A 72,089-nucleotide genomic window follows, 5' to 3' on the forward strand; every position below is an offset into this window, starting at 1 on the left:
TAATAAACGCATTAATCACAAAAACATATAATCATCTTAATATTTCAAATAAACTAATCTACACAAAAGAGGTCACTTTGGCGGCATTTTGTTTCAACTAATTTATTTAAAATATTAGATATCCTTAATTAAAAGCCAAAATCTGAATTTATTTGTTCCAAAATATTTACCTTAATTTCATCTTTCAATCAAATTAAAAGATAAAACATAAATATATATTTATATTATTTTCTAAAACATTAAACCAATCAAAGCATGCATATTTTATATATTTATATAAACAAACAAAACATAGATATGAATCAATTTCTATATATATATATATTTATATATATATATTAAATGTCATATGGATTAAAATAATAATAATCACATGCCTTGCAAATACACAGAACTGAATCACAATATTTTCAAATAAAACTTAAAACGAGGTATCAAATAATATTACCCAATTTTAATATGAAAATCACCCAATTTTTTTATTTTTATTTAATATGAATTCAAGATAAAAAAACTTTAATATAAATCTTCAAAAACAACATATATATCCGACATATAAAACCCATGAAATTTCATGAATCAATTATTCAAATGAAGAACCTGAATTAATTCCCAATGATTCGATATGACGAGGCTCGGATGCCACTTGTTAGAATTTATAAAATAAATCTACAATATAAGTTAATAAACCAGGATCTGTCATGTCAAATCATTAAGAATAAATCAAGAACAAAACTAGATGCGGAAGCGTACCTGAATCCATGGATTCCTTGAAACTTTCTGGAACTTGGGGATTTGATCTTCCAAATTAGCACACAAGAAACTCAGAGAATATCTGCTCTTTCTTTCCTAATGATGGGATATTAGAAAAGATATCTTGTGTATAATTTGGGGACCATAACCCTAATATTTATAACCTTAGCATATTAGTTCTAATCAAATTCTAATTAGCCCATCATTAATTAGAATTTGATTAGAAGAGTATCTACACATATTTGACCCATACTTTATTTAATAATTAAAAGCCCAATAAAATTCTAGCCAAATTAGATCACTTTTAATTTGGGCTAAACTATCATGATAGTAAATAATAACATGTAATTATCCTTATTATATATGTGATGTCCAAATTTTCCAACAACTAACACTAGAACAGGGCTAAATTATGAAGAAATGCCGATTTTTAAAGAAATTTAACTGTTTAGGTCGATTTTTGTGATATTTACTAGAATATGTCGATTTTAGAGAGAGGACGAAAATCTAAACGCGTTTTTAGTTAAATATTAGTGCTTTTATCTTGCGTCTCAAGTCTACTTCATTTTCTACTCATATTTATATATTTTTTATTTCATGTTGCTTCAAGCTTTTTTTAATTAATATTTTTCACATATTAACTCATTTGATTAAATAGTTAGATAATTACGATTACATCCTTGAGTCTCAAGTTTCATTATTTTTATAAGCATATTAATGTATTTTTATTTCATGTTGTTTCAAGTTTTTTTAAATTTTAAATTTTAATTAATTTTTTCATTAATAAATATATTATTTTTAAGTTTTTATTTTAATTAATAATTGTTTTATTTATAAAATCAAATAATTATTTCAATTATCATTATGTTATCAAATATTTCACATATATGTATTACACGACTATAAACATATCACGAGTGAAGTAAAAGTTAGTATTATATATTTTTATATGTGTATTTGAAGTATTTCACATATAAACATAATGATATTTGAAATAATTAATTGAAATTTATATTTACTAAAAATAATGAAATTTATAATAATTATTTATTTTATAATTAAAACAGATATTAATTAAAAGGATGAATTAAAACAAAAACTTGTAAACATTATATGTATTAATTAAACACATTAATTAAAAATAATAAAAAATCTTGAAACAACGTGAAATAAAAAATATATTAATATGCTTATAAAAATAATGGGACCTGTGACTTAAAGATGCAATTGCAATTATCTAATTGCACCATCTAACTAAAGAAGTTAATGTGTTAAAAATATTAATAAAAAATTGAAGAAACATTAAATTAAAAAGACAAATGTGAATAAAAGAAGAATTGAATTTTGAACTCAAGAATAAAAATATTAACATTTAACCATCCAACCAAATGAAATAATTTGTTAAAAAAATCAAAAGGTGGCTGAAAACACAACTAATAAAACACGTTTTCTTCTTCCCTCTTCAAAATCAACCTATTCCAATAAATATCATAGAAATAAAATTAAGATACAGTTTTATATCCTAAATAACTAAAGAAATGAATATATCCTGGAACTAGGAAAATAAGTCAAATATAGCACTTAATTTTAGGATTACACTAACTCAAAATATACATCCCACTAGAAAAATATGGCAAATATTTTTCCTTATTAGCTTCTTCTCTAATCAACCCTTTCCACAAGTAAAACTTTTATTGCTGGATTGAAATTTGTATTATTATTATTATTATTATTATTATTATTAATCATATTGTTGTATCCCAAAAATTTATATGATTGAAGGGTGGTAGCATTTATTTTAGTCTTATAATACAAAAGAACAACTATCATTTATTTTATTCCAATACGCCATCAGAAACACAAGGCCAAGATAAGAAAAATAGTAATCAAATAGTTATTATTTACAAAACTGATGATAATCACTTTATATCGATTTTGTTATTAGTGCAAAAAGACATAAGTTTGAGTATGTTGAAGCACATTATTCTCTTATTTAATGGTAGGGAGAGGTTATGAGTAGTTTTAAGTATTGTATTAAAAATAAAGATTAGGAATCGTGATGCTACACTCATATGAAAGAAAGTAAATTAATATACATATCAGGAAGTATTTGGTTAAATTTTGCTATAAGTCCCTTTACTTGCATAAATTTTGGATCTAATTTTTGTACTTTAATTTGATCAATTTTAGTCATTATATTTTTCAAAATTTGAAATTTCAGTCTTGACCAAATAGTAGAAATTAAAATTTGATATTAATCTCAGATTATGTTTAAAGTTGTAGATTTAGTCTATGTTCTCTAATTAGATCCTTATTAGTCCTAATATTTTTGAATTTCAAAATTTCAATCTAGGCACAAACGATCGTCTTTAAATCAGAAATTATTTTTCTAGTAATATGTAAAAATAACAAGCTAACATGGTATCATATATATGGTAATATGTGTCTTCAATATATTTTGAAAGTATGACTTTATTACCCAAAAATGCCGAAAATATTTTAAATTTACCAGATTAGGCTGATTTGTAGAATAATTACGGGAATAGGCCATTTTAGGGAAAACGGTTCCAACTGGAAGTGTTTTTAGGTGAAATGCAGAAAAACGCTTCCAGTTGGAAACGTTTATGGAAAACGTTTCCAGCTGGAAACATTTATGGAAAATGCATTCAGCTGGATGCGTTCCCCTCCCCCAGCGACTACTTTTCCAACGGCTAATTAAAGTAGTCGTTGCCCCCCTAACAGTAAATATATATATATATATATATATATATAAAACCCCCCACCCTTACTCATTTCTCACAATACTCTCTCAAAATTCTCAAACCACTCTCAAAATTCTCTCTTAATTTTATTACTTAAATTCTATTTCTATCTAGATTATATTTTTATTAGAATTTTTATTAATATTTGTCTGAAAATATTTTTATTAAAATTAATTCATGTTCTATAATTAGCAATGATCAGTTCTCTAATCCATCATGATGACAAGTACATTTCCGTCAGTCAATTGCAAATGGTAAGAATATTTTTTTAATAAATGTTAATTTTTAAATTTTTTTATTTTATTGTTATATTTTAACTTTTTTTTTATATTTTTTTTGTAAATAGGCGGGAGATCAAATTTTAAAATGCCATATTCATAATCTACCTGTTCTTCCATCACCGTTGATCAAATCGTACTTGAGAGATGTCGGTTTTTGGCACGTAGCCCTTGTAGATTGGGGGTGTAAGTTGGACCTGAAACTTGTAAGCGCGTTGGTGGAAAGGTGGAGACCTGAAACGCACACATTCCACCTTCCATACGACGAATGTACTATCACTCTAGAGGACATGCATTTACAGTTGGGGTTACCGGTGGATGGGTCGGTAGTCATCGGGTCTGTTCACACTGTTGCTTAGGGAGACATATGTGGTAAACTTTTGGGTTTGGTTTCAGAGACAATTTACGGAGGTCAGATCGAAATATATTGGTTATGAAGAAATGTGACAGCCCAAAATTGACCCTAGTCGGGATGTGGTTTCGGGACCACAAAACCGAGGCATAAAAATAATTTAAAATTTATTTTGATGCCTATGATATGTGTTAATTTGTGTGTGACATTTTTGATGTTTCGATTTAGTGTTATAAATGTGAATTTCACTAGAAAGGACCTAGTAGTGAACTTTGAAAGTATGATGGGGAAATGTGTGATGACTAGTTGCTCATGCATGCAAAAATAAGGATTTGCATGTCAAATTTCCCCCAACATGAAGTGGCCGCCATGGCAAGAGAGGATGGGCAAAACATGTCATGAAACATGTTTTGTTGGTGCATTGGGGAGAAATAATAAACAAAGGTGTATGGGTAAGAAAAGAATGAAAAAAAATGTGTGTGAGTGTGGTATTCCCCCATTGCCGTGAGTTGTAGAGAAAGAAAGAAAAATTTTGTTCATCCTTTCTTTGAGCCAAAACTAAGGAAGAAGGAGGATTTTGCTCCATTTTTGGTTTGGAAGAGATCTAGAAGGAGATTTTGGCTATACTTGCATCAAGATTAAGGTATGTATGAGGTTGTGTCATGAGATTCATGCATGTTTTAGTTGCTAACTTGATGTTCATGTTAGCCATGGTTCAAATCCTTGTTATGCCATGGAAATGGTATTTGGCCAAGGTTGTTATTGTGTTGAAGCCATTGCATGCTAAATGTGAAGCTTGCTAATGATGCATGCAATGATGGATTGACTACTCTTGAAATTTCTTTGTAGCAATCTTGAGTAAGACATTGAATTCTTTGTTTAACCATGACCGAAGTTGAAAGAGTATGGTTGTGATGTATTCAGCCATGGTGCATTCATGAGCATGATTTATGCTTGTTACTTGATTGGTAAAAATTTGTGTTTGGATGGGTATGAACCCTTGAGATTGACCTTGCACCTATATGTGTATACATGTTTGCACATGATGTATTGGCATGACATATATACTATTTCAAGGTATATATTTGCTTGTGATGATGTTTCGGTTATGAAGTACATGAGAGATGTGTATTGAGCTACAATATGTAATGCGTTAGTTAGTAAAATGCATACTGTTTTTTGTGTGGTATTAAGTGCATAATTGGCCTCAACATGGACATGCATATTCGGCCACATGAGGGGAAATTGGTGTGCATGCATTCGGTTAGAGGCAAGCATATTGATGCCTATTCTTGGCTTAGAAAATTCGGCTAAGAGGAATATTAGCTAATGTGTTGAGTTCGATTCGTGATTTCGTACATATGTGACTTTGATGCCTAATGAGCATATATATTGGCTAGGTATCTTGAGTTCCTCTTCGATGCTCAAATGATAAAACCAATTTATTTGTTAAATTAAGCTCAAGAGCAAAGGGAGCTAAATCCGATAAGGGAAGGAAAAGTCGTCGAATAGCCATCGAAATCGTTCGACCACGTCCGAGGTAAGTTTTGAGTATCGAAACTTAGATTTTGATTCGATTGAATGAAGTAATGAGCAATCGAATTTGTGCCTTTGTATGTGGCCATTGAGCGAAATGATATTTTGCTAAGGGAATTGTGCATAAAAGTTGTGTTATGAAATTGAAACAAAGATGTGTATGAATATTCGAGTGATATCCGGGCTAAGCCGAAGGCAATTGTGCAAATTGTGATACCGGGCTAAGCCCAAGGCAATTGTGCGAAGTTATGATATCCGGCTAAGCCCAAGGCAATTGTGCAAATTGTGATATCCGGTTAAGTCCCAAGGCCTTTGTGCGGGTTACCATAACCGGGCTATGTCCCAAGGCGTTTGAACGAGTAGCTATATCCGGATAAACTCCGAAGGTATGTGATTCGAGAACTTTGTACTTGCTGGAAAATTTTCAGTTAATGCACTTGTGAAATTCCCAACAACAAGGTATGTTTTGTGTGTGCTTCGCACACTATGAGTAAGTGCGTATGAATATTCGCTCTAATGATAAATGAGCTATTGGCATTAACTAGGCCGTTATTTGTGTATGAATATAAGAGTTGGGATTGTGAAGTAAGCATGTCTTTGAGAAATTGTGCATATGAATTATTGTTTAGCTACTTGAATGCTATGCTTTGGTTGTGTGTATATTATGGCTCAAACTTACTAAGCATAAATTGCTTACTCCGTTTCTTTGTTTCTCTGTTTATAGATTTTGCTCGTTAGCGATCGGATTCGGGATCATAGAAGTTGAAGTCAACCACACTATCAAAGCCCTTTTGGTACTCCTTTAGTTGAGTTTTGGATATGGCATGTATAGGACTACTCTCGGTTGTTTTAAGTACTTGTGATGTATATGTGTGCGCCATGCGAAAATGGTTTGTAAAAGTAGAGTATGGAATTTGACCATATGTGGTTTGTAATTATATTTGGTTTCATGATGTGATTATGGTTTGGAATGAGAGAGTTGGTCACACGATCAGCCATTGGAATGGCTAAATATGATCATATGTTGGACCTAAGTATGACTAGACTATAGTTGGTCCATGGGAACTACAATATAGGTAAAGCCTACCTTAAAAACAGATGCTGCCAGCTGCAGTGACGTGGATGTGGAAAATCACCAAAATTTGTAGGAATGGTGTTAATTAGTGAATAAATTATGCGATCGAACCTTGACGAGTCTATTTTCATATGAAAGTAACGAGACGATCATATGAACAGTATACCGAGAGATATTAAAGTTCTCGTGAGACAGGGCCAGAACTGTTTCTGGGTCCCCTGTCGTGACTTTGAAAATTTACCATAAATTATCCAGAATGAATTAGAAGTCATGCCTTATATGTGCAGATTCCTTTTTGAGTCTAGTTTCATTAGAAACAAACGACATCAGTATTGAAACCCTGTACAGAGAGATATTCAAGTTCTAACGCGCGAAGATCAGTGTAGTCGACCCCTGTAACATGGGTGACTTTAACTAATAAACTGTACCAATTGGCCTGACCAAAAATTCTAGAATTAAATCCATGGATGGATATATGAGTCTAAATTCAGAGAAAATTTACAGAATCAGTTTCCGAGTTGTGAAACTCGAGATACGCTTTTTAAGGCGACAGCGACGCAGTTTTCCAGCTTGCCTGGAAATGTCAAATTGGTCGGTGCCATAAGTGGTTTTGGCTTGTTAACCCCTCGTGTCCGACACCGGCAACGGTCTCGGGTTCGGGGTGTTACAAGAAATTTCGTGGGGCTGGATAAGCATTCAACTGGAGTTGAAAGAGAACGACATGCTCGGGCGTACATCCTTCAGATCATTGAGGGTATCCTAATGTCGAACAAGTCTCAAACACTCGTCCATCTAAGGTGGTTGCTGAAACTCGTCGACTTTAAAGGAGCGGACAAACTCAGTTGAGGATTCACCGTGTTGGCAACATTGTATCGAGAGATGTGTCAGACGACACAACAACAAAAAATCAAAATTAGTGGTTGCATTCTACTACTACAATTATAGGTGCGATACCAGTTGCCATTTTTACGTCCTCGAGCGAACTATCCGTATACATTCTCACTCATAATAAGGTGAATTTCATTAGATATTACCATAATAAAATTTATTTAAATTTAAATTATTATGCTAATAAGTTATTTAAATAGGTGGAACCATGGGCCGAGTCACGTGAGATTACTGATTGATCTTCAAGATATATGACTTCTATTAGACCAATGATTAGAAGAGGAGGTATCTATTTATTTAAATTTGAGCTATATAATATTAACGTAGTCGATTTCGTTTTTAGTAATATATATATAACACTAATGTTTTTATCATATTAATATAGTTTGAATGGACACCATACGAGGATCCGGCAATTCAAGAAGTCATTCCCGAGGAATTCTTTATGAATTCGAACACTTAACACGAAGGCCCCATTAGTAGTGTATGCTATTGTCGATATGCACGAGATAGATAGAGTGTTGCAACAATTTAGATTTTGACAATCGATTTTCGTGGCACCTCAAAACCTTGATGATCTGCATTCTATCAACTTACAAGGTCAGACGGATGAGAATTGGATGATATTTCACTCTCAACATATCAACATGTGGAATAATTGGTATGATATCTTACTTATTCACGAACCTATTGTTGTTCTGGAGTTAGCAAGCGATCTAGAGTACAAGCCATGGTTTATGATCTATGACAAACCATATTTATACAGGAAAGACGAGGTGTCAACATCCCGATGCAAGTAGGCCACGACGGGCCCCTTTAAAACTAAATATTGCCAAGGATGGTCCATCATCAACATCCACACAAGAACCGACACCTATGGCTGCAACACCGATGCCCATACAACCCACTGGTCAATATGTACTGTCTTATTGTGGCACGTACTCTAACGTGATTGTTGCGATACGTGGGCTCTGTTTCTATTAATATAGATATTATAATCTATCAACTGTAAATTGATTATTTGTCAGCACATATATCTCAAAAAGTTATATAAAACAAAAAAAAAAATTGTTTCAACCCAACGACCAAACATAATAATTTTATTTTTGTAGAAAATACACTGTATATACTTATTTCTAGACCTATCTATGGTCGGGCCACCCAACCTGGCCCAAAAGATCTTTTGAAAAGTAAGATGGTTTGGAAAAAAATATGCTCAAAAAATAAGTTTGGACAAAAAAATAAGGCCTGTTTAAAAGTTTAAATTTGACCCGTTTAGAAGTTGTTCATGGTTGAGTTGGGTTGGGCCTATGTAAGGTATTTAAATCAATTTTTTAAGTTCAGATTTGATCAGATCCGAAAAATGATTTTTTTTATCCAAATCTGACCCAATTTAAAAAAAAGGTAAACCTGGGTTCGATCTAGCTCGCCTATATTTGATTTTTTCTATATTATTTTTTATTTTAAAATGATTTGTAAAAAATATATATAATACACTAAATACACTGATGGGCGTCAAAACCACTAAATATAAATTCTTACGATAAAATAATAGTAAATAGCAGTATAGAGTAGTAGGGTCAAATCCATAGGGACTGGCTGTCTAATTTCGTCTTTTTCCGTAACCAGAATCGCTGTCGCAATAACAGTCGTGCCCACGACCTGTGTGTAGCAATGTTGAAAAATAAAAATAGGGGGTTTAAATTGATAAAGATAATAATATAAGGAAATATGTAGTGTAATAAAATGAAAATAAAAACAGATTCGAAAATGTAAAAATAAATTTAAGAAAATAAAATAAATGGATAAATCAAATATTTTTAAGCTTAGCCTTAGCCTCGGTGTACTCCAATCTTGAATCGATCCTTAAAATAGGTTTTCTCTCCCAGGCGATAAGCTGGTTATAGGGACTAACAACATCTCGACTACCAACTTTTCCGTTTGTAGTCGTTCCTGATACGACCTGTAAACTGACTCTTGCCAAATTTCTAACTGCAATAAACGTGTTATCAATTTAAAATTTCGACAGCCTTGCGATTTGAAAAGCCTAACTCGAATCAACGGCCTCAACCGCGTGGGTCATTTAAGTCTAATCTCTATCTCCCTTGACAAAATCCAATTGGTTTTTTCCACCTAGACACGCCAATTTGTTCGCTGGAATTTGAACACAGTACGGTCGATTCAACTTCCCAACTGTAAGCAAAACAACTCCAACTCAACATGCACTTTTTGAATCGAAGATGAATCAACTTTAAGAGACGAATTTGTACTATCTCATATACTGGAGAGAAAGAAAATATTGTGATGAGAGATTTTTTTGAGTGAATTCGTATCTCACGATTATTTTATTGGAACAATTTTTGAGCTAAAGCTGAAAAAGGTTTAGTTAATTATGACATAATGAAAAGAAAAATAATTGAAATGACATAATGAAAAGTGGCGCAGGTAATGGAAAGAAAAAAAGAAAAGAAATTATTAAAGCCTAAAATCAAGTGTGTAATTAGGTGTAGTCACTAGGTATTTATATTAAAATTTAGTTAGATTTTTTTAAATATTATTATTAAATAATCCTAAATATTATTAATAAGTAATTTTAAATATTATCACTAAATAATTCAAAATTTAAAAATCAAATTTATATTAGATATTAAATTTAAACTAATTAAAGAGTTGTAATAATATAAAAATCATTCAATCTTTATCCAATCACTTTTTAAAAAAAATCTTCAACCCTTCAATCTTTATCCAGTCATCTTTTTATCTTCAATCTTTTAATCAAGCCCTCCTCTTTGCTTTTTGTTTTAATTTAGCCCTTTTCTGTAAGAGTTTGAATTCAGCAGACCAACTTCATTCACGATAAGAAAAATCTAAATTTAATAGTATTTTATCTGATAATTAGCCAAGAATAAATATTTTAAAAATATGAATTTATTTTGCTATCATGCACTAACACATTAAAAATACATTACAAAATATTTATATTAAAAACACTATTATAAATATAATAAATATTTTATTATATTAAAAATACAAATAAATATAATAAATGTTTTATTGTATTAAATATAAATTTTAAAATTTTATATTTTGGGTTGGATTATTTAGTTGAGTAAATTTTTTAATATTTTGAATAATAAATTTAATTATTATTAAGTTAGTGATTTAATAGAAGGCACCAAAATTTGTTTTCTTCCAGACACTTGTTTCGTTAAAAAAACACACATTTCGTACAGACAGGTATGTAATTTGGGCCTTCACTTAAAGCCCATTGCGTAAGCCAGCTAAAATTTCTGAAGGCGAAATTAATATGTAACAAAATAAATATAAAAATGATAAAGAAAAATAAATGCTTTGGGCCCGTGTGAAAAAACTAAAAAATTGAGTCCCCCAACAGTAAAGGCCACGTAACAACAGTTCACACGTGTCAGGCCCTTTACTGTTCTTCTTTACTTTTTTTATTATTTTCTTCCAGATTCTTTTTCACTCTGGTTTTATGACTCGGAGTCGCAGAGAAAACAAAGCACCAAATTCAGCCAACAATGGTCTCTAAAGGGAGCGACTCTTCCACTAAATCTAAAGTTAGGATTTCTCTCCTTATCCTTTTGATCTTCAATTTTTCCCTTTTGATTTCTTCTTTTTGTATTCAATCTTTATTACTAATCGTAAAAAAGTAGTTATCAGTCGCTTAAATTCACTGTATCATTTAAACATAAAATTTAAAATGATTTTTCAAAATATTATTTTGATTTTTAGTTTGTAATTGATCACATAGACTTGAAATTCCACTGAATATTATTCGCCAATGGTTTTGTGTGGAGGCTGAGGTTTCTCTCAATTCCATCGCCGTTCACTGCAGCTTATACTCTGTTTGGCTGCTAATGAATTATTTAGAAACAGAAAACGGAAAGGAAAAAAAATGGAATTGAGTTTTCTTTTTTCTTTTTTTTTTTAAAAATCCGTTTTAGCTTAATTATCAATGTCTTGATTTTATTGCTATTATTTGTTGATATGGCAGAAATCACTTGGAGAGTGCTCTAGTGGTGGAGTAGGAAACTTGACACATAAGTTAAATCAGCTTAAAAGGCAAATTCAAGCGGAGAGAATTGCTTCGATTAAGGTAGATTAGTTATGTTAGTCGCTTATGAATTTCACTTTTTAAATTATTGCTACATTATTTATTTGTCCTTGAATTTCACTAGCGTCGTCAATTCAGTGTGAATTTGATAAGAAACTATTACTACTGTATTCAGCTTGTCTAAATTGAATTGATTTGCGCTCCAACCTGCTAGAGATGCAAATAAATTATATTTATATTGGGTGGTGTGCACAGGAAAAAGTCGAGAAGAACAGAAAGAAGCTCGAGAGTCATATTTCAGAGATTTTGTCAGCTACATCAAGTAGAAGCGTTCTGTGTGTGGAGGAGAATGGATTTGGTAAAATGCTTTCTTCAAGAATCCTAATTCCTCTATTTAAGTATGCTGGATTTGCGCAAGGGTCAGGAGATAGAGACTATTCTAATGGTCACGAAGTTGTATCTTCAACAAGTGTCAAGCTTCCGTACGTTGAAAAGTTGCCACCATATACGACATGGATTTTTCTGGACAAGTAAGTTGGATTAATTTATTAGTTTGCCTAATTTTGAGTATTCTATTCTGTCTGTTTAGGTACACAATACTTCTGCTTTGAATCAGTATGCCATTAGAGACTTAAGCCATTAAGTCATGGGTTAGCTGTGCTACTTAAGTCATCTCCGGTGAGGGTTATAATTTGGGGGGGGATTTCATGAAAGGGCTTGATAACATGTTGAACACCAAGATTAAGCCATTTGGAAAAACTAGCCATGTTATTAAGCCCTCAAGGTTTTGTTACTGATATTTAGTTCGAAGTTGGAGATTTCAGCAGCACAAGCATCCACACATGAATCTACCATTGTTCCTCGGGTCATCTTGTTTCCCATGAGATTTTATTCTTGCTTGTCTTATCTTAAATATGCATCATTCAGCACAGAAATCAGAGAATGGCTGAAGACCAATCTGTTGTGGGGAGGAGACGTATATACTATGACCAACATGGCAGTGAAGCTTTAATCTGTAGTGACAGCGAGGAAGATATTGCGGAGCCTGAGGAAGAAAAACATGAATTTTCTGAGGTTGAAGACCGCATTTTGTGGTAAGTAAAACCAGATGCAACCTCCATTAATCAAAAAAGAGGAGTTATTCATTTCTTTTAAAGAGAAACATCATATACATATACACATACATATATATGATTCTCTTGGGGAAAAAAGGAAGTGCAAAGTTGCACCCGGACAGCTTAACTTCCTGTGCCTTCTTATTATTATACCGGTCTGAAGTTAACATCATCTACAGAAATGCAAGTGGTAGACATTGTTGATAATCTTTCAGCAATGTGGCATAGGACCTGTAACTGATTTAGTGCATGGTGAGATGGGGTTAGACTGTTGTAAAACCAATATGGCAAAAGTGTGCAGGTTCTGCTGCTGTTTTCTTTTTGTACTATTAGACTCTTCATACTGGCATTTATTTCAGTATATTAAGTAACTGGTGGGATTTAGTGCAGAAATGACAGTGTCACCATAAGAGCAGTTTATTTGGATTTTACTGAACTGTGGATAAGATCTTTTCTATTGCACTTTATGGGGGAAAAATAAAAAAGCTCAATCATTTTAGATTAACAATGTTGAGTTTGGCAGGAACGTCTGTCAGGAGTATGGTCTAGGTGAGGAAACATTGGCTGCTGTCAGCCAATTTATTGGAGTCACCGGCTCTGAAATCCAGGTATCCTGCTATAACTATGGCTCATGGTTGTCTTGCTTTGGATGTTGTTTGGTTTCTTTAATCCTTCCAAATATTTAATATTTATCAGTAACTGTTTTCTTATGAGATTTGCAGGAACGGCATGGCATGCTCAGAGAAAAATACAGTGACCAGAACATTAAAGATTCTGAGGATTGTAGATCTGAGAAGGGCATATCTTTGGACAAGAGCCTCAGTGCTGCCTTAGATTCTTTTGATAACCTCTTTTGCCGCCGTTGCTTGGTGCTTAGTCTCTAACCATCACTCTTAATGTTATTTGTTAAAGAGAAGCATGGACATGTAGATATCATAGGCAGTCTTTTGACATTTTTTAACTCCCTGTGCTGATATATTTTGTATCTGCATGACAGTTATTTGACTGCCGTCTTCATGGCTGTTCTCAAACTCTAATTAATCCTGTAAGCAATGTGTTTCTTGTCTGTCAAAGTTTCAATTTAATGTGAGTTTGACTCATTAGTTTATCTGCTTTGGTATCTATTGCTTGACAGAGTGAAAAGCAGCCATATTGGTCTGAATATGAAGATGACAGAAAGCCTTGCAGTGATCAGTGTTACCTCCGGGTTTGGTTTTTATTATTCTTCTGTGCTAAAAACCTTGTATGATGTCTTATGAGTTGATACTGCAAAAACCATTCTTGTTGATAACTTCATGGACAAAAGTTCTCTCTTGTTCTCCTAATATTTGCATTCTTTCTTGTTCTCTTGATGCTGCGCCTTGTCCTCAGCACCTGGGTTCTGATGCAAAAGATGTTTTGTCTACCTATTTTAACTAATAAGCCTCCTATTTTTGTGTTTATCTGCAGCTCATTCCATTGGTTTGTTGTCTAATTTGTTCTTACCAAACAAAGAGAAATAGATTGTTTTTGTGCTCGTATTCATATGTTGCTGAGACAAGTTTGGTTTGATGTGAATTTGAACTTGTTCATTGGAGTACCTTTTAGTTTCTTTTCAAGTATTTAGTTATCATCATATTCCATATTTAAATATTCCATATTTAATTTTAGTTATCATCAAGATTTTTTATATTTGTCGGGAAAGAAAAATGTTTTGTGATTTCTACATCAATTCATGCAGTTAAGAGCTGTCAAAGATGTGGCAGAAGGTTCTGGTGTCAATGCATTGCATGGAATGAAAACAACTTTAGAAGAAAAAGACAAGGTTGCATCGTCTGATGCCAAAGAGCAAAAGACTAATGTTGATGCAGATCTCATGCAAGATGAAAGAGGCATCTCTGAAGAAGAAGGGCCTGTTACTTTAGAAGGAATTAATGATTCAGAAGGTGCTGGTAAAGCTCTAACTTCGGTGATGTCTTCCATACCAATAGATAACCATGAAAATTCTGGAAAGCGGAAGGCCTCCCAAGAAAGCTATAGGCCATTAGATGACCTGCTACACTGCTCTGATAGCAGACAGGATTCTTCATGTAAGAAACAAAAGACATTATTGGTTTTGGATGTAGCCACAGAGTCTTCTGAAGCTATACCAAGTCATGCCAGTGCTCAAAGTAGTAGAAGTAGAAACTATCAAGTTTGTACTCTTCATGAAAATGAAACTCAAATTACAGCCAAAAACAACCAAAATGAATCTGGTGAACGGGGGTTGGAAACTTCCACCTGTTCTGCTAGTGCTTCCAAGACCAAGGATAATACAAGGAATGGAGCCAAAGATGTTTTAAAGGTGCCCGAATCGAAGTGGTCATCTTCTGAGTGGAAGCCTATTGAGAGAGAATTGTATTTGAAGGGAGTGGAGATATTTGGGAGAAACAGGTAGAAGGGATTAGAACTTGTCAGTCTAGCTTGGCATAAAACGCAAATATAAATATTTTCTTTTGCATTGGTTTCTGCATTTCTAAATATTGAATGGACTAAGCTCAGCAGTTTTTTTTTTACAAGACTAAAATGTGCAGAGCAAAAAACTCAATAGTTAAAATTGTGTAACATGCACGTATTTGTACGATTCAACTGCTTTACTCTCTTATCATGATGAACTTGTACATTTAGACAGTTGTGATTAGACGACTTTCTTCTCCCTTCTAGATAACAATATGTCCATCCTTCTACTAATGTGTGATCCATGCTTTACAGTTGCCTTATAGCCAGGAACTTACTCTCTGGTTTGAAAACTTGCCTAGAAGTATCGAGTTACATGTGTGATGGTGGATCTTCAACACTAAATAGGTCCATCATGACAAGTTCATTTTTGGAAGAAAATGGGAAATCTGAATCAGATTTTATGGTATGTACCCGAACCCTAATTTTGCTCTATTTCCTACCATATGGTATTTCTTTGATAAGGGGTGAAAAAGAAAAGGTTTCCAATTGCCAACCTGCATGGCTCTCCTGAGGCCATATTAATGACACTATCACCTTTATTAGCTACAATTGCAAGCATTCCTTTTAAGTTTAAATGCTTACCGATTCAAGAAATGTATAAGAATCCATAGATATAGAGTGGCATTACAATCTGCAATTAGAGTTACGTGGCCATTAAGGTTTGGCTATTTAGTTACACAGTGTTAAAGTAGGAAACCCAACCTGAAAGTTGTTGAATTCATCAAGCTTATATCTTTAGTGTCTGATTTCCATGAACAGTGGTAAATTAGGAGCAAGCTGACTATGTTGCTCTGCATTCTGGTTTTCTTTTTACTTAATTTTGCAACTTCTAATATTGATTCATTATTAATTTATCTTGATCAGTTCATTATATAGCATTGTATTTTTTAGGGTGAATAATTGGTTCTCCATTGTAGACCTTTCTCTTTCCTGTTTGCATTGCATTATAATTACTTTTTCCTAATTAACATTCTTCTCAGGAGCAAGAGATGTCAGCAAGACCACGATTGCTTCGTAGAAAGGGTAGAACACGGAAACTTAAATATTCTTGGAAGTCAGCTGGCCATCCCTCAATTTGGAAAAGAATTGCAGATGGAAAAAATCAGTCTTGCAAGCAATATACTCCATGTGGATGCCAATCAATGTGTGGAAAGCAATGCCCTTGTCTGAACAATGGAACTTGCTGTGAGAAGTATTGTGGGTAAGTTAAGTTGTTTTAACATGCGAATGTGAAAAAATATATACTTAGATGGTATGGGTAAGCAAATCTATATCTCACTGAATCTGAAATATTTACATTTGACCCGCTGCTTTTGTTATGGATGAACCAGTTGTTTCAGTTTTGTTTTTGTTTTTTTTTTTTTTTTCCTGAACCAAAAATACCATGAGCCAATCAAGTCCAGAACATTCTTATAAATTCAAAGATTATGATCATTCAGATGCTCGAAGAGTTGCAAAAATCGGTTTAGGGGATGCCACTGTGCAAAAAGCCAATGCAGAAGCCGGCAGTGCCCATGTTTTGCTGCTGGGCGTGAATGTGACCCAGATGTTTGTAGGAATTGTTGGGTTAGGTAAAGTTTCATGATTTTATATAACATATTACTAACATGATCTGTTAGTAATATTTATACATTTTGCAGTTGTGGTGGGGATTCATTGGGTGAGCCACCGAAACGAGGAGATGGTCAGTGTGGAAATATGAGGCTTCTTCTAAGGCAACAGCAGAGAGTGAGCTACTTAGAATGTTTTAGTTGTAAAATTATAGTTTCGAAATGCTTTAAAACTGGAATTTTCTTTTTGCTCCTCATCTAATCTTTCATGTTTTTATTCTTCAGATACTCTTGGCAAAGTCTGATGTTGCTGGATGGGGAGCATTCCTAAAAGTAGGATACTACCCCCTTTTTTCCCAATGCAGACCTTTGGATAGTTAATTGTCTCTGTTTTCTTCAATTGTGTTTAAACTCTTTTCTGTGAACTTGATGATGTTGGTTCAGAATTCTGTCAACAAAAATGATTATCTTGGAGAATATACTGGTGAATTGATCTCCCACACAGAAGCAGACAAACGAGGGAAAATTTACGATCGTGCAAATTCATCTTTCCTTTTTGACTTGAATGATCAGGCAAGTGGCTTTCACATTTCACATTCAGCACTAAAATTCCCCTCTGTTAACAAAACTGCTCTTTTTTTTTTTAATCTAAGATTGCTGCGATGATCCTAATATCGGAAGTACCATGTTCACATTTCGGAGCTTAATTATATAATCCTAAATGTATTTATGTTAATAACTACATTACACCGGCATGTAGAATCTGATTGGAAGCTGCTGATTTGTCTTTGCAGTATGTCCTCGACGCTTACCGCAAAGGAGACAAATTGAAATTTGCAAACCACTCTTCTAACCCAAATTGCTATGCCAAGGTATACAACCGTCCACAATACATTTTAGGGACATTTCTTGTTGTTAGCTAAGCTAATTCCTTTAGCTTGCACAGGTAATCTTGGTAGCTGGGGATCATCGAGTAGGAATATTTGCCAAGGAACGAATCGAAGCTAGTGAAGAACTCTTTTATGATTACCGTTACGGTCCAGATCAAGCACCTGCATGGGCTAGGAAACCTGAGGGTTCCAAAAGAGATGAAACATCAGCCTCTCAAGGTAGAGCGAAGAAACACCAGTCTCATTAAAGCAACCATCGGCTAGACCTCTATATATCCTTCAGCTTCTTAGTATCATCACAAAAGGGGGAATTTCTTCGTAAGTAAAACATATGCAATATTGTGCCATTATGCGGTATATAGTTAGTTTCATTAAAGATATTAGGGTCAAGAAAATAAGATAGAAATAATTGCTTTGGCAAACAAACTAGGTGTTAGAAAGAAATAATTGCTTTGGCAAACAAACTAGGTGTATCTAACAATAAAATTATAGGAATTGGTGGTAGAAAAGCATGTTAATCTTATAGAAATAATAGAAAGTTTCAAAAATGTTGACCCTGTTACTATATTTTTATTGAATAAAGTTGCAGTACTAGGATTGTATTTAGTACTTTGATTCAAGTAATTGTGAAATCATTACCTGAAATATTTGCTTGAGTGGTTTGGGGATCTCTTCTTTTCTTTTAGCACTGCCTTTCGTTGCAATATGGAATTTGTTTTATTTTGGTTATTTTGTTTAGAGTAAATTATTCCGTAATTTAGAGTATCGGACCGTTAAAAAATAAAATCAAATATTAGTCCTTTTTTTCAGTGTATTTACAATTGACTTGCACTCTTAATCCTAGTGGAAGTAAATCAGCACCGTCAATTTGCATTATAAATAGGTTTGTTTCACCACAGACAGGATTGCTACTGTGATTTGAATCTTTTGGATTTTTGAGGTGAACACTCGGTGCTGGTCAAAAGTCGAGGTTTAAATTTTAGTATCTTTAAACACGACAAAAAATAGATTTAATGATAAATTTGACTATATATTTTGTCAAAATAGTTTTAAATGTATTTTGAGTTTTTTTAGCCACCAATATTTGGTTTATTTTTTCAATTTGTTTTCTAATAGATTCACTGAAAGTATCATTAAAAATTATATATTACTTAGATAACACAATAAGATAATTAAATATGGAAAATAATGAAATAAATAATGCATTAAATTTAAAAATAACTCTTAATTTAAAAAAATAAGTATAATTATCTAAAAAATTAACTCAATAGAAAAATTTCTCAGTAAACAAATATATGAAAAATTGAAATATTGAATTTATTCATTAAATTTGTTAGAAAAAATAAATTGAAAAAAGAACAAAGGTTGATGGCAACAAAAGACTCAAAAATATAATTAGAGCTATCTTGACAAAACATGTAAATGTTAATAGCTAAATCTATCTTTAAGCTTAAACAATAAAATATTATTTTTCATGGTTATTTTACAACATGACAAATGAACATTTTAAAATGTTTACAATTGACATCGACATTATTATCAGAGGACATATGTTCAAGTATGCTGAAACACATTGTTTTCCTAATTAAGAGCTTAGAAGGAGTTATGAGTAGTTTTAGTTATTATATCATAAAGAGCTTATATGATAAAAACCTATAATAAAAGTAATTGTTTACAATTTTGTCAATTAAAATGTACAATTATTAAATCTCGATTTTTATAGTTAACTTAAAAGGATTAATTTGCTCTAAAAGGCTCTAAAAGGGCCTGTAAAGTAAATTTTTTAAATTGCATTGCTAAGATAAAATATCAATTCGTTCTATTTTAAAAAAAAAAAGTTCAACCTTTCAAAAGGACCAAACCCAAAGGTTGAGAGCAGTGTAAAATCACCAGAGCAAGGTTTAACACATTTTCAAAGAGGAATCAACAAAAATTAACCTCAGTTAAATATTCTCAAATCGCATTTGAAGAGATATCTCCTAAAATATTACATTTTGCATGATATTTCACAATATTACAAGGTAAAAATAATTAAAAGAATAATATGTGTTAAAAAGATCACAATCTAAATTTTGAGTGATACTTGGATTTTTCTTTGGATTGCAAATGGAAAAACAAAATTTCATTCCATGTATCTGGAACACCGGGAAGGCACCAATGGCTACAATCTTGAATGTTGGAAGAGTAACGAGTCCCTGGTTTTTTCCCGTATATTGACGGATGACCATCGATTCTATACGCAGATACACCGGTTACATTCAGTAATGTTACCGGAGTTTTCATCTGCAAAATGACCTCTTCCACAATTCTGTTCTTCTCAGGGTATTCCATGCCTGAAGTGTCATTAAGAGGCCAAGTAGCTTCCATACAATGGCCGCCTGAATTCCATAGTCCTCCCCTGTAACCGATAAAAGTAGATGTTATTTTCTTTGTTTTAGGTCGGCCGATCCAAGATGTTAAAGGGAAAGCATAGAACAGCAGCAAACCTGAAATGGGACGGAGCCAAATTCCGAAAGAAAACTCGGGTTTTCCTCGGATTAATGTGTCTATCAACCCATCCTGCCCATGTCATCAAAGCTTTTCTAAAAGCTGTGGAAACATCAAGCTTGGGATGTACTTGGTTCCCTTCTTGATAATAGTTGATCCTAAAATATAAAAAAAAATACCCAATAGAAGGATATATAAATGTTTAGCTCACTATCACAACGATGTCATCCTAATTCTTACAAGGGAACTAAACATTCAGACAACCTTGTTTGAACTTCCCTAGCTTACAGTCAATGCAAGATTGAAAACCATACATGACAAGACTGGAAGAGCCACAGTTCGATAATGGAACTAACCCGGCTTTTGTTTTGAAATGAGACCACCAATGTGCAGTGTTGAAGACCACAATATCAGCTCCTTTCCATTTAGAAGAACCGTGATCGATGGCATCAATCCGTAAAGTCGGCCTCCGTTTTTGCCTTATTCTTGCCTTGCTTTCATGAACTAGAAAATGAGAAACATAGTATTCAATTGTGCATTTGTAATCCTGCAAAGAAAAACAACCTCAATAATTCAACTATGCCTCAAATTTTCAAACATATGAACAAGTTCATTGAACTTTAAACAATCAATTAAATTACCACAAATTTGAAGCTATAATTCCCTTTCTCTTTGGTGATTCTTCTTCCATGAGTTTCATAGACCTTCTTAGGATCTTTTACAGCTGACATTAACATACAAAGCATGGATTCCCATTGGTTTCTATTAATTGAATCCCCCACAAAGACCAGTCTTTTCCCACTGATCAAATCCAGCATTTTTGCAGCATTGAACCTACATAAAAAAGAAGAAAGAAAGAGTCTTTGCTTGCATCAATTGCTAGATTCTTTGAGGAAGGTCGACCTTTAGGAGAAGTTTTCGAACTATCTTATGCCGGATAATCGGCCAAACCCCAACAATGTCAGGTATCTTTTTGGTGGGAATTTTATCTCCCGTGATCTACCGAAGCAAGCATACCTTATCTTCCATTGTTGGGGTCAGAACGGCATTAAATAATCGACACATTCAAAACTTCTCTTAAAGGAATCCACCTTCAACAATATCCAAGAAAGTATCAAGTAAATCAATCTTTTTACCTAGGAAAATCACAGTCTTGTGGTTGCCATTTCCACTTCATGTAATCCTTATCTTGCCTTCCATTGGTGCCACAATTAAAACCTTCATCAATGAAAGGACATGATCCATTTGTGTAGAGTGGATAGCTCTCATCGTAAACCCACTTCCCCTTCGTTACATCACAGCCATTCATCTTCTTCTCCTCCATTTTCCCATCACCTTGAGCTTTAAATTCATCAACTGAACTCACTTTTGTCATCTTCAGTTCTTTGTGTTCCTTTAGAAGCTCAAGTTTATCATCAACTTCAATGTCTTCTTCCATTGTAGGTGCAGGTGTATCCTCTTCAGCATCCTCAATTTCACCATCACCATCACCATCACCATCACCATCACCATCTTCTACAACTTCACCTTCACTTTCTTGTCTCTGGATCTGCTTAAAAACTGAAAATTTTACAGACCTAGATTCATTTTCAGGTTTCAAAAAATGGGTCGAATGGTTTACACTCTGTACTGAACCATTGCTACTGAAACTACTTGAGCTCTCTATGGTTATGGGTTTATGATTAAAAAGTGGTTTATTGAACTGAAAATGGGTTTCTCGATGGATTGAAGGGTTAGATTTGATGACCCAAGTAAATAAAAAAACCAAGAAGATTAAAGAAGAAGAAATTGTGAAAGAAAACACTAAGAATCTAGTGGATTTCAATGAGAAACTTCTTTGTTTCTCCATCAATGGAAGCTTCACAAGTAAAAATGCTTCAAAAAAAAGGAAAAATAGTTTAAAAGAATAGTTTTTCACTGGGATTTGGTAGAGGAAACTTATCAGAGATGCATGTAAGCATGTTAATGAATAGATGAGGATAAAAGTACGAAATTATCAAAAGAAACGACTGTAAAATAATTGACCATTAGTGTTTTTAGTTTACCAAACACAAAAAATAATAATAATAATAATAATAATAATAATAACCAAATAGTTTAACAGGGAAAAAATATAGAAATCGAGAATTACTAGAATATGAACCACTTCTCCACACGACACGAGAGACATGGCTGGCGGCAACAATAAGCCATATATGAGATATATATATATAGGGTTAATATAATGTTTAGCCCCTGAACTTCTCAATTAGGTCCGCTTTGATATTTATACTCCTTTTGGTTTACTTTTATATTTAAACTTGGTAATTAGTTCCTTGACCTTGGATTCTTAAAGATTTGAGGGTTCAACACTTTAAGATTGTGCCATGTTATCAAGGTTTTTAAATATAGTTGATGTTCGAATTAGTTAGACCATTAATTCACAATTCAACTGATCAGTCCAGTTTTAGCCCATTCAATTGATTTCGAGTGGTTCGCTCAAAAGTCAATTCAACTTTTTGTCCAAAGTAGTATGCTAGTCGATTTCTGGTCCAATATGTCTGGCCGGTCCACTCCAACAATCGTACCTATCATCACTTGAAAATTTAAAAAAAATATATTTTTTAAAATTTTTAGGTAATAGGATGGCACAATCTCAAAGCGTCAAGTTATCAGACATTTACATATACCAAACACAAGGACCAAAATTGAATATCAAAGTGAGCTAAAAAGAATATAAGTATCAAAATGAAGCTTAAGTACTAAAAGTTATACTAACCCTAGTGGTGGGCAATGTTGAATATATTAGGGAGGCTGTGCAATTAAAGTTAGATAAGATGTTGAATATATTTGACAAATCTGAATCCATCCTTAAATTTTGTCTATAGTGTTTTTAAGATTATTAAGCATTCTTTGCTTGTGTTTTAAGTCAAATAAAAAAGTGATGTTAAGTAAAAATTATTTTATTATTTTTCATTAAGGAAAAAGAAATTTTATTTGTATATGATCCCTTCTGTGTCAAGGGATAAAGATATTTATTAAAATTAATCAATAAATTTATTTGGAATGCACATGCCTAAACTTAGGGTCCTCTAAACCCTATGAAACCAAAAACAGAATATCATAAATTAAATTAATTAATTTTTTTTGGCCATAATTAATCAATCATTTAAGTGGAAAATTATTTCCAATAAATTAAGTGGATAATTTTCCGACCAATTACATGTGTCAAGCTGGTTTCAAGTTTAAATCATGTGATAATTTTGCAAGTTAAATCATCTCAAACAAAATTTTCAAGTTTTGACTAAATAAATTTAAGTTAGGATAAATAATGTTAAAATCTAATCGAATTGACCAATTAAATTGATCATCAATGATCTAACTAGTCACATAAAACCAAATACAAACTAAATCATTAAAGCCAATAAAAAACAGACGATTGATTTATGTGTAGTCCTGCTCAAGGGCCAAATGACTTGCCCAACCCAGCCTGACTTGAGTGACACTCTCAAATACGTTTCATAAAAATTATACATGCATACGAGATTTAGCTTTAAAATTTACATTATGAGAATGAAAATGTACCATTTCACAATTAAATGGGGATTTTTCACCTGGACCCGATTCAACCAGCCCAGCCCAAATTCAATTTACATAATAAAAAATAAATATTAAAAAATTTTACTTAATAAAAAATATATAAAATATCCACAAAAAATATTTTATTAATTTTAAAAAGTAAAACCCGCTTTTTGAAGGGGCTGAGCTTGAACAACGAACATATTGACCGTATTGCCCTAGCATTCAAATCTTTTGCAACTTAAACAATCAAATCCAGAGTTTAAAATAGAGTAATAAAAATATCATCGTATTTTGTCACAATTTGCTTCAGACCCCCCCAACAATCCCCAGTTTCTGAATTTCGAGTTTTCTCAACTATAAACTAATACATGACTAAACGTTTTCTCATAAACTTACAACTAGATAGCTGGCAATGACCGGAAAACGAGGGCCGTTTACGTTGATTTTAGATCACAGATCACATACCGTGGTGCCGGTGCATTAAGAATTCAAACCAAATGGCATTCTGGGGGTTTTGATATTATATGATGTCTGCAGCGATCATCTGGGATTATGAAAGTATGAACTGAAATTCGCAGCATTTGCTGTTTAGGTGCCACTCATCATGACTCCCCCCCGGGGGTTGAAGCTCAGTAATGTAATCTACAAAATACAAACACATGATCCGCAACAGAAATTAAGTCAGTGAAACTGTTGCTCAATTAACTATAGCGAATATAAAGACTAGAAAGAACGGAGGTGTCAGTTAAATTACCACATTAATGACCTTGTCTTGGAATAGAACTGTCCACTTTCAATATCATCAGCCAGCTCCGCACCACCACCTCCACTGGCGGCAACTGCTTTGTTTTCAATATCTGTAACTTCTTTGCCCTCTCCGTCTTTGTTCTTACCAATATCTGCACTCACTTCAGAAGTGTTTGACACACAATGCTTTTGAAGCCATCTATCAGTTTCCCAAAGGACATGCATGATGCTTTCTCGAGCAGAATAGCCATGGCTCTCAAAGGGTAGAATAACAAGGCGACAGAGAGCTCCATGACCCTTCAGGGCATTGAAGAAACGATCCGACTGCACCGTATGGATATGGCCAACAAGTAGGTAAGCAAACAAAGGAAGAGATTAATATCTAAAAAGAAATGGGTAACAGGTTCTGCTTTTCTATCAAGGAGACAGAGAGGGCTATCTAAAATAGCATAATTCGTACGAGGGTGTGGGAAGCCATGTACCTGCATGGTTAATGTTCCCGGGTTGTTGTCTTCTTCTCCATGGATAAGCAAGATAGGCTTCTTGATTCTGTTTGCAGACATGAATGGACTCATCTCTACATAAGTATTAGTTGCCTCCCAAAGTGTTCTATCCTCATTCTGCGCCAAAGAGAGGAAGGAAGCCATAAATCCACCAATGAGAAATGAAGAAAGAGAAGAAAGGACAGAAATGGGCATTGAATTAAATACATTCAAATGCTTGAGTTCACTACCTGAAAACCGAAAGGTGTAAGGGTTCTATTGTAAGCTCCAGACCGAGCAATGCCACAACAGAAAAGGTGAGGAGCATGTGCGAGAAGGTTTGCAGTCATAAATGCTCCATAGGAATGTCCTCCTACAGCGATTTTGTTAGGATGCGCTACCTAAACACATGCAGCATGAGAAAAGCTCAAGTCAGAACTTTATAACCGGTATGCTGCAACAGGATGATGATTTGTATGGGAATGAAAGATATACGCACTCCACGTCGGATAACTTCCTCAACAGCTGCCTCTGCACTTGCAACCAGTTGCTCTACATACCTACACAGATAATGATATGATGGGATAGGATATACATACACAGACATACACAAACATGTATATTAATCATGCAAGTAACCTTTACCTATCATTGGCTTCTTCATCCCCTTCGCCAATTATTGGGATCGTCGGCCCGGATAAGATAGCAAATCTACAAAGCGGAAATATGAGTCACCATAATTTAGTCTAGTGGCATCCAGCTGAAAAGGAAAAACCGGTGGAGAGGAAACTAAAAACACAAAAATGAGTATATAGCAAATATTGAAAGAATAGTTTCATGCCTTCTAGCAAGCCAAAGGAGAGCTGATGTTGGACCTATGCCTGCAAACTCATTAGGAGAACCACGAACCTGCCCAGCTGCATCTTTGCTTTTAAATTCCCCTGGGTAAGACCAAACCAAACATGGAAGAGGGCCGTCTTTTAATGGATCATAGCCTGGCGGCAAGTACAATGTTGCAGTAAGTCGAACCCCATCCTTCCTCTCATATCTAATCATCTCTTTCTGCAATGATGCCAACTGTGGATACGGATGACGGAAGTTTGTGATCTGACATAATTTCTTATCTGGCCAACTTTGGATGTAATATTGGGTATTCTCAGTTTTCGATTCTTTAGAAGTAAGAATCTTCAGGTCATTGATGTGTATATCCCCTTCTTTTTGATCTGACAGCAAAGCAACAACACTCTCATAATACTTTTCTTTGTCACTCTCCCATATTCGTTCTTTGCTGCTAGTATTTCTGGAAAATTTTTGCTTTTAGATTACAAAGGCACCAATAGACCCCACAACAAGAACACACACACACAAAAGAAAAAGGTTAATTCTTAAACACTTACATATCAAGCAAATCAAGGAAGGGGATGTCCCCCTCTGGTGTAGCACCATTTCCATTCAGCAAAAGATAAGTTGCGTTGTCATTTTCTTTCCTCATTTTAGCTATCACATAACTCCCAGTAGAGGTTCTCCTCAGCATTGGAGAACCAGGATCAGAGTACACATCCTCAGATGATCTATCAAAGAGTATGCGTGGACTCACATCTTTTGATCCAGGAGATATAACCCAGGTTCTTGTTCGACGAGTCTTGTACCATGACTCGTACACGAGAGCCAATGAATCATCACACCAGGAAATACCTCTGTCAAAATGAAGAGTCACACAAATTAGAGAAACTGTGTACAACTCAATACTTAATAAGCCGATCAATCCCCTTGCTATAAACTATTGGGCAAAGACAATGCATAAATGGAAGTTAAGTCATATAGATGCATGCTAAGAAAAATCTTTATCCCAACATTTGCTGCAGGAACTCGAGGATCTCCATGTTAGGTAATGGAATGGCAGTCAAACATAGATTAGTAGGTAGCAATTCAGTTCAGAACATCCTTCTCCATCTACTACAAATCTTTAACTCAATTTTAGAATTCCTATACTCTGATGATATAGTTGACACCAGCAAGCAGTAACAAACAAAGTTCACATCTCCAAGGTTTTGTGACATCATTGCAAATACATAAGAAAGAAAGGTCAGCTACATTCATCGATTAAAATCAATATAAAGAAACCTACAAAGATAAATATAAGAAGTGGAACAAGTATACCTACCCATAGCGAAGATCAAGTTTGTGTAAGATTTCAGGCTCTTCACCTTCTTGTGGCTCGGCAGGCTGTGTATAAACTATATCACGTGGAGAAACTTCCACTTTTGCATCACCTCCATCTTGTGTCTCTGCCCTAAAAACTTCAGCAGAGTCAGGGAACTAAAATTACATAGAGAAACTTCATGATGAAACTATGACTTCATAAAATGCTTAAAAGTTATGACTTCATAAAATGCTTAAAAGTTTGACCATCAATAGTCCTATATAATTACATTCAATTTCATCTTAACAAATGCATAAGTGGGTAAAAAATACAGATACATATATACCAGTATAGAGTTGAAGGCTTATCTGCTCTCCAATTGAGTGACCTCATCCCACTTCGTACGCTATTGGATGCAATAGGGATATCCTCCGCAAGAGGCAAGTCGCAAAGTTCTCTAACAAAGTTCCCATCAGCTGTCCACAAATCCACCTTCTTGGGAAATCTTCCACATGGTACAATAAAAGAATACGGCCTATGAATTGAACTAATCAAAATGTACTTCTCATCGGGGGAAGGATCCAGAGATGTATAAACAGCCGGTGAACCAACCTCCTTCACCGTGCCATCCAAGGAAGCCAAAACGAGTTGAGAAGTGGCATAGTAATCAAATAAATCCTCATCGTACTCATCCTTCAGCAAATCCTGGAAAGTTCTAACTTGAACGATAGTTTTTTGCTCGTTGGATTGAATCTTCGGACCTGAAGGAACCAAAGGCTTCTTTGGTGGATCTCCACGAGACAAAGGAATGGTACAAACTAAGAGGGTAGAGTTATCCACCCAAACATAATTATCAAACACTGCATTCAGATAAATATCTGGAGACTGAAACAGTGGCCTAGCCATTCCAGTCTCGACATCGGCAACCCACACTCTAAGTTTACTTGAGCTACTCTCCTCTTCCTCAAAACGAACACTAAAGGTCAAATGTTTACCATCATTAGACCAAGTAACAAAATTAATCTTAACACCATCAGGCAATCCGCTAACCTCTGTTTCAGGTCCCAAAGAACCATCAGGCATCAGTGGATGAATCCCTATGCCAGTGTAAAAAGACATCCGGCTCCTGGTGTTACATTTCCCATCAATTCGAAGACCAGCAAGCTTTTCCTCAGGTCTCGCTAGTTCCGCCAATGGAGGCAAAGATCTCCGCTTCAAAAACAGAATTTTATCCCTTAATGGCGAAAACGACAGCGCGGGAAGCGGCGGAGCATCAACTATATCTCGAATCTCCGGCGGCGGGACACGGTATTTAACTCCGATTACACTCTCTAAATCAAATTCAAAATTAAGTTAATATTTTTTTTCAAAGTTAATAACTTGGAACTGAAATTAAAAGTTCAAAATTCGGCACAAAAGAAACTAAAATCAAATTCAAATTTTGATAGTTAACTCCGATTGCAACACTCTCTAAATCAAATTCAAAATTAAATTAATTTTAAAAAAGATACTAACTTGGAACTGAAATTAAAAGTTCAAAATTCACCACAAAAGAAGCTAAATCAAATTCAAATTTTGATATTTTAACTCCGATTGCAACCCTTTATAAATCAAACATCAAAATTAAAACCTTTTAAGTATAACTAACTTAAAACTGAAATATAAAAAAAATCATTATTTTCAACACCAAAAAAAAAGAGTACCATCGTCATCTTCAGCGAAAGTAAGAGAAGCATTTGCGGAGCCATTGCCGGCAGTGGAGCCGTCTTCAGCAAGAGATGAGTTAACAGGGACGAGACGGTTGAAGCGGAAAGCAGACATGGCCGGTTTGAAGAGGTTTGTAGAATCAGTTCTGAGGTGGCGAAATGAGCGAAGGGTAGAAGAAGGGAATCGAGCGTTGCCGAGAGAAAAAGGATGGAGGAGACAGCAACAAGATGAAGAGAAATGGGGGAGCCGATGATGCACTTTGTAAAGTCGCATCATTTTTTATTTTGATGCGACTAAAATTGAAGTGATACAATTATATTATTTAAGAAAAAAGAATAAAAGAAAATAAAATAAAGTAGTAGCCCTAAAGGAATTTGTGGTTTCTTGAAGGGGTAAAGTAACCTTTAGTCCCTGAATTTGATATTTTTTCTCACTGTGATCCTTGAACTGTTTTTCTACGTTAATCTTAATATTTGAAAGTTTTCTTAATTTAATCTTTTAACTTAGATTCCATAATCTATGATGATACCACACTCTGAATTGCAACTTAAAGAACTTTTTAGAAAATCATAATTTCTCTTGTATTTTTTTAATTTATAAATAAATAATTATAATTTCTTCAATGTTGATTAGTTTATCCATGATTTCTTTTTTCCTTTCAAGGAGCTTGAAGCTACGCCGTCTTGATTGATAACAATATCGATGTCAACTCAATAATTATCATAATAAAAACATAAAATACAATGAAAATAGAAAAATCTAAAAATAAAATTATTGTTTGATAAATAATATTTTAAGGATTTAATTATTTTTACATACGGTTTAACAATTTAAAATAAAAATAACTCTAACTTTTCTTTTATAAAAAATTGAAAATATTTATTTTAATATTATATTACCTTATTAAAATTTTACATTTAAAGTTTAATTTTATTTAGAATAAGATAAAATATTTAAAAATAAAGATTAAAAAGTAAAATAAATTTTGAAGGACTAAACTTATATTCATACTCACTACTAACAACTACTTCATACATTACCCTTTTATTTATTGGGTTTTTTTCTTTCAAGTTTGGCATTGCAGTGGTTGTTATATTCTCTACGACGGTGTTGTAATGGTTGTCATATTCTCTACGAGGCAAATTTGACTCTCCCTAACTTGTACACGTGTCAACAAAACAAATGGCATTGACGTTTCCTTTGACTTCACCTAAGAAAGTGCCTTGCTTGACCATCCATCTTGACTAGAAAAGTATCAACCTTCCATGTTCAAGACCACCCACTTAACAAGCACTCTTGGTAAGACCTTCCACTCTTCTAAAATGAGACAAGCACTTGCATTTTAGTTGTGAACACTATTCAAGTATGAACACACTCTTAAGGTAATAAGGACCCACTTGTGCATAACAATTTTGTATTAATTAAAGGCATAAAAAAATGAGTCCCACGGTGCACGTCCTTCACGTATTGTATGATGACAACCTTCTTCTAATAACCTACCACGTCATACTAGTAGATAAGAGAACCCCTTCTATAAATACCCCTAACCATAAAGAACGGGTTGACCTTTGAGTCTTCAAAGTTACTCTGAGCAAATATCATTTCTTCCAGCAGTCGATCTGTCCTCTTATTCCTTTCCAGCTCTCTGCCTCTTTAAGTGAACTGGCTTCTTCGGCACTACCACATATTCCTTCCCACTCTCTTATTTTATTGTACATTGTATCAACAAATTTTAATATTTTAAGTTAAATTTTATTAAATAATAGATACTTATTTAATTTTTTGTTAATGCAATATATTAAATCATTTCAAATATGAAAAAGTATATAAACTTTTATCAAGTGGCGTCAAGGGAGTAGGTAAAAAGCCTTGGCCGTCTTAGTTTGGTAAAAATTTTCTATTAGTCCTCTAAATTTGTGAACTTATTAACTAATTAAATGGTAAAAGTATTACCCTCTGAATTTACAATTCAATATCGATCCTTGAATGAAAAATTTCTTACTTTACCCTTAATGGAATGTGTATATTTGATTGATTCATGAGTTAACGTGTAAGCTAACTATTTTAGATATATCCTCAAGAAATAGAAGAAGAAATGGATTTGCAAATGAATATTTTAAATTTAAAAATAATTATTTAAATGATCTTATTTATCTTTCTTTTCTTAATTGATCGATGTTAATTTTGTTGGATTAAAATCTTTAATCGTGGATATATATGTATAATGTATATTCTTATTATAAAATGTGATATAAAATTAAGTGACTAATTATGTTATAAGTGCCATAGGTATTAAAGTTTATGGAAATAATATGTAGGTATCATAAGTTGTATTTATAATTTGATGAGGATCAAATTATAAATACTTAAAATTAATTTAATAATTAATTATTTAAAGAGGTAGTGGTCCCCAAAGAATAAGATTATATAACATATCATTTTCATCCGAATTATACAAAAGAAAAACTATCTAAAAAAATTTAAAGGAATGGATGAATTTAATTACATTTCTGCATATAATTTTATTCATAATTTGTTAACCTCAAATCTTCGAGCAGGAGTATTACATTTTTTCCAACAAATACCATCTATGTATTTTCAAATTTTTGGCTTTTCACTTTCGTACCGACCATTTGAGTTGTTGGATCCAGATAAGTGGTTTCCCAATTTTTTTTTAGGTTTTATTTTATTTTAATATTTTTTTCTATTTTACAAATAAAATCATCTTGGTTGCTTGAAAAATTACGTATTAAAATGTTAACACTCTCATGTCTTATCAAGGTTGTTTTTGCTTCTCATCTTTCCAGTAAATGACTCATATTTTGGTATTTGAAAGTTATATTTGATTTTAATATTTTGGAGTAATAAAGAGATAAATTTATAGCTAAATTGAAATTTTAAATTAATATTTTAACAGCTTAACTTTTCTTTAAGGGCAAAATTGATCTTTTATAGAATAATACTTATGTTTTACTTGTTTTAACATTTTAACCAAACAAAATAATATATGTTTATTACGTGATTAGCGATTTACCTACCAAACGAGGCGTAAATGTTAAAAATTTAAATATTTAAAATTTAAGCTTTGAATTTAAATTATAAAATATATTTTCTATATTACTTAAAATAAAATTAAAATTATTTTTTTCAAAAAAAACTATATTTCTCGCAGACTGCTAGCACTCAACCAGTAGTGACGACTGCTATCACGCATTTGCTATATTTCTCGCCGACCATTATAACGAAAAACAAAAAAAAGAAAAAGAAAAATACGACAACATATCATTGTCTATGAAGTCACATATAGATCGGTGTGCTTGGTCGAGATATTATTTATGATGTTAAGCAGCTTATGCTTTTTATTGATATTTCAATCCTTCACGTAGGTCTGTTATCACAGTTTATATTCGATGATGGTAGATATTCTTTCTAACAATATTATCGAATTTATTTTTAAAAAAATATAATATACTTTAAGTTAAATTATCAAAATAATTTTTTTTGTTTCCCTTAAGTTTTATTTTAGTCACTTATGTTTAAAATGTTACATTTTAATTACTTACGTTAACCTGTTGTAACATTTTAGTCATTGAACCGTTAATTACTGTAAACGATATAACGGTAAGTTGACATGGCACATTAAACCATCATTTCAAATAAAAAATTTAGGTTAAATTATATAATTGGTCTCTATATTTTTTCGTTTTGAGCAATTTTTTTCTTTTATGTTCTTGTAATTATTCTTCTTCTTTTTTTTCCCATTCTTTTCTGATTCTCTTTCTATTTTCCTCCCTTCTTCATCTCTTTTAACGTAAAAACAAATTAAATTGCTAAAAACGAAAAAAATATATTGACCAATTGTATAATTTAACCCAAATTTTTTATTTGAAATGATGATTTAACGTGCCACGTCAGTTTGCCGTTACACTGTTAATGATAATTAATGCTTAGTGACTAAAATATTACAACACGATAATGTAAGTGACTAAAATATAACATTACAAATATAGGTGACTAAAATATAACATGAAAAAAATAAAAATGACTATTTTAATAGTTTACCCCATATTTTATTATTACATTTAATACACATTATTTCTATCCGAATAATTGTCGACGTTTTGATGATAAAGTGTTGTAAGTAATGGAGAGTCGTAGATCACTAACATTCCTACACGAGTGGTTTATAAAGATATTCGAAACAAAACAAAATATTCCCATAAAATGTATAAAGAAAAACAAAAAGATATTCTCATAAAATATCTCCATTTTTCTCCATCTTATTGGTCCCAAAATGATAAGAAATTTGTGTTCATCAACCATTAGAAAAACCCTTATATTTTTCATCCCCGGTCTTAGCATAACCATTACATCATTTCCAGTCATAATATCCAAACACAGTAACATTACCAATGGCAACCCTGTCTAGCGTGAACCTCGTAACCCCAAGAATCATAGCCAATGGACCAGACGTCCCAACCGTCAAGGTCCCATGCCTTAACCGGCCTTGGAAAAGGGTATCCCCAATGAAGCTGCGTGTCGGGCCTGTTAGAGCTGCACCGGATGGAATATCGGAGAAGGTGGAGAAAAGCATAAAAGAGGCACAAGAGATGTGTTCGGATGATCCGGCGAGTGGCGAGTGTGTGGCGGCTTGGGACGAAGTGGAAGAGCTGAGTGCGGCGGCTAGCCACGCTAGGGACAAGAAGAAAGACGATGATCCTTTGGAGAATTACTGTAAAGACAACCCGGAGACGGATGAGTGTCGTACTTATGATAATTGAAAATGTTTGTTTTTTCTAGTTTCTTAGATTATAGTTGGATGTTAATCTGAAATATATTTTATTGTTGGTTTATATAGTTTGTTATAATGATGTAATCCTAAAATTATACACTCCTAGAAAAGAAAATGATATCAATTAATTTGGTAATTTGAAGTTTCTTTTTATGTATTATTAAGTAATGGGTTTTCTTTATAAGGGATATGTAATAACCCTAATTTGACCCTAATCGGGAAGTGATTTCGGGACCACAAAATCGAGTCATGAAAATAATTAAATATTAAATTTCATGTCTATTATATGAGATAATGCATGTGTGAAAAATTGATGCAATGATTTTTATCATTTGAATGTGAAATCATTAAATAGGACTTAAGTTGGAAACTTAGAAAATGTGCTTGGTTAAATTTTTTTTAATGGCCAAACGTTATATGATTTAATAGATGAGGATTTGCATGTTAATTTTGCCATTTCCAAATTAGTGGCCGACCATGTTGATTGCTTGAGTTAAATATATGTATTTTATATATATACATTATTAAATGAAATGAATTTAAAACATGAAAACAAAATTAAATAAAAGGAAAAAGGGTGACAAAAAAAAACAATGTTTTCCATATTCCTTCTTCCATTGCCGTAAGTGAAAGAAAGGTTGGAGCTAAGCATTCGGTCCTTTAGATATCTTGAATTAAGGTATGTTCCATGAGTTTGCTTTTAAAATTTTAGTGAATTTGAGATAGTTGCTAAGTCTTTTACTTAGCCCATGTGTAAATTTTAAGTTTGGTGTTGTCATGTATATTCTGCCATGGAAGTTTTCTACTTCATGGATAGTGTGTTAATGTTTTGAAATAGATATGGTAGAAGGATAAGGTTTGAGCTTGTTAATTCTTGAATTGGTTGAGTTTGATAAAATTTAATATTTGTAGCTTAATTGTTTAATGACAATCGGCTATGTTGAAATGCTAAATTAGTACTAAATTGTAAGTATTTAATTGAGTGTTAGCCGAAATTGAGCTTATGATAGTAATTAGAATTTGTGAAATTTATGCATTTTGTGGTCCAAGTGTGATAAGAACCATACAGTTATGGCATGTAAGCATGAAGATTAGATGATGGATAATTTTAAATGTGAGATGGTTAGAAGTTGATTTAAAGGCTTAATAAGTTAGTTTAAGGTGAAGTCATTAGCTTATGATATTCGGTTTTGGCTACTATGTGTTGGATCTTGAATATTTTAATGTTTTGAATTAGTAATGGATGAAAGATAATGTTTGAGTTTGCTAAATATTGAAATTAAAAGTTAATTATTTATTTGTTGTGTAAGAGCCGAAAGTGAACTTAGGAGATGAATTGAGGAAAATTGTTGTTATATGTTAAATGGTTGAGGTTTTGTTGTCATGTAGTGAAGGAGGGTTAAAATATTTAATATGTCAATTGAGTGAAATGTTAATGTACGAAATCTCATATTAGTTGATAGAAGAGGATGCTTAAATTGTTAAAAATTGATTTTAACATAGCCGAATGCGTTCATGAATGAAAGAATTATATTGGTTTTGAAATGTATGTGTTGCCGAATTCATTTTTAAGTAATAGTTGAAATTCTTGTTATGAGCGAATTATAATATAACCGAATAAAAGGCATGATTAATGAATTAGTGACAAGTGAATTTGTTTAATCTAGCTCAAGAGCTTAAGGAGCCTAATTCGAATAAGGGAAAAAGCTAAACTACCCGAATAGCATATCCGTAGTCATTCGACGACAGTCAAGGTAAGTCTTTGAGTAATGAAACTTAGCTTATGATTTGATAAAATCATGGTATATAAGCATAATAAATAAATTGTGACCTATTGGTTCTACTTGAATTACGTAGTGGGATAAATAATTTGTGCATATGACTTGTAGCCGAATGGTTATAGAAATCATGTTGGATAGCGAAACGAAATCGTGTTCTTTGTATGTGGCTATTGAGCCGAAAGTGGAATGGTTGATAAGCATGTTGTGCTTGTGTTCAAGTAATGTAAATGAAATGCTAATGTGTTATGATATATATATATATATGTGTGTGCATGATAATGGAGAATTATATCCGGGCTAAGTCCCGAAGGCATTCCTGCTGATGTTATATCCGGGTTAAGTCTTGAAGGCATTCGTGCTGGTATTATATCCGAGCTAAGTCCCGAAGGCATTCGTGCTGGTGTTTATCCGGGCTAAGTCTCGAAGGCATTCGTGCTGGTGTTATATCCGGGCTAAGTCCCGAAGGCATTCGTGCAAGTGTTATATCTGGGCTAAAGTCCCGCAGGCTTTGTGCTGGTATTATATCCGGGCTTAAAGTCCCGCATGCTTTGTGGTGGTGATTGGATTTGGGTTTTAAACCTAGCAGACTTAATGCCGATGATTGGAGTAAGATTATGATTTCGAATGTCCGTAGTAAACTACCATTGAATATGTTCAATACATTAAGTTGGTCAGGTATGAATTATATACTTTTATATGTTAGATTGATCGGAATTGAATCATGAATGCGAAATGAGAAGTATATGTGAAAATATCATATGTGTATGTGTGTATTCGGTTATGGTGAAAGGTTATATGAGATTGATTTGGTGATATACATGTTAAATAATATGAATCCAAAGAATGGGTAATAAATCTGCTTAGGACAGCAGCAGTAATGTGACTTCGGAAAATCACCATAAATTGTGGAAGTTGAGTTAGAGGCTGAATAAATTATGTCATGAAATCTTAATGAGTGTAGTTTCTTATAAAATAAACCGTATAAGCAAAAGAATTTCCAATAATGATATATTTGAAGTGGCGTGGAACAGAGTCAAAATGACTTCGAGGTCCCCTGTTCTGTTTTCAAAAAATCATTACAAATGGTACAAAAATGGTTATAAGATAAAATTTATATTATTAGACTCCTTAATGAGTCTAGTTTCAAATGAAATAAACGATAACATATTTCAAATTCTTTATAATGAGAAATTTGATTCGTAGTGAAGAGTGGTCAGATTAGTCAAACAGTGAAACAGGGGAAACTTCAATAAAAATATGGTATTGATTGGTCAAACCAAAAATTCTGAAAATTTGATGGATAGAATATATATGAGTCTATTTTCAGGGAAAATTAACGGCACTTGATTTGGAGTTTCTTAGCTCTAGTTATAAATAATTTAGTGACTGTTGCTCAGGAAGATAGCTTGTAGTGAATTTGTGATTTTGTTACAAACATGGTTAAAACTTGTTAATGAGATGCTTTTCGAGTTCTTATGATCTTATTTGTAATTTCAATATTTGGTTTTAATTGAGTTCAGATTCAAGTGAGGTGAATTTGCTAAATATGCATTATGTTCATGGATACTTGGCCAAAATGGCAATTATCTAGGAATGATTTCTTGAAAATTTGAATAATCGATCTATAAGTAAATTAATTGTTTGCATTGCTTAAAACTTACTAAGCATTGAAGCTTACTCCGTGTTCTCTTTTCCATTTATTATAGGTATATACTTTAGCTCGAGTTGGAAGGGCCGGAGATATCATCACACTATCGAGTCATTATGTGAGTTGAGAAGATTGTATATCATCATGGTTTAAGGCATGTATAGGATAGACTATAGGTAGAATGATATTTCGACTTTGTATACATTATAGCCATGCGAAGATGGCTTGCTCATTTTGTTTAGAGAAGCCTTATAATTGAACTAATGTGGTGAAATGTTTTAGTTATAACTTGATAGTAGTTAATTTGTTATTAGATATTCGGTTATGTTTTGATAGTGAGTCATTTTGGAAATTTATAAGAGCTCTTATGGAAAATCAATGAAACATGTTTGCATTGTTGATAATTTAAGTCTGGTAAGTATCTTTGACCTTATAGAAGTTTTGCTCAGTCAAGTAATACCTCATAACCTTATTCCGGCAACGGATACAGGTTAGGAGTGATACAGGATAATTCTGCAATGTAAAGAGCAAGTGCACATTTAAGCAAGTCGGATAAAGATAGAATGCATTAGGAGGGAACTGCATTTCTTACCAACTCCCTCCACGCATCCTCCAAATCATCCTTAGCACACCAATCTCCTCAAGAGAGGAATGTAAAGATATCATGTTACACTTCACGTCCAATTTGGTCGCCAAATTTAAATGTGTGATATTATATTATATTGTCAAAGTAACTAAGACTAGCTCACTTCATTAATTTATGAATTTAACTTAAAATTTACAATCATATCGATTTAATCATCATTTATAACCATGTACATGCATTATATAGGTGTTGAATATATTTAATTATTGAGTCTCAGGGTTACACAAGTCCAAAATTAGAGATTGGACTTGAATCTAACTTAAAATGCCAAAGTTCAGCATTGTGTCTCAAGACCGGTCTTCCTTACTATTTATGCTTTGAAGTAATTATGTCTTGAGACATTGGGTTAATGTCTCGAGATTAGGTCTTTTTGTTACAATGTGTAAAATAAATCTGAAATAAAATTTAATAAACCAGGATCTTTCATGTCAAATCATCAAGAATAAATCAAGAACAAAACTAGATGCGGAAGTGTACCTGAATCCATGAATTCCTTGAAGTTTTACCAGATCTTAAGGTTTTGATCTTCCAAATTAGCACGCAAGAAATTCAGAGAATATCTGCTCTCTCTTCCTAATGATGGGATATTCGAAAAGATATATTGTGTATAATTTAAGGACCATAACCCTAATATTTATAACCTTGGCATATTAGTTCTAATCAATTTCTAATTAGCCCATCATTAATCAGAATTTGATTAGAGCTCAATTACTAGAGTATCTACACATATTTGACCCATACTTTATTTAATAATTAAAACCCAATAAAATTCTAACCAATTAGATCACTTTTAATTTAGGCTAACCTATCATGATAGTAAATAATAGCATGTAATTTTCCTTATTATATACGTGATATCCATATTTTCCAACAATCTCCCACTTGGACTACATATATATATACTAGTTACTCTATAATTACATGTCATTATATAACCTTATGAGCTCAAAATTTTACTATCATATCTAAAAGGTATTCCGAACAATCTCGTCCATTAATTATGTTAACATAGAACCAAGACGACTTTTGTTACATATATCATAACTAAATTCATCCATGATCACGTATATTAACACAGCTAAATGACATAGATCAAGTATGGATGTGTAGCATGGAAATTACATGCAATATGATTTAAATATGTCTATTTCCAACTGGTCCTCTTTAAACCTAAGTGAGGTCAGTTTCAAAACAATAAACAGAGTGAATAAACTGAATACCCAGAAAATAACCAAATACATAAATGTCTGAAAACAAATAAAATATAAACTCCCACTAAATCATGATATCCTCAAACAATGTAACACCCATGTGAGCAGTGTGCTCAGGAAAGACCTTAGGTGGTAAACCTTTCATGGAGTTTGTCCCAATGTGCTCTATGGATATTTGACCATTTTGCATTCTTTTTTTTTTTTTACAACTAGGAACTTTATGTCAATATGCTTTGACTTAGATAAACTCATGTTGTTATTGGAATACAGCACTGCTGACTTATTGTCACAAAATAGTTTGAGTGGTCTTTCTACATTCTCCAAAATACATAGCCCTGTGACAAAGTTCCGCTACCATATTCCATGGTTTGATGCCATATAGCATGCTACAAACTCTACTGCTATAATGGACGAAGCTACAAGTGTTTTTTTGACACTTTTCGAAGATATAGTTCCTCCAGCTAGCAGGTAAATATAGCCTGATGTAGATTTCCTACTATCTTGGCACCCAGTGAAATCAGAATCAGAATACCCTATGACCTCTAAAAGATCTGATCTCTTATATAAGTAAACATGTAATATTTTGTTCTCTGAAGATATCTCATAACCCTTTTGACTGCTATCCAATGGTCTATACTAGAGTTGCTTAAATTCTGCCTAACATTCCAACAATGTATGCAATATCCAGACGCGCACATACTTGAGCATACATTAAACTCCCAACAGTTGATGCATAGGGAATCTTTTACATTTTCTGAATCTCAATGTTACTTTAAGGGTATTGAGTAAGACTAAATTTGTCTCCTTTAGTGACAGGGTTGTCACCTGGTATACAACTCTGCATGCCAAACCTTCTGAATACTTTATTGATATAGCTCTTTTGTGATAATCCAAGAATACCTCGAGATCGATCTCGATGTATCTGAATTTCTAAAACAAAAGAGACGTCCCCACGATCTTTCATCTCAAAGTGCTTAGATAAAAACCTCTTAATTTTGTGCAATAAGCCTATATCATTAGCAGCAAGCAAAATGTCATCAACATATAAAACCAGAATTATGTACTTACTCCCATTGAATTTTTGATACATACAATCATCAACAATATTCATCTCAAAACCGAACGAAACAATTATTTGATGAGACTTATTTAAATTCATAGATGGATTTTGTCAATTTGCAAACCATATTCTTTGAGTCTTCCGACTCAAAATTTTCTAGTTGCACCATATATATTGTTTCTTCAATGTTGCCATTAAAAAACGCAGTTTTAACATCCATTTGATGTAACTCAAGATCAAAATGAGCAACAAGCGCCATGATTATCTTAAAGGAGTCTTTCGATAAAATTGGAGAGAAAGTCTCTGTAAAATCAATACCTCGAGTATATCCTTTAGCTACAAGACGTGCTTTATACCTTTCCACATTACCATTTGCATCCCTCTTGGTTTTATATATCCATTTACAACCAATTGATTTTGCATCTTCAGGTAATGGGACAAGTTCCCAAACTTTATTGTCTTGCATAGATTTATACTCATCTTTCATGGCATCAATCCACTTTTGAGAATTAGGACTTTTCATGGCTTGACGAAAATTAATTGGATCATCTTTCATCATTCCATTATCATCCTCATGTTCTTGGAGAAATACAATATAATCATTTGGAATAGCATTTCTCATTTCTCTTGTGGACCTCCTTAATGGCACTTGTTCTTGAGGTTGTTGAGTTTGTTCTTCCGGAACAATTACCTCATTTTGAATGAGGAGTTGTTCAACATTATCTTGTAGAGGTTTTAAATTCACTTCTTGATCAATGATATGTATAAGAACCTGAACATCGTCAAAAGTGATAGTAGGAATTGAGTTAGAATCCAATTCCTCCTCAAAAGCAATGTCTCTAGCCTTATTTCTTCCCCCAAACTCAACATCCTCAAAAAATATTACAATTCTCGTTTCAAAAGTATTTCTTATTATGGGATCATAAAATTTATAGCCCCTAAATCGCTCAGAATAACCTATAAAGTAGTTACTTACTGTTTTGGAGTCCAATTTCTTTTCATGTGGCCTATAAAGCCTTACTTCAGCTGGATATCCCCAAATGTGAAAGTGCTTTATACTAGGCTTTTGACTTGTCCAAAGCTCATAAGGTGTTTTTGCAACTGCTTTATTAGGTACTCTATTCAGAACATAAGTTGTTGTCTTTAATGCTTCTCCCTAGAGGGACTCAGGTAAGGTAGAATAAGCAATCATGCTCCTTAACATATCATTAAAAATTCTATTTTGTCTTTCAGCTACACCATTCATACTAAGTGATCCTGGCATGGTGTACTGTGGGATAATACAACATTCCTCTAGAAATTTCGTAAATGGTCTTGGACATTGTTCACCTGATCCATCATATCTACCATAGTATTCACCACTATGATCAAATCTGACGTTCTTAATCCATTTGTTGAGTTGATTATTAACTTCAGCTTTATAAGCTTTGAACATGTCCAAAGACTGAGATTTCTCATGAATGAGATATAAGTACCCATAACGTGAGTAATCGTCTATGAATGTTATGAAATATTGTTGACCATTTTAGGATGCCATAGGGAATGGCCCACAATATCTGTATGACTTAATTCTAAGACGTCTGAAGATCTGTTGGCACCCAATCTCTTGGTTTTGGTTTGTTTCCCTTAATGCAATCGACACAAACATCAAAGTCTATGAAGTCAAGAGATTCTAAAATACCATCAGACACAAGGCGTTCAACTCTAAATTTTGAGATATGACCTAAGCGCCTATGCCATAATGATGCTGAGTTTTCTTTATTTAATTTGCGTTTAATACCATGTGATTCCACATGCAAGGTTTCATTATAGAATGCAACTGTTTCTAGCAACTAAATGTTGTCATAAGTATTTAAATAACCAGTTTCAATAACATTTGAATTTAAAAACAAATTAAATTGATTGTTGCCGAATGAACAATAATATCTAAATTTGTCCAACGAAGAAACGAAAACTAAATTCTATCTAAATGACGGTACAAAAAAAGTGTCTTTTAAATCCAAATAAAAACCAGTTCCTAATAACAACTTAAAATGCCCAATCGCTTCCACTTCTACCGATTTTCCATCGCCCACAAAGATGTGTCTTTCACCATCACTTCGCTTTCGGTAACTCAGGCAACCCTGCATAGAAACACTTATATGAGTAGTATCACCAGAATCTATCCACTAAGTGTTTCTAGGTACTGAAGCTAAATTAATCTCAGAACAGACCAAATTAAGAATTATACTTTTCTTTGCACGCCAAGCATGATATTTGGTACAATATTTCTTTACGTGTCCAAACTTATTACAAAAGAAACAACTCTTTGTAGCTTGTTGTTGTTTCTTTTGAGCTGGACCCTTAGCAGCTTCTTTCTGATATTTTCTTTTCTTGTCCATTGTCTTTAGGGGCACTAGCCAAATGTGCACTTTCAGACTTATCACGCTTCAACATTTCTTCCTCTTGCACACAATGAGAAATGAGCTCATTTAGGGTCCATTTCTCCTTTTGACAGTTATAGCTAATTTTAAATTGATTAAACTGTATAGGAAGCGATACCAAAACCATAAGAACAAGCAATTCCTCAGAAAGCTTGATCTTAAGTGCCTTAAGTCTTGAAACAGTATGAAACATCTCCATAATGTACTCTCTTATGTTTCCTTAACCCTTATACTTCATAGACATCAAAGAAGTCAGAAGTAATATCATCTCAACCTTATCGTTTTTAGCAAGATGTTTCTCAATTTCATCAAGGAAACCCTTGGCTTGAGTAATCTCTTTAGATTCTGTACCCTTAAAGGCTTCTGGAATGCTGTGTTTCATGATCATTAGACTCATGCGATTTGAATGATCCCACCTCTCAAAATCCCTCTTAACATCAAGGGTACTTTCCGCAGTGAGAGGTGCATGTTGTTCTTCCCTTAGTGTAAGGTCTATGTCCATACAGCCAAGCACTATAAGTAAGTGCCTTTTCCATTCCTTAAAATTAGTCCCATTAAGCATGGGTATAGAATTTATATTAGCAGATATTGTGGCAGCAGAAGATGAATTAGCTGAATATAGAACAAAAACAAGCTTAAATCAATATTCATAAGTAAACAATAAATTCAAGATAATGGCTAATCCCATCTCAAGATACCAAACACAACATTAATATCAAGTCTTTGGACAGTAATATTAACAGTAAACGGTACTCTTGTTGTAGCAATCAAACATTGACAATAAATTATGTCAAACAATGAATTAATCTTTGGACTAACTTATTGTTCACATAAAATACCTTATAATTGTCATACATTTATCACCACAGATGTCGTTGAAATTCTGTTAAATATTAACTTACCTTTGGGTCAATCAATAAACGCATGAATCAAAAAAACATATAATCATCTTAATATTATAAACTAATCTAGACAAAAGAGGTCACTTTTGGTGGCATTTTGTTTCAACTAATTTATTTAAAATATTAGACATCATTAATTAAAAGCCAAAATCCGAATTTATTTGTTTCAAAATATTTACCTTAATTTCATCTTTCAATGAAATTAAAAGATAATCATATATATTTATATAATTTTCCAAAACAACATGCATTAAACCAATCAAAGCATGTGTATATTATATACACTACAGGAGAACAGACTTTTAGCGGCGTTTTTTTTGGAAGCGCCGCTAAAACTATTAGCGGCGTTTTCACAAGCGCTGCAAAAAATGCCGCTATAGACGACGCCACAAAATTTACCGGTGCTTTTTTCACAAGCGCCGCTAAAGACCATGACCTTTAACGGCGCTTTCCCTACGCTAAAGACCATGACCTTTAGCTGTGCTTTTTTTACAAACGCCGCCATAGAACAAACCTTTAGCGGCGCTTTTGTCACAAACGCCGCTAAAGAATATAACCTTTAAAAATATATATTTTTATTAAATAATATTTATTTTCTATATTATATTAGATTTTTGAAACTTTAAACTATATACTTTTAAGGATAAATAAAAATATTAATTAAATTAAATTTTCTATTAAAATTTTAACTTTAAAACTAAATATAAAATTGATGAATTTAAATTTAGAATTTAAATATTATGTTTAAATAAATGGGCAATCTACCAACAACAGAGAGATAATACAATTTATGAAAATTTATATTGATGAGAATTTTTAGATAAATTTTAAGCACATTTACATTTATGGAAAGAAAGAAAAACAAAAAGCTCATACCAAATTCAAAGTAACAAAAATGGAAGAAAATGCCAAAGAATCAAAGGGAATGTCGTCCAATTCAAAGAGACAGCACTCGGATGATTCTAGTCCTGGTGAAAATTGGGGCTTCTTCAGCTTTGCCAAGAAGATTACATATGTCTACTCCAAAAAAGACAGAGCGATGTTAGATATATAAACATCTTACATAAATGTACATGAGATATAGAAGTAAATTAAGGATGTTTATTCTAACTTGTCCAATAAGGGGAATATCCAGTTGTGCAAAAGGGGAAATGACTTCCACTTCAACACCTGCCTCTTCCTATGTTTCCCTTATTGCCTCTTCCTATGTTTCTCTTACTAAGTTGAAAGCAAAAATTAACTCAAAAAATTACAACAGCTGACTAATACATGCAAACATAGCTAGAAAAGTACCAACATTTCACCCCAGCCATACCTTCATTCTTCATTTCTTGGCTCGCTTAGATATGTGATCTTGAGACAGCTCTCTGCTTTGCTGATCCTGATCATAACAAAATTGACAATTTTTTTAAAAGACCGTAGTTTTCAATTTTTTTTGCCTTGCCTATGAGGATGACAATGAAGTTTAGCTTCATTCACAATGATACAACTTTCATCACCTCCTGTTTTATCTAATGGTGGAACTGTTCTACTTTCTTTCCTACCAACAACACTCCCTGAGCTATCCATGGTCCAGTTATTTGATTGTCCTGCAAAGTTCACGACACGAATTATACCATACAGCTTAGCAGAAACAGACAAGATAAAAAAAAAAACTTGCATATATATATTACTTGTGTAATAATTTCCCAAGAATTTATATATTTAAAGTGACTCAATGTATACATTTAAAGATGATAATACAATAGATGTAATAATTTATATATTTCTTCTGTAATATTTTATCCTATTCAACATTTTTTTCTTTTTGAAATTTTTATTAACAATTATATTAAGATATTGAACACATAGAAAATTTAACACACCAAAAATTTTCCATGAGAAAAAAAACCTAAAATATTAACAAAGTTCAAATACATAACGAAGAATTTAATAGAAGGGACACACACCACATATATGCATGTATATATATATATATATATATATATATATATATATTGTTTAATATGCTCTAACCGATGAAATAAATGGACAAAATTTAATATTAAAAAGAAAAGAAAAGAAGCATGCCTCTTGACAAGATTTCGTGCACTATAATAAGTTGTTCATCCAAATGAATTATTTAAATTTCAAATCATAAATACATATTAAAAAGCATAGTAAACTTAAAGTAGAATTGAATCATTGACAATCTGTTTTATTGCCTACACCTTAAGCGACTAACAACCGGCAGTAAAAAATCAAAAGAAAGATCCAAAAGAAAAAAATGAGATCCAAAAGGTTCACCGGATATTTACTATAATCCATAACATGGGGTGTATCTGTATAATGGGCAGCCATCTCACGTAAGTGATTTGCAATATCAAAGGCAACAGGATTATAACTTGCATACTCATAATCCTATAAAAGTAAGCAGCCAATCAACATCAAGAGAATTGCATAATCATTACTTTGAGAGAAAATAAGTCTCGGACAAAAAAGAATGATCACTTATCGAGTAGCAAATTCAAGATCATATGAAATTTCTATCCTCCACAAGATTATTATAAATCAAATTCTGGATGACAAACCCCGACATTCAAAATGTTGAACAAAGCCCTCAGATCTCATAGCTATATCAGGTCATTCGCAGTATTAACGAATTGGTTTTCATTAAAAGAATTTACCAATCATCAACTGTGAGAAAAAAGAGATGCAAGAATAAGAGAAAAAAAGGATATAGAGAAAGAGAGAATTATAGATAGAAACTAGAGAAGATAGAGTAACAGAAACAGAAGGAGAAAGAAAGAAAGATTGAACAGATGAAGATAGTAAATGCTCTGAAATTCATCTGTCTAAGCACCACATTTAAAAAAACAGAACAAGAACTAAAACTCGGTTATGCGTGTCGATATCAAGATATCATCCAAAAACTCGACAGGATAATCGATTCAAAGATTTCTCATCATAAATGCATGTAATCAAGTAAAAACTCTTAAATAAGATAATATGGATATTATTTTGTTTTTAAAGAAAGCCTCAGACCGTCCTAGTTCATGAGTTTCTACAAATTCATACAGCACAGATAGAACTGCATTTCGAAAAATCTCAAATAGTTTCATCATTGGCTTCTTTCACAAATTGCAAGAAAAAGATTAAAATCAAAATAAATAAAGAAATAAAGAGGCACCAGATCTTCCTATTCAAATAAACGAAATCATAATACTCGATTTTGAAATTTTTCGAGTATTATTGATTCGAATGTTCATCATTTGGCCTCTATTTTGATAGAAAATAAGTAGTGCAACGTTTAGTAACAAATGGAGAAAACAAATGAACAATTTATCGGAAAAGAAGTAGGTTGATAATGAAAAAACCTAGAGATCAAGCAGATGGCTGAAGAAACTAAGATTCAAAAATTTAAGTAAAAGGATGCCTATGAGAACGAGTGCACGAAGATGCATCTCGAATCAAATCCCAATTCATTATTAGTGCTGTAATAAAAAAGCAACATTCAAAATACCCAGAAGAGAAAGAAACAATGAAAACGAAGAAAATTAAAAAAGAGGGTGACGACTTACATGACCGTGAGGCTCAATATGCCAAACTCGAGCGGTTTAATCGACGAACCGGAAGCAAGCTTGGTGCGGTGCAATTCGAACTACCGAATGCACCTTTGAGAAAGGATATCAAAATATTCTTCAATTAGGAGAGAGAGAGAAACAGGAAAAAGAATCCAAAAGAAAAAATCTTACTTTCTTTTTGTGACGGTATAACGGTAGATCCCAATGGCGGCGCAGATGATTGAGGCGGCGTCGATGCTACTGCTGCTTCTTCAGCCATTGCTTCTACTAATTTCAGGTGAAATTTTAGGATTTCTTTGGGGAGGGGGGAGGGAACCGATTTTGGGAAAAAGAAAGGAGGGAAAAAAAAAAGAGATTTTGGGATTTCAGAGGGAAGGGGGAACTGATTTAGGGAAAAAGTTTTAAGGCATTTTGGGTAAAAAAAAACGCCGCTATTGCTTATCTTTTGTGGCGTTTTTTATAAAAACGCCGCAAAAAGTCATTTCCCTTTACACAAAATGGTGCCGTTTTACTCTGCTAAAAATCTATTATTTTGTTTTAATATATATAAACTTTATCATTATCTCTTAAATAATTTAAACTATATTGATAATTTTAATATATTAAAACAAATATGATCTTTTTATAATTATATAAGAAATTAATTAATATATAAATTAAAAAATCAGTCATATACCCAAAAATAACTTTAAAATTATTTTAATTAATAGTATTTTATTTTTTCATTTTTGACATGTGCTTTTCTATAGTTTTACTTTTAAATTTTTCTCAATAAAATCCAAATGTTGCATCAATTTTCCAATAGTAAATCCTAAACCTAAACCCCAAACTATAAACCTATATCCTAAACCCTAAATATATATATATATATATATATATATATATATTACAAGGGATAAAAGTAATTAAAAAAGAATCTTATTACTTACCTAAACCCAAAAATAATTTGATTTTTTGTTATCTTATTAAAAATCCTAACTCTTAAACCTTAATAGCCTAACCCCTAAAACCATGAACAATACTACGATCCCAACTGTAAAACAAAAAACCATAAACTCTAAACCATAAACTCTAAACCAAAAACAATAAACATTATATCATAAACCCTAAACCCTTAAACCATGGACATTAAACCTTAAATCTTAAATCATAAATTCTAAACCCTAAAATAATAAACATTATATCATAACCCCTATCCCCTAAACTCTAAACCATAAAACATAAACCATAAACCCTTAACCCCAACCCTTAAACCATAATTAGATATTTAATTATATGTATACACCTAAATTTTGATAGAGATACATATCGAATTATATATGAATTTCGATTTAATGTGTAATTGTAGATGTGAAATTCTAATTGTGGTTTAAATGTATAATTGAAACTTTAATTTTGATTTAATCATACACATTTTAAAAATAAATACATCAATATATTTTTATATTGAATAAATATAAATATTTATGTATGCAATATATAAATATAAAATGATGTTATATCAATAATTGTGTTCATAATTTATACTTTTAGGATTTAACCTATTGCACACTAAACTATTGTTCACGATACTTTCGGATTTAACATATTTTGATATATATATTTTTAAAATAATAATTTATATTTATCTTATTTAGATTTATATTATAAAAAAAATCTAAGATACACAAGTTAAGTAGTTTACCATATTTACCTCTAAATTTCAAACCCCAAATCCTAAACTCTAGGCCCTAAACACTAAACATAACCCATAAACTAAATTACTTTTTTGCGGCGTTTTTCTAAAAGCGCCGCTAAAACCTCAACCTATATCGGCGTTTTTCCAAAAGCGCCGCTAAAACCTCGACCTATAGCGGCGTTTTTCCAAAAACGCCACTATTGCTTAGTTTTTAGCGGCGTTTGGATCAAAAACGCCGCTATTGCTTAGTTTTTTGCGGCGTTTTATTGCAAACACCGCTATTGTATAATATTTGCGGCGTTTTTTGTTCAAACGCCACTAAAAATGCCGTTAAAGCCTTATTTTCTTGTAGTGATATATTTATATATATATAAACGAAACATATATATGAATCAATTTCTATAATTTTTTTTAAATAGACACATAATTAGTTAAAGAAAAATAAATGTATATGGTTTCATAATGAAACGCAAACATCAACATCTACTTTTAACAAAACTTTAATCTGAAAATATAAATAAACTATAATTTGATTCACACAACAATTTCCTCAAAAACCAAATTCATAAAAAAATTTAAAACCCTAAAATTTCAACATAAATCCTCATAAACATCATCACTTGCCCAATTTCTATACCAAACCCTAAAATCTTGAATCCAAAAAATTTAAAAGGTGTATGATCAAAACACCAAACTAAAATATTAAACCCATGAAATTTCTTGAATAGATCATTTTAAAAAGAATACAAATTTAATCAATTCTCAATGATTCGACATGACAAGGCTCTGATACCGCTTTTTAGAATATGTAAAATAAATCTGAAATAAAACTTAATAAACCAAGTTCTATCATGTCAAATCATCAAGAATAAATCAAGAACAAAACTAGATGCGGAAGCGTACCTGAATCCATGAAATCCTTGAAGTTTTATCAGATCTTGGGGATTTGATCTTCCAAATTAGAACACAAAAAATTCAGAGAATATCTGCTCTCTTTTTCCTAATGATGGGATATTAGAAAAGATATCCTGTATATAATTTGGGGATCATAACCCTAGTATTTATAACCTTGGCATATTAGTTCTAATCAATTTCTAATTAGCCATCATTGATTAGATTTTGATTAGAACTCAATTAGTAGAGTATCTACACATATTTGACTTATACTTTATTTAATAATTAAAACCCAATAAAATTCTAACCAAATTAGATTATTTTTAATTTTGGCTAACATATCATGATAGTAAATAATAACATGTAATTATCCTTATTATATATGTGATGTCCATATTTTCCAACACTTTCATGTCTCGAGACTAGTCTGGAGACTTGCCTCCCTTGTTTTCTTATTTTAGCTTCGATGTTTGGATGCTCGAGACAAAGGGTATCTCTCTCGAGACCTGAAACAGGGAAAAATTAATTTAGGTTCGATGTTTACTTGGCTCGATACCATAGGGTACATGTCTCGAGTGTTGGAAAAATTCGGTTAAGAAAAGAGTTTTCAGTTATAGCAGAAGTTTAAAATTTTAAAAATTGAGCCGACTTGTAATATTTATAGCAATTAACTTTTCTAAAAAAAGTATATATGCTTTGTATGAAACGAATTTGAAACATTCTTGGCTTTCAACCAAGCAACCTTTGCTGCTATCCTTGTACTCTGAATTGTGTAAGTGTAAGCTTGAGTGGCATGAACCAAACACATAACAACAAACTGAAGGACTACTTTCAGTGTAAAAGTAATTTCTCTCTTTATAAATCAAAAAGTTTGTTATTTCGAAAAATAAAATTTATGCTTAGGAATAAATTCACCCTATTTTTCAGTAGAATAACAATGTATGAATCAAGTTTATTTTCCTTTACCGTAGGTGTCAATTTATAGAGAGAGAGGTGAATCCAGGTTAAATAAAAATAACACAAATAATATTTATTTAATAGAAAATACACTCCTACTCCAACTGGAGTAGAGGTGAATGACACACCCTAGATAATAAAACTAGAGTTGCAGCCTCTCATGTGATATGAGAGATTTTAGGTCTCTCATGTATTGGGTTCAATTATATATGTTTCCTGAACTTTTGATAAAATTAATGTTAATTAATAAAAAATCTTAATCTTAATCTTAGTTTTAACCTCAAGCGGAACAATAGTGTAATACTAATATATGAATGAGAAAAATACGAAATTATAATAGTTTTCATATTTACCAAGCATTTTCTACTATTGGTTACTATTTATAAGTAATTATAAATAAAAAATTAAAAACAATATTGCCAATCAATAGAAAATGATAAATATGAAATCATTTTATTTACCCATTTCATGAATTTATTGAAATTAATACAAAATAGATGAGATTATTGATAAGGGCAAATCTTTTCACAATCAGCCTGCACATTAAAACATCCTAAATCTGGTTTTGCAATACAACAATAACAATTATGTAACCCGTTGCAAAGCAATCTATGGCATGGTGACAACGTTATTGCATCACTTTCAATTTTCTTCCCATTTTTTTCAAACCAATCCATATCATTTTCGGTACCTACAAGTTTTCTGCTTTTACCTACAAAATTAAACATCCAATATATAAGTATTTTTCTAATGAAATAAAAAATACGAATATATATTTTTATTGAGTAAGAAATATGATTTTTCAACTAATTTAAACCTGGAATCTCATATAAATTATTTACTAGTATGAAACATATATACTTACATTCGTAAAGATCCAAGTTCTCAGCGAAGATAATACATAAGAGAATTAGACAAATAGAAAAATACTTGAAATTTGCCATTATATCAATAGACAAAACGATGGTATGATTCAAATTAAGAATTTGGGTTTTCATATATATAAGTCTTTAAGTTTAAAGTTGAAAATTTCACCAATATGGAAATAAATACTTTTAAGATTTTGTGTTTCCATTTGTATTAATTATTTTGAACTTGGATTTTTCATTCATATGGAAAAATTAACTTATTCATTCCTTTTATTTAAATCTTATAAATCTTTTGAGGATCTTTGTTTGTTTGTTTGTTTTTTTTCCTATAAAGTAAAGCTTGTAAATACATATAATTATTTAGTTATTAGTTGAAATATGAAGGTTTGAATAATATTTGAAGGGTTTGAACAAAAATAAAGCTTAAAAATAAGCTTAGATAATAATATTAAATCTGTTTAAAAATGGGTTGAATTTAACTTTACTAATCAAGGCTCAGTTTTTCTCATTTTCAATTTTTATAATATGTTGAAAAAGTTATTACTCTTTTTTCTCTATCGTTTTGCTATTCTAAAGAGTGTTGCTGCCATCGATTACGTTGACTTCTCCAATCACGATGAGAGACGTTTGATTGCTTTCATCTCCTCTTCTTCGTTGTATGGGTCACTGTTCTTTTTTGGTTCTTGTTTCCCGTCTTTCTCTCGGTTCAGTTTGTGGAAGAGTTGCTTTTTGTTAATATATTATTATGGGATATTATTTTTTAGCAATTTGATTTCTAATGGATATTATAGGATATTATCTCTTAGCAATTTGATTCTTAATGAGATATTAATACAAAGGACCCCCTACTTGTAATTGTTGTGGGTATCGGGATACCCAAGCTTGGGTATCGCGATATCACTGTCTAACGTAGAGAAAAATGATTGCAAGGGGTAGTTTTTGTCCAACACCAATCAAAATATAAAGTCCAGGGGTATTTTTGTCACTAAATATTGGGTTGTAATATGCTATATAAAGCCATTTTTTGCTGTGACCAAAGGAGGCTGTAGTTTTAGGTTAGAAAACTTTCTAGCTTTAGGGTTTTCTTTTATCTTTTAGCTTAAGAATAGGGTAGATTTCGTCTCTATAGTTTTAGGGGTTTAGTTCATGTTTCTTTCTGGTTTTATTTAGTTTCATAGTTGTTAGTTAAGTTAGTTTTTTCTATAACTTAGTTTTATTTACATGTTAAAGACTTTAAACTTAGTTGTAATCACGCTTTAATATTTGAGTTAATCCTATTTCAATTTTCTTTCTTTTCATCTATTAAAGCTCTCATATTTAGTGTTCTTTTTTTTTTTAATCTTTGTGTTAGTTGCTTTTCATTTAAGTTTATCAAGTTAAAAATTAAAGCTTTCATCTTTTTGTTCAAGTTTATGTTAATAGCTTCCATAGTTGTTTCTTTCATATTTGTTAGCTTTAATATGGTAATGGGTAACTAAACCCAAAAAGGTTTGTTGATGGAGATGTGAGTAAGCTGATTTTTGGACAAAGAATTAAATTGTAATAAATTTGACTAAATAGGATAGAACTAAGAACTTAAGTAGTGATACCCCTAAAGGAATATCAAGATAAAGTGAGACCAAGAGGTAATCTTGTCGCGCACCTATTCGTTAGTCCCGGACCGGTGAGATCGAGAGATAAACTAGACCTAATTCGTCTAAGTCGGTAAAATTGAGATCAAGAGATAAAATGGAGCCACTTAGTAATTTAAGCAATTTAAGTTCATTGTTCAAGGATCGGTAAACCACATCAAAATCAACCAACCACCATTAGTTTAGATAATTTCTTAGTTTTGTGTTCTTTACAGTTTAGTCCTTAGGATAGTTGATTTAGAAATTAGTGTTAAAAATCTCTGTTTATGTTTTTTCGTACTATAATAATTAGTGAGTAGCTAGCTAAACTCCTTTCTTGCATGTATTTTTTAATAGAAATCATTAAATCGTCAAATCCTTTAGGTATGATCCTTGAAAAACTTCAGTGTTTCATTGTAATACTATAAATATTACAACTGACATTGTACGCTTGCAGTAAAACCAGACTTTAAATATAGTTTCATAAATTTAGTGCTTTAATGTGCACGCGCGCAGCTGGTCACCTACATAAATCCATTTAGTTCCTAATGGAATCTGATAGAAATCCACAAACACATTTTGGTCTCTAACTACATAATCTGTGGCCCTTGAGTTTAAATTCCACAAAGGATAAGATTCTGTTAGTAATATAGTACTAGAAACAAATGTAGTACATTCAAATATATTTATTGCATTTGAAAGTACTTTATGGGTCTTTACCTTTTTTGGCTAAGTGCACTCATGAGCAAAGTAATCCTTCTTGCCATAGTTGAAACATTTAATTTGAGCTTTATTTTTCTTCTTCTTCTTAAATGTCTGGGAAGCCTTATCTTTGCCTTAAGAGTTAGACTTTTGCTTTTTAAAAGTTTTTCCCTTGTACCCATCATATGGTTTGCACTTCTTGGAGCCAAAAGTTGCATTGGAACTCATTCTTGCCATATATACATAATATTAGGCTTAATTTGTGACAGCCCTAATTTGGCCCTAGTCGAAAAGTGGTTTCGGGATCACAAAACCGAGTCATAAAAATAATTAAATGTTATACTCTGTGTTTATTATATGTGAAAGTGCATGTGTGAAAATTTCATGCTTTGATTTTGTCATTTGAGAGTAAAATTATGAAATAGGACCTATGTGAAAATTTCTGAAAATGCTATAGGCCAAATTGTAGTGGGCAAATAATTTGTAGTGTAAAATGGGAGGATTTGCATGTCAAACTCCCCATTTTATGTGTAGTGGCCGGCCATGATGTTGGTGGGAAGCAACATGTGCATTAGATAATAATAATTTAAGACATGAAGTTATGGTACTAATTGATATGTGTCATTTTATGTCATAAAATAAAGACTAAAAATAACAAAATGATGGAAGGGAAAAGTTTGTCCATCCTTGTTCATGGTAGCCGAAAATAGAAGAGAAAGGAGAGGAAAAGAGCTCTTGAATGTTCAGTCACTTGGGGAAGAAAATCCAAGGTGAGTTCATGGTGCTTTGCTTCTATTTTGATGTTCATGGGTTTTTCTTGTTTCTACCTTAACCCATGAAGCATATTTTTTATTTTTGGTTGTGTTGTGAGCATTCGGTCATGAATAGAAATGAGAGAAATGGTTGTTGTTTCATGTTCTTTTGATAAAAAATGGAGAATAGATGAAGTTGAGCCAAGCAAATGAGCATGCATGTGCCTTAGATGCTAAGGGGGGGAAATCGGCTAACATGTTGTGTGTATTATGGCCGAATGTGAACTTGGATAATATTAAGTAATGTTGTGCTTTAAAATGATGAAAGGAAGATTATGCTTAAGTGAAGTTATAGGTATGTGATGATTGATTTGTGATATGCATGTTTAAATAACATGCAAGCAAGGTATGTGTGAAAGAGTGAATTGGTAATAAATCTGCTTGGAACAGCAGCAGTAACGTGATTTTGGAAAATCACCATAAATTGTGGGAGATGATTTAGAAGCTGAATAAATTATGTAATTAAAGATTAATGATTCTAGTTTCTTATAAAAGAAACCGTGTAAGCAAAAGAATTGCCGATGATGATATATTTGAAGTGATGTGGGACAGGGTCAGAATGACTTCTAGATTCTCTGTTCTGTTTTCATAAAATCATTATAAATTGTAAAAAAATGGTTATAAGATGAAGTTTATATTCTTAGACTCCTTAATGAGTCTAGTTTCAAATTAAATAAACAAAACATATTTTGAATTCTGTACAATGAGAAATTTGATTCGTAGTGAAGAGTGGTCAGATTAGTCAAGCAGTGAAATAAGGGAAACTTTAAGTAAAATCTGGTATTGATTGGCCAAACCAAAAATCCTGAAAATTTTATGGGTAAAATATATATGGGTCTATTTTCATAGAAAATTAACGACACTTGATTTGGAGTTTCGTAGCTCCAGTTATAAATGATTTAGTGACTATTGCTCAGGAAGACAGCTTGCAGTGAAATTATGATTATGTGGTAAACATTGACAAAAATTTGTTAATGAGTTGCTTATTGATTTCTTATAAGCTTACTATGATCAGTAGGTGTGAAAGTTGAATATATATATATATATATATATATTGAAAGTGATGCTTGAATAGTCGAATAATGACTAGTTTAAAATCTTTAAATTTTAAGCTCAAGAGCATAGAGGGGCAAATTCGGATAAGAGAAAAGAGAAAGTAATCGAATAGCCGTTGTAATCGTTCGGCAACATTCGAGGTAAGTTCTTAAGTGTTTAAGCTTGATTCCTTTTTATATGCCCAAGAGTTAAATTAATATGGTAAAGGGAATGTAAATTTTATTTAGTTAATCTGCCGAATATGTAATGATTTAAGGCTATAAGCCGATTATGGCTATTATGCTTAAGTTGAATTGGATTTGGAAATTTGATGCACTAAATAAGTGTTACAATGAATAAACTATGCCGTATATGTGCTGATGGAGATGTCACGATTTGTGATTATTAAATACTTAAAGGAAACCATGATGTGTATAAAATTATTATTATTAGTCCTTTGTGGTAGCCGAATATGGCTTGGCACTAAAGTGATTAAATGTGAACTTCGATGAGGTAAACCATTAAAAGTGTAGTGCTATAAGAATATGGGCTAATACGATATGTGGATTCATTCCGTAAAGAAAATTATTCAGGTATGCGATATGAACTTAGGCATGTTAAATCGATTGGAATTGAATCATGAATGTGAATTGAGAAGCATAGGTAAATATGCCTATGACATATATGTGAGTAAGGGTAAAACCATCGTAAATTATTGATAAGGATGGGCTATGTGCGGAACCATCTTATAATTGCTAATTTGAAAGGTTGTGTGCGAATCAGTGAGCAATATGTATATATTAGATGAATCGTGACCTTTTGGTTCTACTTGAACTAAGTTGCACGATAAATAATTTATGGATATGACTTATAGTCGAATGGTCACTATGGGTTAAGTTTGAATGGTGAAATGGAAATGTGATATGTTGAATGAGATGTGTTAATATATGATTAAATATGCATGATATTTGATGTGTATCCGGGCTTAAAGACCCGCAGCTTCGTCTTTGGTAAAATATCCGGCTTAAAGACCCGCAGCTTCATCTTTGGTAAAATATCCGGTTAAATCCGTAGGCTTCGTCTTTGGTATTATATCGGGATAAATCTCGCAGCCTAGTGCTGGTATTATATTCGCCTTCGTGCCAGCGTGCTTCGTCTTTGGTGATGTATATTCGCCTTCGTGCCAGCGTGCTTTGTGCTTGGTGATGTGTATTCGCCTTCGTGCCTAGCGTGCTTCGTCTTTGATGTGTATTCGCCTTCGTTTCAGCGTGCTTCGTGCCGGTGATGTATATTTGGGCCTTCGTGCCTAGAAGGCTTCGTGTCAGTGATGTGTATTCGGGCCTTCGTGCCTAGCAGGCTTCGTGCCGGTGATGTGTATTCGGGCCTTCGTGCCTAGCAGGAGTAATGCTGGTGAAATTATATCTTATGTGAATTCGGTGTTCCTTGTAAGATAAGGGTTTAGCCGAATGTTAAAGATGAAATGATAGTGTATTGTATCATGCTTATATGGCCTAATGGCAAGTATAACATGTTGGTAAATATGCAATGTGCTTTTATAATCGAATGATAAGTTTGAAATGAATGTGAGTGAAATGTTATGCATAAGCTATCAAATGTTAAGTGTGAAAATGAGATGAAAGAAAAGTGTTTGAGATGTATAATTATATACATTTGAATGATGTTAGTACTCAATTGATATGAATATGTTATATATATGCAACTTGTTGATTTGATTATTCGGGCCTTTGAGCTTAGCAGACTATAATGTCGGTAAGATACTATTCGGGGTTTCGAGCCTAGCGGGCTATAAAGCCGGTGAAATGATATCGGGCCTCGAGCCTAGTAGGTGAAATGCCGGTGATTTGAGAAAAGCCTATGACTAAGGTACCTCGTGCTAGATTGTCAAATGAATACATTTAATACATAAAGTGGGCCAGGTACGCAGTATATACTCAGATGTGAGTTTGATTTGAAGTGAATCATAAGTGAATAATGTGATACGTACGTGAATAAATGTTAAAACTATACCTATGATCATGATACACCTGGTCAGGGTGTGAAAGTATGTGAGGGTATTTGATTTAAATATGTTATATGAATTCAGATTAAGTGTGATAAGAATGCTGAACGTGCATTATGTGCTTGTGTATATTCGGCCAGATGGCAATATCCCTAGAATTTGGCCTCTTAAGAAATTAAATAATCGAAGTATAATTGCGTTTATTTGTTTGTATTGCTTAAGACTTACTAAGCTTATGAAAGCTTACTCCGTTGTTACATTTCTCTGTTTTATAGATTGTTGACTTCAGTTACCTACTCGGGTTGGAGTTCGCCGGAGATATTATCACACTGTCGAGCTCACGTTATCGGTGTAAGTAAATCCTAGTATTTCAAGTCAATGGCATGTATAGGGTTTTAATGTTTTGGACCTCGTAAGCTCATATATGGGATAGATTGCATGTGAAAAGAAAAGTTTTAAATTGATTGAAATTTTTTCAGCACGATTTTTGTGTGATTGACTGAGTTTAAGTCGGGTAACACCTTGAACCCTGTTCCAGTGAGGGATACGGGCGAGGGGTGTTACATAATTGCCTCAATACGATCTTCTTTCAGCTAAAGATGTTGAGCGGTATCATCTAGAGTCTTGATGCCTTCATTGTGAGTAAAATGCAATTTTATATGCTCCCAACTGTGAGGCAATGATTGAATGAGTGCCTAAACCTATTATTCATCATACAGAGTGTGACCTACGTCTTTCAGTTCACTAATCATGTTTGACATTTCTCTTACATGTTGTCTCATGTTATGATTGAGTCGTTTCTTGTAAATGTCAAACTTGATTGTGAGCAGCCAGAGTTTAGTGACTGAAGTGCCACCAAATTTCTCTTTACGAGCAAACCACATGTCTTTTATGACCTCATACTTCTTAAACTCATGCATGATGTCATTGTCTATACTGCTCAACAATGTTATGCGAACCATGGAATTATTCTTTTTTCAAGCATCATTATGCCTCCCTATCCCTTCTATTTTGGGTTGTATTTCCCTCTTCAAGCTCAACTAGGACATTATTTACAATTTCATGAACCTTTTTTTCCAGTACAATACTTGATTTTCATACTCCAGATCTCAAAATTGTTCTCATTAAGCTTTTCACCTTTGTTAAGTTCAACAACAATGTTTTTCTAGCAAATGTCATTTCAGAATATTGTCTACATTAAGACATACACATATTAATGCCTAGAAAACACATTCTCCATTTTATTATATTATTACAATAAAATAAAATTAGTAATAATTATCATATTACACGTAACCAACTACAAACCAATATTTACAATCAAATTCTATATTGTGCTAATTGTCACTAATTTAGTTATTGTGATAATAGAACTCTCACTATTTGATATATTGCACGAATGGTATAAAAATAAAAAGTAATAAATAAATAGTCAAACTATGAATGAAAAACATAAAATATTAATAAGCTATAAAATAATATATTTTAATCTCATTCTTAATGCTTTTTTGTATAGTTAATTATGCAGTGAATTTGATGCTCCTAATCCTTTAAATTCAAGTTTCTATACTTAGGAGAGCATTTGGGAGTGAAATGAGCGAAAAATGAGCCAAAATCGGACAAATAGAGCTATTTTCAGGAGCCACACAGCTTGGGCATTTTCACACGAGCTGGACACACGCCCATGTGCCAGCCTGTGTCGATTTCGCATCCTACTTCCCAAATACAGGGAAAAACCTAATTTTTAGACTTTCTGAGCACTCTAAATTCTATAAATACCTATTAGAAGATGACATAAGGGAGCAATCAGATAAGATTGAAGAAAACACTCGAAGAACGCCATTGGAATCAACTCAGAAGTAGATTTCCATCAAGATCGAAGATCTCTTTTTAATTTCTTTCGAAGTTTTATTGAGTTTCTTATGTCTTGTGATTATTCTGACTTTGAATACGACTATGAACTAATTTGCTAGATACCTCGAAAGGATGAAACCTATAATGAATCCTTTTATTTAATTTCTATTTTAAGCGATAAATACTTGATTCATGTTCTCAATTATGTATGCTTATTTCTTGTTTTAATATTTTTGATATATTAATTCATGTTTAATAAGTGCTTATTTCAGTGGAGGAAAAGTCTCTGTTTAAGAATAGATCTAGCATAATTGAGTGAAGTTGCATGCAATCCTAGAAATAGGACGACATAAATCTACCGGATTAGAGTCAAATCTAATAGGAGAATCCATAGATCGAGTTAATGCGACGATAAGGGTTTTAATTAGAAAGAGATTTCAATTAATCAACCTAGAGTCAATTGTTCTTACTCTCAAAATAGATATTAACATAATTTAGGGATTTCTACGGATCAAGCCATGAGTGAATAAATCGTTTAATTCGGATTCATAATAATAGGTGAAGTCTAAGTAGATTTTTTCTGGGTATTGTCTCTCTCATTGGTTATCTTCGATTATTTCCTATTTCATTCTCTGTTCTGTTCTTAGTTAAATTAGTTTAGTAATTTTAGATTTAAACACATCACTTCAATTTGTCGGCTAAATAATAGAAGAACGATAATTATTAATACTTTTAGTCTTCGTGAATACGATATTCTCTACTCACCATAGCTATACTATTATTCGAAAGTGCATTTGCCTTTATCGTATTTATAATTAGTTTAGTGACCATCATATATTTACATAAAGATACTCATACATTTTATTAGTGCAATATGTAACATAAAAGAAGAAAATAAAAGATAGAAAATCAAATCTAAATCAACAAAAGTTATAGAAAAAACAAACACCTAAAACCAAACATAAGTCATCAAAAGACTGATACATAAAACAAATCCTAATCATTGAGCTCCACATACTGGATATCATCATTATCATCATCATCATCTATGTCCAAAAAACCCTCAAGCACTTGTCTCATAATCAAGATGGAATCCATAAAATCCGGTGAAAGTTGAATGTCTACTGTGGCAATACACGGAGTGATGGGCACGCTATGGTTCCTTCGATGAGTGGTGGAACTTGTGGCGAAAATCGCAGTTCACCTAGCTCCCACCCGTAAACTATTTTTTACAAACATTTGAATTAGTTCATCGTATGACTGATCATCACTGGGGAACCAAATTTCATCTAAGAGACGTTTTTGAACATCAGTTATCAATGTCTCTTAGACTCTAAATTTTCACGTCGTCATCTCTCGTCATTATACTACCCACCCAAAGCAACTTCTTTATTTTGCTATTGACTTTCATGACATGGATAATAATATATCATCTTTTGGATCAATCCAAAAAAGAGTCGAGTCATCAATCAAACTTATTACTCCATCTATGTCCTCTTCAGTTCTAATCACTTTTGGAATACAAATACGTATCACCGTACTGATCTGTAACTAATACAGATAAAAAGCAATTAATATTTAAGAAACCTTATATTTCTATCATTAAAACTTATTTTAATTGATTCATTGTTTGTACATATTATCCCTATAAACTTGAAATTACTTATTTATGTTCATGTATCATACGTTGCTGGCAAAACAAATATGCAAATCTAAACATGGCTAATTGTCAAACATAAAGCATTTTGTCAATGAATTGTTAAACTTGTATATTTTTATTCTGCCATTCTACTCTGCACATGAAAAAAAAAAAAAACACATGGCGAAATGTCATCCTTATTCAAATGGTCAAATGACATTATTATTTTTTTATTGATGGCCTTGCGCCATTAAAATTGCCAGCTGCCTTTATAATGGCGATTGCCATTTTTCTTTTCATTAAAAAAATTGTGCAAAAGCATATAAAGGAATGATAAAACAAATTCTAATGGCAAAAACCATCACAGAAAAATATATTATTTAATATATTATGTTGCAAATGGCAAAAAAATAGAATATATAAATCAAAAATCAAATCGAAATATACTCTTATTTTAATGTAATCTTTTACAATTAAATTTTTCACAACATATTTAAAAAAAGAGCATATACTAAATTATCACGTAATTATATCAATCAAGAAAAAATTAGAAACAGATATTGCTCACGAACCTCAACACTAACTTCTTAAGACTTGAAGAACAATTAAGGCTGAGTTTGGGTGGATGATGTATTTTTCTGTGATTAGTATAAAAACAATGATGATAGTGAAATTAGATATTGTAACGATATTATAACGTCTACACCCCACCCCACGGTCTATCCAAACGTAGCTAAATGATTAAAGGAAAAAAAAAAACTTTTGTGTTTGTTATTTTACTCAAAAGAGAATGGGGGATTCCTTTTTATTTGATTTAAGACACCCACATGTATTTCGTGAATGACTAGGAAAGAATTAATTTTCACACTCCACCTCCCCCGAATGTTTTATTTTCTATGGACTCTAGTTTGAATGACTTGAGTTGTGTTTGTAATTTTCCCCCATACTCTGTGATGATGTCAGGGAAACGATTTTGGTTTAATACCATATTCCTATTCAAATTCCTTTTCCTATTCCTATTCCTATTCCTATTCCTATTCCTATTCCTTTAAAAAAAACATGTGTGATGCATGCCAGATTAATAAGTTAATTTTACTTAAAATGAATTTCACTTATAATCTTCATTCAACACAAATCTTCTATTTTTTTAAATTATTAATTTTCAATTAAAATGAAAAAAATTATATTTTCGGTTGCGAAGCAAAGGACCAGATTCAATGTTTTTCTTTTATTTTTTCTCCCTTTTGGCGTTGCCCAAATTTATTTACTTCAGTATTATGATTATTCCAAGAAAATATAAATAAATATAGAAATGTTGATACCAAATAAATATAGTAATTTTTTATCAGATATTTATTTGACCCGAGTTCATAATCTATCACTTCATTTTCACGTTGATCTTGTATAAAAATATATAATAAATATTTAATATTAAATATACATTATTTATTCATAAAATTTTTCGAACAAAAAAATTTTAAAGGTAAAAATATGCTCCTAACCTTTATATTTTTATATATTTAAAATTTGGCTAATCTATTTTTATTTTCAGAAAACTAATCATTCTATATTTTAGATTTCAAAATTTTAATCCAATTATTAGTATTGTAAATTTTTCTATTTAATTTACTTGCGTGACATTTGAAATAATAAAAAAACGTGGTAATTAGTGTAACCAAAAAAAAAAACATAAATCTTGCAATGAATTTGGATTTAACCATTTTCAAAATATAAAGATATAAATCTATTCTATTATAAAAGATGTCAATAGTGGCTATAGAACGATCGTAAAACGATAAGAAAAGAAAAATAAAACACATAGATTTTACGTAGAAACCCATTCGGAAAAAAATCACAGGCAGAGGAGGAGAAATTCACTAATGTTGAAAATTGAATGATACAATACCGGTTTCAACTATATTTATTTAAATGTTTAAAAATCTTATTCTAATCAATGTCAAATAGAAGAAGTGTAGTTTTATACAGATTCTACTTATCGCCCCATAGATTCCCTTATTTTGCAATTGTGTTTTATTTTTTTAACAAGTAATAGAGATTCGAGTTGCACAACTCTAATCATAGAATTATTTTAATTAAAAAAACCATAAATTTTAATTAATTTTGTCGGGTATTTTTTTTACTAAATTGATTCACAAATGAAATTTCAATATGTGGAAACAATTTTTGCAGTCATTTCAACCTACCATTGGAAGTCGATGAAAAAGAAAAAGGTTAAAAATAGTTGATCACAGTCAAACAAACAGCTATTCAATTAGGCGTGATCCGTGGGATAATGTGACAACCTTACTAAACGTGATTCAAGTGGCTCCTCCCGAAGGGGTCCATCCTTAGCCGCTGGTAATAGGTGTTGTTCCAATAGGGTCGGAAACGTGTAAATTATTGTACTAAAAAATCACACAAAGTTCAATTCCCAGGGAAGAGAGGTGGATCACAAGGATCTCTTAAATACCAAGTCTTTCCTTAGTCAGAATATTCCTTCTAACGTAATTTAATAGCACAATTAAATACTACTATTATACCTCAAATATTGAAAGAAAAATAGGACAAAAGAACACAAGAGTTTTAACGAGGTTCGATAAATTATACCTACGCCTCGGCACTAACACCGGATGATAACTTTACTATCTCCAAAATATTACAAACAAATAGAATTCCTTAGGAATTCTCAAATTGGAGAAAAGAGAAAACTAAGAGAGAAAGATTGGTTGGGATGGTTGAAATGAGAAATGGTTAGGCCTATTTATAGTTGAGGTTCAGGGACTAACTTGCAAATGGCCTAAAAATTAGGGACCAAAATTGCAATTATCCCATTCAACTTTAAACAACTTGCCTATCACTTTTTTCTTTCGGTGCCACTTGCACCTCCCAATTTTGACTTTTCAACACCCATTTTTTTTTTAATTTGACTTTTCAACAATCTCCACCTTGAAGATTTGATTAGGATAATCACATCTTCACATACTTCCTTCAACTCCCCAAATTCAATAAAGCTATCTTTTGTAGTGCCTCCAAATGCGCTCTCGAGCGCCATACACCTGAAGGTGCTCAAATTTTCAGGATGTTAATCAAGTTCAAACAATGATTAAACTTGATTGTTGTTACCACCTTAGTCATCATATCTCGGAATTATCTGCTGCCGGAATCTTCAAGTAGAATTTTTCCTTTTCAAAGACTTCCGCACAAAGTGATATCTTACGTCGATATGCTTGGTTCTTGAATGATAGACTTGATTTTTCACTAAATGGATAGCGCTCGATTGTCACAATATAGACTAATGTGACTTTGAACAACTCCCAAGTCTTTCAACAATCCATTAAGCCAAATAGCCTCCTTAATGACTTCAGAATCGCCATATATTCTCGCCTCAGTAGTAGACACACCATCAGAGATCGTAAGGTAGACTTCAACTCACTGGGGCTTTCGCAAGAGTAAACAGATACCCGTAGTTGAACGACGTTTATCTAAATCACCAAAAAAGTCGGAATCAACATATCCAACTACAAACCGACCAAGTGCTTCATCCTGTTCAAAATTAAACCAACATCTACGGTTTTCAAGATACCGTAGAATCCATTTCACAGACTTGCCAATGTCCTTTTCGAGGATCATGCATATACCGCTCACAACTCCAACAACTTGTGAAATGTCGGTCACAGACACACCATCGATACATCAAACTCCCAACTGCATTAGCATATGGGACTTTTGCCATATATTCTCTTTCTTCTTCGCCGGAGATAATTGAGCACTAAGTTTCAAATGAGAAGCAAGTGGGGTACTTACATGTTTTGTGTTTTCATTTACACCAAAATATTGTAATACCTTTTTCAGATATTGCTTCTGATTCAAACAAAGCTTGCCTCTCTGTCTATCTCTACTTATCTCCATGCCGAGAATCTTCTTGGCCTCACCTAGATCTTTCATCTCGAACTCTTGATTCAACTGAGCCTTCAGCTTATCTATCTCTTTTGGCTCTTCGCGATTAACATATCATCAACATACAAGAGTAGATAAATGAAAGATCCATCATGCAACTTCGCAAATACACACAATTGTCATATTTGCTTCTTGTGTACTTCGCCTTCTCATAAAGCTATCAAATCACTTGTACCATTGCCTCGGGATTGCTTCAATCCATATAGCGATTTGTTCAAATTACAAACCCAATTTCTACCACCAAAGATCTTTGTATCCTTCGGCCGAGTCATATAGATCTCTCTTCTAACTCACCATGCAAGAAAGCCGTCTTAACATCAAGTTGAGCTAGCTCCAAATTCAACTGTGCTACCAAGGCCAACAAAATTCTAATGGAGGAATGCTTCACAACAGGGAAAATACATCATTGTAGTCAATTCCTCCTTCGAGCGTAGCCTTTAGCTACCAACCTTGCCTTGTAGCGAACATCTTTCTTGCTAGGAGATCCATCTTTCTTTGCGAATACCCACTTGCATCCGATTGCCCTTTTACCTTTCGGTAATTGCGCCAACTCCCAAGTATTGTTCTTCAGAGAGATTGCATTTCTTCATCCATGGCGCTTTTCCATTTATCACTTTCTAAGCTTTGCATTGCTTCTTGATAAGTGATAGGAATATCATCATCAATAACGGAAGGGCGTAGGCCACCATATCGAGAATCGAGCGGTGTTTACGAATTTCTCTCCTTGGCCTTGCAATCAAGAATCGGTTCGTGTACTTAATGGTTCTTGGGTCGAACCTCTTCAACCTCTAATTCCTCCATTGTGGCTGGAGAATTAGACTTATTAACTGGCAAATCCCCATCCGCTCAAACTCCACTGTTTTGGAGTACACTCCACCGCTGTGGAGTATCGCTTGTCTGAATATCTTCATCTCGCTACCTTTTTCAATGTGGCGATTCATCAAAGGTAACATCTCTGCTAGATCATTTTCTTTGTGCTTAAGCACCAAAGATGAAATCCTTCACTCCGTAAGTGATTCCCATAAAGAGAGCTTTCTTTGCCCTCAGATCTAACTTTGACTCCTTCACATGGTAATATGCGTGGATCCAAACACATGTAAGGAATCATAATCAGAGTGGTTTTCTAGACCATACCTCCATAGGAGTTTTTCTTTCTAATGCAGATGATGGCAAGCGATTAACAAGATGGCCAGCGTATGTCACACCTCACCAAAATTACTTGCCCAACCCAAGATTGGACAACATACATCGAACTTTCTCCAAGAATGTTCGATTCATACGCTCTGCCACTCCATTCTGCATTGTGGTGTATCCCTAATCGTGAAGTGTCGAACAATACCATACTCTTGGCACACATCGAAGAACGGATCACTTCTATATTCCTCCATTGTCCGTCCCTAAGCCGCTTTATTTTCTTGCCGATCGGTTTTCGATCATAGTTTTCCATTTAAGAAAAACTCCAAGCACTTCATCTTTAGTTTTCATGGTATACACCCAAACTCTTCTCGGAAAAGTCATCAACAAAAGTAACAAAGTAGTGTTTTCCTCCCAACGAAGGTGTTTTGGAAGGCCCCCACATCTGAGTGAACATATTCCAAAATACCTTTTGTATTATGGATAGCAGGTGGTTAATTTCACTCTCTTTGCTTTCCCGAACACAATGCTCGCAAAATTTTAATTTACAGCCTTTGCACCTTTCAACAATCCTTGCTTTGCGAATTTGCAAGGATTTTTCACGGCATGTCCCAACTTCATATGCCACAACCGCATTGAGTCCAAGTCTTTGTTATCGAAGTCGCAATGATCGCTCCAATAACTGTACTACCTTGGTAGTAATACAAGTTATTTTTCCCGATGCCCTTCAATATCACAAGTGCGCCAGATGTCACTTTCAAAACCCCATCTCTCATAGTAACAACCGAACCATTGGATTCCAAGGCTCCTAATGAGATGAGATTTTCTTCAAACGGGCACGATCGAACATCGCTTAGAACTCGTTGATCCATCTTGATTCTTTAATTGGATTGAACCTATCCCAACAGCTTTACTGTGCATTGTCATTGCCCATATAAACAACTCCTCCATTTAGCTCAACTAAATCGAGAGAACCACTCCGGTTAGGGACATATGATAGGTACAACCCGAATCCAATATCCACTCATCCGAATGGAACGACGATGATGATGCAACCATGATAGTTCGAGTCACCGGTATCATGCTTTACAACACAAGCATCTACAGACTTTTCCCTTATTCTTGACTTTGGACAATTTTTCTTCCAGTGGCCTTTCTCATGACAAAAGGCACATTCATCTTTCCCGAGCCTGGACTTTGACTTTGATCTCCCTTTAAGTTTTCTTCCGAGTGTATGAACGACCTCGAACTACTAAAGCTTCAGATCTCTCGATTGAGTTTTTCTGCTTGTCCTTCTTTCTCTGTTCATAATCGTATAGGCCGCATGACTTCGCCGAGATATATCACTCCTGCCATGAAGTAGAGTAGTTTCTAGAACTCAAACTCCTCGTGAAGTGACCCCAACAAGATCAAAGCCAAATCTTCATCTTTGAATGTCTCATCCATATTCAAAAAATCGGTGACTAACTGATTAAATTTGGTGATGTGATCATTCATTGTGGTACTTGGGACGTATGTGAAGCGAAATGCATCTTTTCTTCAAGTGGAGCTTATTTTGACTGTTTTTCTTCAAAAATTTTCTTCAAGTGCCACCCACAACTTATTTGCGAAGTCTCCTTTGAAAAAGCATACCTCTTGCTCGAGAAAGGCATGATCAAATTGTGCTACATGCCAACCGATTGATCGCCTTCCAATCTTTCTCCTGTACATCATCTGGTTTCTCTTCATCAATGGCAACGTCTAGACCCTGCTGAAAAAGGGCATCTAGAACCTCACTTTGCCACATACCAAAATGGCTCGTGCCATCAAAGATCTCCACGGCCAATCTTGCATTTGCAATTGTCGGTCTTGTCCATATGGACGATGTTGAAGCTCCTACACCGACCGTTTTCTCCATAATCTTTCAATATACCTAAGGAAATCTTTTATGATGTGGAAGATCAGTTTAAACTGCAACCACAGAGCATACAACGATTAACCTTCAGCTCTTGATACCACTTGTTGTTCCAATAGGGTCGGAAACGTGTAAATTATTGTACTAAAAAATCACACAAAGTTCAATTCCCAGGGAAGAGAGGTGGATCACAAGGATCTCTTAAATACCAAGTCTTTCCTTAGTTAGAATATTCCTTCTAACATAATTTAATAGCACAATTAAATACTACTATTATACCCTCAAATATTGAAAGAAAAATAGGACAAAAAGAACACAAGAGTTTTAACGAGGTTCGGTAAATTATACCTACGTCCTCGGGCACTAACACTAGATGATAACTTTACTATCTCCAAAATATTACAAACAAATAGAATTCCTTAAGAATTCTAAAATGGGAGAAGAGAGAAAACTAAGAGAGAAAGATTGGTTGGGATGGTTGAAATGAGAAATGGTTAGGCCTATTTATAGTTGAGGTTCAGGGACTAACTTGCAAATGGCCTAAAAAATTAGGGACCAAAATTGCAATTATCCCATTCAACTTTAAACAACTTGCCTATCACTTTTTTCTTTCGGTGCCACTTGCACCTCCCAATTTTGACTTTTCAACACCCATTTTTTTTTTTTAATTTGACTTTTCAACAATAGGGAGGAAGCAACGCATGTTAGTATTTCTTAAAACCATGTTAGTATTTCTTAAAACTCTAGCATCACACACAGGCACAGATGGTATTCCCATATATTCATGAACTGGGTCTAGTAAAACCATTAGACTAGGCACCCACACCCAGTCACCCAATCTGCAATATGGAAACTTCCTTTTGCTTAATATAAAATTATTTTATAAATTTCTAATTTACTTATAAATTTTAATTTATTATACATCAAACTTTGATTATGAATATCATACTTATAACATCAAAATTTATATACCATGAATATTGAGCGATTTCAAATACGAATCTTAATTATCATCCTTATGAATATGCTTAGCATGTTAAAATCGTTTGTAGCAATTAGATATTGTTATTAATAGTAAAAGAAAAATAAACTCACATATAATAGTTTGTTAGATTTTTTTCTAAAAATCATTACGAGGCAAGTAGAATCTAGTTTTTCAATTAATCATATCAAAATCGGATATAGTTTTTTTGTTAGATTTAGGGTAAGTAAATTAATATTTACTTTTAGGTGAATGGAATCCAGTTTTTCAATTGATAGGATAAAAAATGTGCCTAGCATGTTAGAATTGTTGGTAGCATTAGATATTGTTACGAATGGCAAAAGAAAAAGAGAAACTCATACCCAATAGGTGGTTAGATTTTTTTAAAAAAAATGGATTTTGATACAGGCGAAATCTAGTTTTTCAGTTGATCAAATCAAAATTAGATATAGCTTTGTTTCTTTTTTTTTGGTTGGATGCAAGGTACTTAAACTAAAATTTTTTAAAAATCGAATTCCGAAGCGAGTGAAATCTAATTTTTCAATTGATAAGATAAAAATAATTGCCTAACATGGTAAAATCATTGCTAGTATTGGATATTACTATAGATGACAAAAGAAAAAAATTCAAACCCAATACACAATTAGATTTAAAAAAAAAAACAAAAAAAAAAAAACAGATTTTGTGGTGTGTGGAATCTACTTTTTCAATTGATTAGATCAAAATCGAATATTGCTTTGGTTTTTAGGTTGAATTTAGGGTATGTAAATTACTTTTAGGAGAGTGGAATCTAGTTTTTCAATTGAACAGATAAAAATATGCTTAGCATGTTAGATCTTTGGTAGTAATTAATATTGTTACGGATGGCAAAAGAAAGAAAAAAAATTCAATCTCAATAAACGATTAAATTTCTTTTTTTTTTAAAATTGGATTCCGAGGCGAATCTAAATTTTCAATTGATTTCATCAAAATCTTATATAACTTTGTTTTTTTTTTTTTATGCGGAATCAGAGTAAGTAAATTAATATTTACTTTTTCATCTAGTGGAATGTAGTTTTTGGATTGATCAGATAAAAAATATACCTAATTAGAATAGCTCTTGGCATTGGATATTGTTATGGATGGAAAAAGAAAGACAAAAAAAACTCATACCCAATAGGCGGTTAGATTATTTTTAAACCCGGTTTCAAGGCAAGTGGAATCTAGTTTTTCAATTGATCTTCAGATCAAAATCAAATATAATTTTATATTTTTTAGTTGGATTCAAGGTAAGTATATTAATATATACTTTTAGGCAGGTGGAATCTAGTTTTTCAATTGGTGGGGATAAAAATATGCATAGAATGATAAAATCTTTGGTAGCATTGGGTATTGTTACATATGACAGAAGAAAAAAAAACTCAAACCCAGTAAGCGGTTAGGGTTTTTAAAGTGTCAAAATTTGAGGCGAGTGAAATCTAATTTTTCTATTTATCAAATCAAAAAATGAATTTAGCTTTGTTTTCTTTTTGTTGGATTCAAGGTAAGTAAATTAATGTTTACTTTTAAGCAAGTGGAATTTAGTTTTCCAATCGATCGGATAAAAAATATGCCAAACACGTTAAAATCGTCGGTAGCATTGGATATTGTTACGAATGGCAAAAGAAAAAAAACTCGGACACAATAGGCGGTTAGATTCTTTTTAAAAGAAATCAGATTTCAAAGCGAGTGGAATCTAGTTTTCAATTGATTGGACCAAAATTGATATAACTTATTTTTGTTGGATTTAAGGTAAAGAAATTAATTAACATTTACTTTTAGGCGAGTGAAAATTTTCAATTGATCGGATAAAAAATATGCCTAGCATGTTAAAATTGTTGACAACATTGAATATTGTTACGAATGGCAAAAGAGAAATAAAAACTCAAACTCAATTTTAAATCGAGATTCAAGGTGAGTGAAATCTAATTTTTCAATTGATCCACTCAAAATCAAATATAACTTTGTTGTTTTTGTTGGATTCAAGGTAAGTAAATTAATATTTACTTTTATGCGTGTGGTTTCTAATTTTTTAATTGATCAGATACAAAATATACCTAGCAACTTAAATCGTTAGTAGCATTGGATATTGTTACAAATGGCAAAAAAAAAAAAAAAAAAACTCAAACCTAATAGGCGATTAGATTTTGTTTAATCGAATTTTGAGGAGAATTGAATTTAGTTTCTCAATTGGTCATATCAAAATCAGATATAGTTTTTGTTTCTTTCAATTGGATTCAAGGTAAGCAAATTAATGTTTACTTTTAAGTGATTGAAGTCTAGTTTTTTTAATTGATTATATAAAAAATATGTCTACCATGTCAAAATCAAATATAACTTCGTCTTTTTTTGTTGGATTCAAGGCATGTAACAATCTTTTTTCCAGTGGTGTTAGAAATAGTGATTTTGGAACTACAATTTTGATGTGTAAGTCCGTAAATATTAATTTTTTAATATTTACGAGGTCATCGATGTCGTATTAAAATTTGGATTATAAATTTTAACATTTAGATAATTAATTAAAGAAAAATGACTAAATTATAAAAAGCACAAAAGTCTATTATTATTAGTGTTTTAGTGCCAATTGAGTGTTTAAGTAAAATAGGATGGCTTAATATGACAATTAAGCCATCCTTATTTAGTGGACAGTAAGTAGGTAAAAATTTGATTGAAAATGTGTTGGTTAATGGCATTTTTGTAATTATATTAAAAGACAAACAAATGAAAATGCAAATTGTGTCATCTTCTTCATTGTGTTGAGTGAAATTGAAACACCATTGTTCAGAGAAGAAAAAGTTTTGGCTTTACTCATCTCTTTGCATATTAGTCCATTTCTCACCTATTTTTCACGAATTTTATGTTTTTGAGATTATTTTAGTTTGATCTAGCTAACTCAGGGGTTAATTTGTAAATTTGTTAAAGTTTTGAAAGATGTCATTGATGAGTTTGTTATGTTTTTTAAGCTTAATGGTAGATTATTAAGTTTGGTTGTTAAATAAAGTTATTTTGTAAAGTAAATTTGTATAGTTTTGAGTTTAGAGATTAAACAGATAAAATGTGAAATTGGAAGGATTTTATTGGAAAATTTTAGAATTTAGGGGCTATTTATACAGGGTTGAATGTTCAGAA

The 72,089-nt window shown here is 32.5% G+C and overlaps 4 protein-coding genes, 2 long non-coding RNA genes and 1 other non-coding gene across 8 annotated transcripts; 2 read left to right on the forward strand and 5 right to left on the reverse strand.

Moving 5' to 3' along the window:
- The first annotated feature begins 11,091 nt into the window (after window positions 1-11,091).
- LOC108479536 (histone-lysine N-methyltransferase EZA1) lies at window positions 11,092-18,397 on the forward strand. Of its 2 annotated transcripts, XM_017782205.2 has the most exons (17): window positions 11,092-11,222; window positions 11,660-11,761; window positions 11,975-12,249; window positions 12,652-12,813; window positions 13,358-13,442; window positions 13,557-13,703; window positions 13,832-13,879; window positions 13,970-14,041; window positions 14,555-15,246; window positions 15,565-15,715; window positions 16,293-16,513; window positions 16,752-16,883; window positions 16,953-17,040; window positions 17,148-17,195; window positions 17,307-17,435; window positions 17,657-17,734; window positions 17,809-18,397. In XM_017782205.2, the coding sequence occupies exons 1-17, from the start codon at window positions 11,184-11,186 to the stop codon at window positions 17,998-18,000; spliced, it is 2,661 nt and encodes an 886-aa protein (XP_017637694.1). In that variant the 5' UTR covers window positions 11,092-11,183; the 3' UTR covers window positions 18,001-18,397. The 2 variants fall into 2 exon arrangements, with proteins under 2 accessions (XP_017637694.1, XP_017637695.1); XM_017782206.2 differs by lacking the exons at window positions 11,092-11,222; window positions 11,660-11,761 and having other exon boundaries at window positions 12,088-12,249; window positions 12,647-12,813.
- A 1,278-nt stretch (window positions 18,398-19,675) lies between these two features.
- Window positions 19,676-22,298, reverse strand: LOC108477007 (protein trichome birefringence-like 6). The gene is made up of 5 exons (XM_017779412.2): window positions 21,376-22,298; window positions 20,881-21,073; window positions 20,596-20,786; window positions 20,239-20,397; window positions 19,676-20,150 (listed from the first exon to the last, which is right to left on the reverse strand). Exons 1-5 carry the CDS (start codon window positions 22,086-22,088, stop codon window positions 19,811-19,813), a joined length of 1,596 nt encoding a protein of 531 aa, XP_017634901.1. The 5' UTR covers window positions 22,089-22,298; the 3' UTR covers window positions 19,676-19,810.
- A 1,731-nt stretch (window positions 22,299-24,029) lies between these two features.
- Window positions 24,030-29,221, reverse strand: LOC108479445 (probable glutamyl endopeptidase, chloroplastic). Its single transcript, XM_017782045.2, has 11 exons — window positions 28,876-29,221; window positions 27,519-28,503; window positions 27,194-27,322; window positions 26,427-26,726; window positions 25,871-26,329; window positions 25,675-25,740; window positions 25,529-25,589; window positions 25,281-25,430; window positions 25,030-25,167; window positions 24,555-24,871; window positions 24,030-24,442 (listed from the first exon to the last, which is right to left on the reverse strand). Coding segments are annotated over exons 1-11 (2,886 nt in total). The 5' UTR covers window positions 29,156-29,221; the 3' UTR covers window positions 24,030-24,441.
- A 3,958-nt stretch (window positions 29,222-33,179) lies between these two features.
- Window positions 33,180-33,807, forward strand: LOC108478535 (calvin cycle protein CP12-1, chloroplastic-like). The gene has a single exon (XM_017780995.2). The coding sequence runs from the start codon at window positions 33,292-33,294 to the stop codon at window positions 33,658-33,660; it is 369 nt and encodes a 122-aa protein (XP_017636484.1). The 5' UTR covers window positions 33,180-33,291; the 3' UTR covers window positions 33,661-33,807.
- A 10,348-nt stretch (window positions 33,808-44,155) lies between these two features.
- On the reverse strand, window positions 44,156-44,547 carry LOC128285202 (uncharacterized). Its single transcript, XR_008275650.1, has 2 exons — window positions 44,454-44,547; window positions 44,156-44,359 (listed from the first exon to the last, which is right to left on the reverse strand). It is a non-coding gene; the product is annotated as an uncharacterized LOC128285202 (long non-coding RNA).
- Window positions 44,548-46,357: 1,810 nt separating this feature from the next.
- LOC128285887 (small nucleolar RNA snoR20a) lies at window positions 46,358-46,450 on the reverse strand. Its single transcript, XR_008276434.1, has one exon. It is a non-coding gene; the product is annotated as a small nucleolar RNA snoR20a (small nucleolar RNA).
- Window positions 46,451-50,868: 4,418 nt separating this feature from the next.
- LOC108479095 (uncharacterized) lies at window positions 50,869-51,422 on the reverse strand. Its single transcript, XR_001870411.2, has 2 exons — window positions 51,300-51,422; window positions 50,869-51,146 (listed from the first exon to the last, which is right to left on the reverse strand). It is a non-coding gene; the product is annotated as an uncharacterized LOC108479095 (long non-coding RNA).
- Window positions 51,423-72,089: the final 20,667 nt, after the last annotated feature.

This window comes from Gossypium arboreum, chromosome 12 (assembly GCF_025698485.1).
Source record: "Gossypium arboreum isolate Shixiya-1 chromosome 12, ASM2569848v2, whole genome shotgun sequence".
Lineage (NCBI taxonomy): Eukaryota > Viridiplantae > Streptophyta > Magnoliopsida > Malvales > Malvaceae > Gossypium > Gossypium arboreum.

Bases quoted from the DNA above. Each gene is read 5' to 3' on its own strand.
- LOC108479445 (XM_017782045.2), bottom strand. From the start codon at position 29,155: ATGATGCGACTTTACAAAGTGCATCATCGGCTCCCCCATTTCTCTTCA. The intron at 27,323-27,518 runs GTATATATGTAT...TGAAGTTTTTAG, and splicing joins AAGCCTTCAACTCTATACTG to GGCAGAGACACAAGATGGAG. The intron at 25,741-25,870 runs GCATGAAACTAT...TCCGCTTTGTAG, and splicing joins CTCCTTTGGCTTGCTAGAAG to ATTTGCTATCTTATCCGGGC.
- LOC108478535 (XM_017780995.2), top strand. From the start codon at position 33,292: ATGGCAACCCTGTCTAGCGTGAACCTCGTAACCCCAAGAATCATAGCC.
- LOC108479536 (XM_017782205.2), top strand. From the start codon at position 11,184: ATGGTCTCTAAAGGGAGCGACTCTTCCACTAAATCTAAA. The intron at 12,814-13,357 runs GTAAGTAAAACC...TGAGTTTGGCAG, and splicing joins GTTGAAGACCGCATTTTGTG to GAACGTCTGTCAGGAGTATG. The intron at 13,443-13,556 runs GTATCCTGCTAT...TGAGATTTGCAG, and splicing joins TCACCGGCTCTGAAATCCAG to GAACGGCATGGCATGCTCAG.
- LOC108477007 (XM_017779412.2), bottom strand. From the start codon at position 22,088: ATGGAGAAACAAAGAAGTTTCTCATTGAAATCCACTAGATTCTTAGTG. The intron at 21,074-21,375 runs GTAAAAAGATTG...TTTTTTATGTAG, and splicing joins CAAGACTGTGATTTTCCTAG to GTTCAATGCTGCAAAAATGC. The intron at 20,787-20,880 runs GTAATTTAATTG...TTTTCTTTGCAG, and splicing joins ATTATAGCTTCAAATTTGTG to GATTACAAATGCACAATTGA.